The sequence below is a fragment of the Pinus tabuliformis genome, chromosome J (assembly GCF_031772625.1).
Source record: "Pinus tabuliformis cultivar Carrire ecotype Pingquan chromosome J, CPIR1, whole genome shotgun sequence".
NCBI lineage: Eukaryota > Viridiplantae > Streptophyta > Pinopsida > Pinales > Pinaceae > Pinus > Pinus tabuliformis.
This window is the reverse complement of record NC_142295.1, coordinates 111,941,781-112,013,869: the sequence shown is the minus strand read 5'-3', so window position 1 is coordinate 112,013,869 and position 72,089 is coordinate 111,941,781. Positions and strand designations below refer to the sequence as shown.

The 72,089-nt window shown below is 37.6% G+C and overlaps 1 protein-coding gene across 1 annotated transcript; it reads left to right on the top strand.

Moving 5' to 3' along the window:
- Positions 1-42,929: 42,929 nt before the first annotated feature.
- On the top strand, positions 42,930-47,390 carry LOC149225791 (abietadienol/abietadienal oxidase-like). Its single transcript, XM_089377313.1, has 10 exons — positions 42,930-43,191; positions 43,457-43,507; positions 44,375-44,702; positions 45,178-45,327; positions 45,742-45,978; positions 46,175-46,261; positions 46,463-46,541; positions 46,665-46,780; positions 46,866-46,984; positions 47,168-47,390. The coding sequence occupies exons 1-10, from the start codon at positions 43,004-43,006 to the stop codon at positions 47,256-47,258; spliced, it is 1,446 nt and encodes a 481-aa protein (XP_089233439.1). The 5' UTR covers positions 42,930-43,003; the 3' UTR covers positions 47,259-47,390.
- The last annotated feature ends 24,699 nt before the right edge of the window (positions 47,391-72,089 follow it).

The following is a 72,089-nucleotide window of genomic DNA, read 5'->3' as shown; positions in this document are numbered from 1 at the left end:
ATCAATTCTAGCTCTTGCAACACATATGGGATTGAAGATTAATCAGATGAACATAAAGACAACATTCATCAATGGAGTGATTGAGGAGGTGGTTTACATTGAGCAACATAAAGGATTTGATACCTTCAACCGAGAGTTTCATGTGTGTAGACTCAATCGAGTTTTGTATGGATTGAGACAAACACCTCGTGCTTGGTACACCAAGATTGACAACTATCTCACTGGGTTTGGCTTCACCAAAAGTGAAGCAGATACAAACCTTTACCATATTATTGTTGAAGGTAAATTATTGATTATACTATTATATGTCGATGATTTAATTTCAACTGGTGATGAGAAGTTTATCAAGTCTTTCAAAGATGATTTTTCAAGAGAATTCAATATGAAGGACCTAGGGCACATGCATTATTTCCTCGGTATGGAAGTATGGAAATGATCCCGGTGGATATTGGTGGCCACCTGCAAAGTCCACCTAGACCCCCACCATTGTCTTTCTCAGCATTTTCAATTTCCTTAATTGTAGCACAACTTACTATTTTTAGCAGTTTTTCGGGTCCTGAACTTCCGGAGCCGTTTTGAGGCCCTAAACGACGTTTTTTTGGGGAATCCAAGGGAAACATGGGTCCATGGGATGGACCAATGTTGCCCGTTCCAACAATGATAGTGCTCGGATAGATCTTTCTAATGAGCTATTGTACGCGTCAAACGGAGATCATATGCCAAAGTTACGACCCCGGGAAGTTGATGTACCAATTTACCCCCAAACGGGGCCCATAGTTTGGCGTTTCATCTCCTAGGGTTAGGTTTTGGAATGTTAAGGGTTTTCCATTGTTTCTCAACAATAAATAGGCCTTTGAGCCTCATTGTAACACAGTTTAGAGGCATGTAGCCATCACATCTCTTCTCAGAGATAACCTACCATCGCCCTAGCTGGTTTATTTCCATTTCTGGTTGTAAGCATATTTCAGTATTTTCCATTAATGAAATGAAGTATTATTTCCATTGCATCTTTGTGTATATGGTTATCTCTGTGATTTGTTGCGTTCTTGTTTAAATCCAAATCAGTGGTATTAGAGCAGTCTGCTTTTTCTCTGTTTTTCTTTGCATGTCCCCAACAAGGTCGGGATATAAGGAGTTAGGGCTTGAACTGGTTGAACCTTTGCAAGACCAGCCTCGCAAATCCCGACGACCTCCCATGGCGGACGAGAAGAAAGACGAGGGGGCAGGAGATCCCATCAAAATCTTGCTCGAAGAAGCCCTCGAGCGACAACGGAATGCGATGATGGACAGCTTTGCCCAGATCCTTCAGCGGCTACCCAGAAGCAACGCATCGGCTTCCAGCAGCTACTCTGGAAATGCCACACCCTTTAAGGTACAATTTAATTTTGAAATCCCCATATTCGAGGGTCAGATAGACGCAGATGCCGTAGATAAATGGTTAAATCTGCTAGAGGGTTATTTTTCTGTTCATGAATTTTCGAGTCGGGAAAAGATTGTTTTTGCTCTTCTCAAAGCAGCCCCCCACGTCAAGGACTGGTGGGAAACCTACTGCGAGCAGAAGGATGAAAGTATTGGCTCACTATTTTCAGCCGCACCCACCTGGGATTCGTTCCGGGATGCCATCAAGGAGCAGTACTACCCTGTCGGAAGCTATGAGGATGAATACATAAAGTGGACCACGCTGCGGCAGGGAAGGGACCAAGACGTGCCGGAGTTCACCAATCTTTTCCATACCCTTCGCACAAAGTTGGGTATCAAGGATTCGGAGCAACATTTGATACTCAAATACCATGGCTGCCTGCACAAGTACATCCAGGAAGAAATACAATTCCTAAACATCCCCTCGCTCGGTGCAGCATACCGATATGCCGTCAAGGTCGAGCAGAAGTTTAAACAAAAGAAGCGAGACTTTGGATCTGCGAATCCAAAGCAGGGGAAAGGTGCCCCTAAACCACAGAACAAAGGACAAAGCCAAGGCGGGGTAGCCCAAGACAACCAGCCGAAGGCGCAAGCAAAGAACAGTGCCGCAAAGCCGAGAAAGGACACTGGAAAATGGTTCGAGTTCCATAAGAGCTCCACTCACAACACAAGTGAGTGTCGGGCCAAGCAGTCATTGGTGGCTGAGCTAAAGGTTTCAGAATCAGATGCATGTTCCGACTCTGAGTTAGAACCCGATAAGGGTATGAAAAAGGGAAGCAGATCATTGATGCGGATCCCAGCGCCACTGTTGCTACCGCAAAGATCCAGAAAAATGAACCCGAAGATCCAGAGGAGGAGGAGCGTCTCTTCCACTCCCAGATGTGGGTAAAGGGCTCCCCGATACAGTTCATTGTTGATAGCGAGAGTCAAAAGAACCTCATTTCGGCAGAGGTTGTGAAGCGGTTGGGCTTACCGACCATAGCACATCCACAACCATACACCATTGGGTGGCTTCACCAAGGACGAGACCTTCGCGTGAGCCAGCAGTGTCGCCTTCCATACAACATCAAGCCCTTCACGGATGAGGTATTGTGTGACATTGCTCCCCTTGAAGTTTGTGATGTATTACTAGGACAACCATACTTGTGGAAGCGACATGCTGTGTATGAATCAAGGCCCCGTGCTGTTATTATTACATTGGGAAATAAGTTGTTCAGGATACCAGAGGTAGCACCACCTGCCGCCATCTCTTTGATTACTGCAAAACAATGCAGTAAGATCATTTCCAAAACCAGGAAATTTGTTTTCCTGATGATACGCCCTCAAGGAAAGAAGAAGACAGTGGTCGCGGCCTCCAAACGGGGTCCCTCTGCATGACAACTACAGATGGACAAGGTTGTGGAGGAGTACGAGGACATCTTCACCTCCTCGGCAGGGGTTCCTCTACACTGTCAGGTCAAGCACTCGATCGATCTGACCCCAGGTGCGCTGCTACCCAATGGACCAATTTATCGGCGCTCCGTTCTGGAGAACAATGAAATCAAGAGGCATATTCAGGAGCTCCTGCAGAAAGGTCACATCCGTCCGAGTTCATCGCCCTGTGGGAGCCCGATCGTGTTGGTACAGAAGAAGGATGGGACGTGGAGACTCTGTATTGACTATCGGGCGCTGAACAAGATCACTGTCCGTAATAGGTACCCGATCCCGCGGATTGATGACCTCCTAGACCAACTAAAGGGGGCGAAATATTTCAGCAAGATCAATCTGAAGTCAGGATATCACCAGGTACCAATCGAACCCTCCGATGTGTGGAAGACTGCCTTCAAATCCAAGGAGGGCCTCTTCGAATGGTTGGTCATGCCTTTCGGATTGACGAATGCTCCTGCAACCTTTATGAGGCTAATGGATGACATCTTGCGGCCATTCACCAACTCCTTTGTAGTAGTATACTTGGATGACATTCTGATCTTCAGCCAGAGTTGGGAAGAGCACCTCCACCACATCCGATAGGTTCTCCAAACACTGCGGCAACACAAGCTATGTGCCAATTTGGAGAAATGCACTTTGGCATGACCCAGGTTTAGTATCTGGGATACATCATTGATGAACAGGGGGTGCATGTCGATCCGGCCAAGATCCAAGTCATTCGGGATTGGCCCTCTCCAACCACTCTAACAGAGCTCCGCAGCTTTCTAGGTCTTGCCAACTTCTACCGCAGGTTTGTGTTGGGGTTTTCTCATATTTCTTGGCCCTTGAGTCAAGTCACCAATGGCGGGGCGAAAGCAAAATTCTTTTGGTCTGAATCTCAACAGAAGGCATTCAGGGAATTGAAGGATCACCTCTGCACGGCACCAGTGCTCGCGTTACCAGATTTACAACAACCATTTGAGGTCGAGACAGATGCCTCTGACTATGCTATTGGGGCAGTCCTTACTCAACATGGACATCCAGTGGCATATCACAGTGAAACACTTTCAGACACAGTCCGGAAGTACCCCACTTATGATAAAGAGATGTATTCCATTGTACAGGCCTGCCGACAATGGAAGCATTACATTTTGGGGAAGGAAACGGTCATCCACACAGACCACCGACCTCTAAAGTTCATACAGACCCAAGGGAAATTGCAGAATGATCGCCATCAGAAGTGGTCTACATACCTGCAACAGTTTCACTTGAATATCAAGTATAAAAAGGGAAGCACCAATAATGTTGCAGATTGCCTCAGTCGACCACCGATCATGGCACTAACCACCATGCTCAACTCTTGGGGGCACGAGACTGCTGATTGGCCACTTCTCTACAAAAGTGACCCAGAATTCGGCCACACATACCAGACACTCTTGGAGGGTCAGCATGTTGCAGATTTTCACCTCCAGGATGCCCTATTATGCCACCTCGGTCACCTTTGTGTTCCTTCAAGCGAGCGTGCCAAGATGATTTGGGAAGCACACTACAGTCGAGCTGCTGGGCATTTCGGGGTTGAGAAAACAGTGGCAGTACTGCAAAATTATTTCTATTGGCCGAATCTTCGACAGGATGTTGGGAAGTACATATGATCATGTACTGCCTGTGCCATTGCCAAACCGACCATTAAGAAGCACGGCCTCTATACCCCGTTGCCTACCCCTAGTCGACCTTGGGAATCCATCTCCATGGATTATATGTCAGGCCTTCCTTCCACTAAGCATGGAAATGACTGTGTTTTTGTGGTCATCGACAGGTTCTCGAAGATGGCCATTATGATGGCCTGCAAGAAGAATATCACAGCAGAAGCCACTGCTAAACTCTTCTTTGAACGAGTGTGGGTGCACTTTGGGATCCCACAGTCTATCATCTCAGATTGGGACAGTCGGTTTCTCAGCACATTTTGGTCCAGTCTCTGGTCAATGCTGGACACCAAACTCACGAAGTCCACAGCCTTCCATCCTCAAACTGATGGCCAGACAGAGGTTGTCAACAGGATGATTGTGCACATTCTGCGCATGTATAACTCAAAGCATCCACACACATGGGACGAGAGCCTCCCCTATGTTCAGCACAGCTACAACCGAGCTCTTCACAGCTCCACTGGCCATAGCCCTTTTCAGGTGGGTTTGGGATTCCAACCACTATGCCCCATTGATGTGGCCATGCCCCTTGCAGCTACTCACATGAATTCAGCTCATGTCTAGTCTGAAACAGATAAGGCCACCAGCTTCATTGAGCGCATCCAACATATTCGCCAGCAGGTCCATGACATTCTTGAGAAATCAAATGCCAAGTACAAGCAGCGACATGATCAACACCGGGTGCCACACAAGTTTCAGGTGGGCGACAAAGTCTGGTTGCATTTGCAAAAGGAACGCCTTACTGGAGCCTATCGGAAATTGAGACCACTCCGATATGGTCCTTACACCATTACTAAGGCTATGGGAGACAATGCATTTGAGCTCAGCATTCCCCCATTCCTTGGCCTGCACCGAGTGTTCAATGTGGACCGCCTTCGGCCATACTTTCCACCATTGCTAGACACATCCGACATTGCAGAACAGCTCAAACCCACAGAATTAAATCCAGATTGCATGGAACAAGCTGCAACTGATCGGATCATGGACACACAGATCAAGAACACTCGCCAACAGAATACCCAACTGTATCGAGTTGTCAAAGCAGGCCAACTCCTTCAGTAGGGCAAGTGGCTCACCAGAGAACAAGTTCAGCAGAAGTTTCCTCATCTCATGGAGGAGCTCAACGCAATGGGGACCATTGCTTCTTAAGGGGGGAGGAATGATCCCGGTGGATATTGGTGGCCACCTGCCAAGTCCACCTGGACCCCCACCATTTTCTTTCTCAGCATTTTCAGTTTCCTTAATTGTAGCACAACTTACTATTTTTAGCAGTTTTTCGGGTTCTGAACTTCCGGAGCCGTTTTGAGGCCCTAAACGACATTTTTTGGGGAATCCAAGGGCAACATGGGTCCATGGGATGGACCATGTTGCCCGTTCCAACAATGATAGTGCTCGGATAGATCTTTCTAATGAGCTATTGTACGTGTCAAACGGAGATCATATGCCAAAGTTACGACCCCGGGAAGTTGATGTACCAATTTACCCCCAAACGGGGCCCACAGTTTGGCGTTTCATCTCCTAGGGTTAGGTTTTGGAATGTTAAGGGTTTTCCATTGTTTCTCAACAATAAATAGGCCTTTTAGCCTCATTGTAACACAGTTCAGAGGCATGTAGCCATCACATCTCTTCTCAGAGATAACCTACCATCGCCCTAGCTGGTTTATTTCCATTTCTGGTTGTAAGCATATTTCAGTATTTTCCATTAATGAAATGAAGTATTATTTCCGCTGCATCTTTGTGTATATGGTTATCTCTGTGATTTGTTGCGTTCTTGTTTAAATCCGGATCAGGAAAAGAGATGAGAATTTTTTGTCTCTCAAGGCAAGGATGCCCATGAGATATTAAAGAAGTTCCACATGGAGAGCAGAAAACCCATGGAGACTCCTCTAGCAAGGAATTGGAGGAAGGAAGATGCTACTTCAGGTGAAGTAGTGGAAGCTACCATTTACAAGAATCTTGTGGGTTCACTTATGTATTTGGTGAAAACACGAGCAGACATGTGTTATGCAATTAACCAGCTTAGTCAAGAAATGGTTAAGCCAACCAAACCCTATTGGAAGGCAATAAAGCATGTGTTGAGATGCCTTTAGGGGCACCACTCAGTTTGGTCTTTGATACAGATGAATAGAGGGAGTGAAGTTGAAAGGATTCACCGATGCATATTGGATGGGGAGTCCATCAGACAAGAAGAGCACATCAAGAGGAATTTTCAGTGTTGGGTCAACAACGGTTTCTTGTTACCATAAGAAGTAGATATATGGTGCACTTAGCTCAACAGAAGCAGAGTACATGGATGCAAGCCAAGGAACATGTGAGGCCATCTGGATGAGAAAATTTATTGTTGGGTTATTTCGTCAAATGATGGATCCCACTATGATTTATTGTGGAAATCATAGTTGTATCAAACTCTCTAAGAATGCAGTTTTTCATGATCGATCCAAGCATATCAACATCCAATATCATCATCTATGAGATTGTGTGTAGAGGTGGATCATGTTGTTGGAGTACATTCCTATAGAGGAATAGGATGCAAATATTTTGACAAAGGCTTTTTCAAAGAGAAAATTTGATTTCCACAGAGTAAGGATTAGGGTATCAAATAATCCCTTTCTTGCTGAGAGGGAGTGTTGAAAATGCAGCAAGAAATTCCTAATTTAATTTTCCCTTAGTTAAATTAGGAGAAATTCGAATTCAAATTTCATAAAAATACTTGGAGTGATTTAACTGAAGTGATGTGGGACCTATCAATCAGTTAAATCAATTAGTTTAAGTAGGAGACACTTTATTTGTATTTAGTTATGATTGATTGCTAATTTCTAGCAATCTATTTCAGCTGATTTGAGTTATTATGAGTTTAAATAGTTCTAAATGATTAAGAACTAGTGGAGGATCAAACAGTGGGGTGTGTTCACCAATGATCAACCAGTTAAATCATCAATCAGCCCAGAATAATTGATGCATGTAGATAACTTGAGTTAACCAATTGATATTGGAGTTCAAGGGAAGTGTACTATTAGTTGTAGACAATTCAAAATTGTACAAGTGGTGCATGTAGTTAGTGAAAAGCCTATAGGGATTGCGTAGTTCTGGATGGGGAATTTCCCTAAATAATAGGGGTTAATTCCTTGAGAAACAGTGAAAGGAAATAGGGACTTGGGCAAGTAGGAAATTTATTAAGTATTGGCCAAGGTTTGTCTAGGAAGTAGTGAGATAGATTATACTTGTGCAAAGGTTTCTCAAGCTTGAGAAAGGATTGTATTTCTTCTCTATTTTCTAACTAATGCTATATAGATAGGAAGGGGTTTTGAGAAGTTTCTTTCCCCTTAGATAAATCTATGAGCATATGTGTGATTTAATACTGTCTCATGTTTATGTTGTGATTTCTCGATCAATCAATTGTTTCCGTTGATGAGTAGAGTAGATTCAAGCATCTTGTTTTACTAAATTACATATGAATTTTGAATCAACAAGGAAAATAAACAATTTCAATCTGAAGTTGATCTCTCAGATTTCCCTACTTGTGTCTTTTGTACCAAACTATGGATGGATGTATATTGATATGAAGTCTTTATTGGAGGAATTCATTGATAATAGGACTTGATATTTCTATGATCGAGGAGCAGGGAATTGTTTTCCCAAGGTCATCTAATTGCATATTGTCTACATGTCTTCAAGGGCTTAATTATATACTATCACTTCTTGTCAGAGTGAGTAGTGCTACGCCTCTCAACTCTGGGTGCTTTGCGATACCAATAGAGGAGTCCCTTTCATCATCTCTCGCACACTCTCGAACTTGAGTTCTTAATCTCTAGTTGAATTTATGGTCCCTCAATTATTGTTGTTTATTTTGTCTCTTGTCCCTTTATATATTTTGGATATCGGTTGATTGTTTATACTAGCATGAATGTTCTTGGGTCCTCCTTTTGGTTTCTTCCTCAAGCATGCATTCCCATGTCTTTTGAATGAACTGTTTTCCTCTCATTTTGAATTCTGCAATTTACTTTATATTTATCTATTTTATTTTATATTTTTCCTTTATTTATTTCTCATGAATTATTACCCCCCATATTCAGAACGAATTATTGCCAATCAACCAGAGTGAATATGATGAACATTTTTATCTGATTAAAAATTAGTCTTGCACTTCCTTTGTGTGTTTTCACTGAGCGTCGAGAAACTCCTCCTAATTGACCTACCTCTTACTTTGGTTGGAGTTTATTAGTGATTGGGAAATTGATATTCAACTATATATCTCACTCCTTTTTCAAGGATTAATTTGTGTAGCAAATCGGGTATAATGCAAAAGAATTTTTCATGGAAATCATCAAAAAAACATACTTTTATCCTTTCAATAAAATTTCACTCCTCTATTTCTTTCTCCTCACAAAAGCCATCTAATATCTTTCCAACCAACTCATTCAGGTTTGTTCTTCCTCCATTTGTTAAGTTTAGAGACAGCTGGTTGTTAGGTTATGTCTATTGCATTAGTGACGTGGTTGGGGAATTTCTTTATTTTAGGAGGATATGCTTCAATAAATCTCTCATGCACTTCCAAGAACTGCACTCTAGATTTTGCAACTAACAATATACTTCTTCTTGCACGATTAATCAGGTAATTATTGATTTTCTTTTACCACCACTTTTGTATATGTTCTAAAGTTAACATTTATGTATGCATATTGTGAATACTTGAGTTGAATAGTACTGGTAAAGGAACCAATGTTATAATCTAGCAAAAAGCATACATTGGTTTCCATTAGGAAGGAACAATGAGTAAACTACATAATCGTTGCAATACAAGGAAGAGAGAAGAGACACAAAATAGTGGAGAGAAAACAATCAACACTTTAGTACATAGAGTCAACTAAAAGCATATATATATATATATATAGAGAGAGAGAGAGAGAGAGAGAGAGAGAGAGAGAGAGAGAGAGAGATATAGATATAGATATAGATATCCTGAATCGACAGTTACAATAGCTTAATTGGCTAAACCAAATTTACCAGATCGACTAGATTAGTCAACTTGACTAGGGAGTTGGCCAACTGTTGATGGTGTTGGATACTACCAACATGCAAGGGAGGTCTCCCTAATGAAATGTCCCAATTAGACTTTGCACCATTTGGTGTGGGAGCCCTTTCATAAATAAGGCCCGATTGCCATATGTTCTTAGAGATTTTCCTTAACTATGATGGTCAGCACAGGATAGTAATGTACATGTACTTTCGAATGAACAAGTGTGCCTTGTGGAATGTTTAGCTACAGAATGTATCAAGGTTCTTCTATTGAAAGGGAGATAAAATTGACCCTTTAAAATAATAGTAATAGTACTAATCTAGTAAAGACACATGAGAATATACATATGGATGAATCGTTGATCAACTAGTGAAATAGTTCACATAGCAGCAACGATTGTTAAAACACATACAACACACCTTCAACAAGATATGTACCAAATCCACCAAAATAGTTCAATTTCCTTAGCACAAATGAAAAATAAAATACATCACAAACATTCAAAGAATATTCTTACAATATTTATGACATATGCATGAAAGTTTGTTGGCTCAATGAGCTTCGAAAATTAAGAAAAAGTTCCAAGATACATTAGTACAGTGAACACCACTAGCTCCAATAGTGGAGTGTTAGAGCAACCACTTACTCCTCCAAAAGAACTATCTTCCTCTCTAAATCTTAGTAGGAGGAGCCAAGGTGAAGAGTCCTTTGGATTAGATATGAGGGTGTATATATAGAAAATGGGGTGGCCATTCACCTCCCTTGTGACACTTGGACTACCCTCATGATTGTTTCACTTCTTTATGACCTTTTGACTCCTTCATGACTTTTCACATTCTAAAGATGTCTCTTGGACTTCCACTTTACATTAAATTTTTCATATATTGAAATTACATAATCCACAAATGATATGGAAAATGACAATTCATATACATCTTGACATGACACCTTGACTAGACATGACATGACATTGATGACATGGACTGCATGATGATATGGAAATGTCAAGCCATTCTTATTGTTGCTGTCTTTGTGTCTTCTTAAAAGATGGTACATGCCCTTCTTCTTCTTCCTCCATAAGGCCTGAAAGTAGAGAGTATTTAATATGATTTTGATCAACAATTGGTATCACAATCTGGTGTCCCTTTGTCTTTTCTTGATTGATCAACTTGACTTTGCAGCTACAAAGGTGTCTTCTAGCAGGCTCTCCTTCTTCATCTCCTTCATCAACATCCTATCATAACATGATATAATAAATACAACTAAATTCCACTCCAGAGAAGGCGTCATCAGTCCAATAAACCCCTAGTCTAACATGCTTCATGACAACCATTGACTGAGCTAGAACCTGGTGGTTGGTTGAGAAACTGGCTCAAGCATTACATAGTTGTGCAACTCACGAGGTCAAGGTCCAAGACTAAGCATTGAAACTGCATAGTGCGTAGTTCAAACAGCCCAGGGAAATGCAACTATGCAATTGACGGGATCAAGGAGGCAGACTTCATGCTTGAGGATTGAGGTTTCCCATTGCATGGTTATAGAGGGACAGAGGCCTAGGGTTTGTGTAGTTTAAGGAGTTAGGCTAGATACTTTTTTCTTGAGACTAAACAGTGCGTAGAAAAAGGTGACTGGAAAGTAAGGTTGTGCAGTTTTGGAGCTCAAAGGTTAAGGCTGAGCATTAAGACTATGCAGTGCAAACTTCTGGAAGGAAATAATTGTGCATTGTGTAGTTCCAAGAGGCAAGGTCTACGATTGAGGGTTGAGACTATGCAGTGCACAGTTTAGGAAGGCTAAGTGAGGTCAAGTTGCTTGGGAAGGCACTTTTCCAGATTTGGCTAAGTGCAAAATTAGTGAATAAAAAATGAATAGGGACAAAACCTGAGCATCATCACAAACTTAAAACAATTAATGACACAACATTGATAACTCAAAACACATGAACAACATAATGCCCTCAATGTGGTGACAATGTGACAACTTTCCCCAAGTATGACATTAAAGGTACACTTTACGATGATAGTGACGACACTTGTGTAACATGCTTGAAAATTTGGGAATGAGTATAATGCATATCTAGATGATAAGTAAGACTCATTAATACCAAATTTACCCCTTGAAATTAACCATAACTATTTTTATGTGATATGCAACACTTTCCATGCTAAAAGATGACACTTTATTTTTCTTCGAAACGGGACTAGAACACTTAGAGAAAACAAATGTAATGAATCTTAATACTTACAATGATAGCATGCAAAGTCAAAGTAGGATCCAAAATTTGGATGTAGGCCAAAATTTTAGGATGGTTCTATAGAAACAATAACACTTGGCAACACACTAGTTGAATTCCCTCTTCTCTGCCTTGGTCTAATCTTTCATGTAGGGTCTAGTTCTTTAGGAAGTATTGACTCATCGTACATTATACTTTGGATTCCCCACTCAGCCCAATTATAGATACAATCCCCTTCATCTATTTCTTGTTTGGAAATAATCATATGGTCAACCAGATTGCAATGCTTTGATTCAAGAGAAGGGTAATGTGATTCACAAGCTTAAGATATTCCGAGTATGAGTTTTCATCTCCAGTGTTTCTCCATTGCCAGTAGGCCTAGAAAGTACCTTGATGGATTCACTTCAGGAACACAAGAATTGCTTCGATGCCAATGAGCCTAGACAATACCTTGGCAAAGTTACTTGATTCACCTCCTTGCGCAGGAAACCTTTCTCTCATTTCACCCTTTATTTATTTATTTTAATAGGACTGTGCTTCGACACTTATTTATTTCATGGGGTGGAAGAGGTATCCTGACTTATCAAGAGTAGAAGAGTTTGTTCCTTCATATAAGCATATATAAAACCTTTGATATGAGTTTTCTCATTAATAATTTCCCCTTTTCCTTCTCTACTTGATTGGATCAGCGTGGAAAACACTGAAACATAAAGAACAAAGCATAGAAACGAGGCTCCTAGAATAGATAAGGTGTCATGGGTTCACACAAATATCTCTTTACACGAGGATCATATTTTCCATCAAAACATCATCGAACAAAACATATGAACCAAGATGAAGAAGAAGGACTAAAGGTTAGCCAAATGTTGCGGTGTCAAAAAGCCCTTTTCAATTCTGCCACATACATTGGAACCAGAAAAACACTTGCACACAAAGCTTATTCACATGAACGAAAAGACAAACTAAAATGAATGAACATGACAAGCAAACAAGCAAAACAATAGACTATCTACATAGGATAGGGCACAACCCTAGACTGTCATTGAAAATATCTTTTTAAATCTTATCCATTTATAGGAAGAGAGTCAGTCTTCCTGTCCAAATATTGGAGACAATAAGTGTGATGGCCAAGCTTCTCACAAATAACAAATGGTTTGATCCACAGGAACTAGAACTTAATGTGTTTCCCCTTCTCTTCATGGACTTTGTCCCACTTCAATACCAAGTCACCCACACATAATTCCTTATTCCCCATAGACTTCTTGTCAAACCATCTCTTAATATGGTTCTGATGAAGAGTTAGTTTTTCTTTTGCTTTCTTCCTTTCTTCTTGTAACTTCAGAAGAGTGTTTATCCTACCCTGAACCAGGAGACAAGGATTACCCTAATATTCTTGTGAGAGTTGAAGGGAAGGCAGGTAAATATTCGAAGGTAGGATGGCTTCTTTTCCATACATCAGAGAGTAAGGAGAGGTATCTAGAGAAGTTTTAGGTGTGACACGGTCAACCCATAGAGCATTCACCAAAGCAGTGTGTCAATTCCTTTGTTAAGAGAAGATGGTCTTTTTGATGATGGAAATTAATTTCTTATTGCTTGAATCACCAATACCTTTTCCCTATCGATAATAATTAGATGAATGTTTCAATACGACGCCATTTTATAATTAAAAATAATAAAGTTTAAGCGATGAGAAATACATTGCATTATTAAAAAAAAAGTGAATTTAGAATGTCAAACCTGGTGATAATATTTTTCTTGAGGAAGTTGATGACTTCCTGATCATTCACTTGGTTGAGAGGAACCAATTTTATCCATCTCGTGAAGTAATTTGTAGCAATGAGAGTATAGCAGTGTTGCTTCGATGAGTGCAGAAATATCTCACTGATAACATCTAAGCCCCATTATTGGAATGGTTCTTCTAAAGTGATAAGTTGCAATGGAGAAGTTGAATTCTTATCTCGACCAATGAATTTCTAAAAAATTGGACACTTGCGGGAATGAGTTGTCAAAAAATGAAGAAATAAATTCTCAATTTGATTTTGTCTTGATTAAATTGAGAAAATTTGAATTTCCACATTAGTAGACAACTTGGATGTAGTTAACTTGTGTGACATGGCTTGTGTCACCCAATTTACTCAGAAAATTAGTGTTGGAGGAGTTAGAATTTCGTTAAACATATATGATTTCTAATTTGTAGCAATCAAAGTCAATTATCTCAAGTTTTTTTCAGTTAAACTAGTTCCAACTATTTGGAGGAATGACTAGAAGGTTAGTTGTGCAGTGGGACTTCAGTCAAACTTAGTGATCATCCATTTAACTAATCAATCAACCCAAAATATCTAGTGCATGTAGATAATTCAATTTTCCTAGCTATGTTGGAGATTCCAAGAAGGTGTAACATCAATTTTAGACTAGTATTGAGAGTACAAGTGTTGCATGAAATCATATGACCAACCCTTGGAATTATGCAATCCATTTTGGAGAAATTCCTAAATAATAGGGGCTTTATTTCTCAAGAATTGCGCAAGGAAATAGGGGCTCAAGCAAAAGAAAAAATTGACTAATTCTGGTTCAGAGCTTCTCAGAGAGAAGAGAGATAGGTTATTCACTTGCAATTTTTGCTTAGTTGAGAAAATAAATTGTAATACATCTCTATTCATCATATTAATGCAATCAGGCATAGGGTTTTTAGCAGATTTCTTTCTCGAGAAAAATAATATGTGCATGTGTGTTATTTTTAATTGCATGTTTGTGATTCATGTTATAAATTGTGAATTGAATTCTAGAGAGAAATAGAGTAGGTTTGTGTCTTGTGATTTTGATTAAAACTTGATGAGAAGTTTAAAATCTACACCATAATTTATTCATGGTATTAGAGTAAGATTCACATTAGAGTAGAATTTCAAATTTTTTTCTCAGGAGGTTCGAATTTGTAGTTCAGTGTAGTAGGATCTCTTCAAAGCTAAGAAGATGGCCTTCAATGGGTTGAGGCTAGAGTATGTCTTGGAAGGCAACTCTAATTTCATCGCATGGAGGTGGTATTTGATTACAAATTCCTAGAATACATCAAGAGAGATGTTTCAAAATCAACAAAATCTAATGCCCAGAACCTTACTCAATGGAAGAAATATGTAGCCAAGGTGAGCATCATAATATTGAAGGGAGTACAGGACTAAATTGTCACCAATCTCCATGGGAAATAAAATCCTTATGTAATGTGGCAAACACTGAAAAATCTATTCCAAAATAGTAGTGACCACAAGAAGCTGGCGCGGAAGGATAAACTTTGAATTATCAAGATGCAGAAGAATGACACTACCCTACAGTATCTGAATAGGTTCACACAAGTTCATGATGAGATTGCAGGAGTTGGTGTTACTATTTAAGAGGACGAATTGGTAAGCCTAGCCCTTCTTGGTGTTCCCAAGAGCTAGCATAACTATGAAGATTTAATGAATGAGAGGGAGAAACTACTGAATTGGGAACACTTATGGTCTAATTTAGTACAGGAGGAAATAAGGTAGAATACCATAGATGGGATCTCATCTAAGGGCGAGGATGAAGAAAAATTTGCAATTGTTGGAAAGGGAAAGTGTTATAGCTCCAAATCTCACTCTTGATGTTTGTGATGCTGCACTCATGGCCTAGGGCAACCCCTCCTTCCAAACCTGGTCCAAATACTTAAAAAACAGTGTTTTATTCCCTATACGCGACATTGCCCTGAGTTAAGCGCGTGTGTACGCGGGTCTGTGTATACCCAACCGACGTATATGTCTTAAAACACTTAAAAAAAATTAAATCTCCTTAATTTCGGGCAGAGATCACGGGTTTTACCTGTTGATTACCTATTAGTGCCCATGGCCCAACTGTTCCCAATGAATTCCCAACTAAAAAACTACTTTGGGAGAAGTATAAAAAGGCTTCAATGGGAAGGCCTAAGGAGGAGAGAAGAGAGAGAAAAATCACTCTGCTGAGATTATCCCTGACTAGGTTTGAAGATCCCTATGCTTCCAGCACTTCCCCCATTACAAGAAACCCTTGCTTCCTTGAGTTATGATGTCTTTCCATTAGTTGAGATATCTTGGAGTGAATCATGGAAGGAGTTTGTTGAAGGCTTGAGGCTAGATGAATCCGGAGGACGGTTCTGCTTGGAGCCTGCAAAAGGAAGACTCAGGTGAAATCATTCCTTTTTGTACTTTAGTTATCTATAATAAAAGAAACACTTGTCTTGTTCCTAATATTTATCTTCTTCATGCTAATTGTACCAATATTATGGTTTACATATGAATGGTTGTTTTAATTGTATAACTAACTACTTTTCAATATGCTATGAAGTTGATTTACATATGATGCTTGGTCCATATATTGCTATGCTTTCTTGAATTGATTATTTTGCAGGTTGAAGGATCGAAAAGAACTCCAAGAGGGTTTGGACCCTGGCTAGATCTTCCCAAATGAAGGACCCCCACGTGCACCTCTCTTCATGTAGTTTGTTTATATTAACATCATGGCTGTGTGGAATGCTCGTCTTTCTTTGTAGATAACCCCCGATCTGCTAGGGTATCAACCCAAGACCCTAGGGGAATTTATCCCTAAATAGAAAGAAGAGAAAAGGGAAGAAATCTCAAACAAAACAAGAATCCAATAAAGGGGGGAAGAAGAAATATTTGTCAAAAATTAAATGCTTCCATTTTCATGAATCTGAGCACTATGCCACAAAGTATCCGGAAAAAAATGCAAGCAAGAAGAGCTTAGGAGGAGGAGAAGGTGAAGCTTTATCTTCATAGTTCGAGCTTGAATTTACCCTTATCACATGCATGGGCATCACAGTGATGGGGAGCGTGTGGTACTTGGACTTAGGTTCATCATTCCATATGACAGGGTGTAGAGACTTTTTTAGTGACCTAGAGGAGAAATATTTGTAGATGCACATCGAGTTAGGGGACTGTTATCACTCAGGTTGTTCCCTTTGACTCCTAAGGGAATACGGTTGAGGTAACCACAAACCAATCTTTGGACTGCAGGTCCTAGCCTACCTTCAGTCAGAGAGGGCTCTCTCTTTACGATTTAGCTTTGTTTAGGGGTGATTTTAGGCTAGATATGAGTGCATGAGTTTGATTTAAATTTGGTGGGATGGTTGATGCTTCAAATAGAGTTGGCATGCAAAGGATGAGAAGTTCAGACCATTGGGAATTGAGTCAATGAATGTGAATTGAAGGGTGTGTTTTCTTTGGCAGAAGAGGGGAATACAGAGCAGGATAGCTACACATGGCACAATGTTAAATGCTGGAACAAGGATGAAATGGAGGTTAGGGGATGACAGGCAATTGAGGATCTCTCATCCAGCCAAAGAGGGAAAGTGGACGAAGGCTAAATAGGAGAAATGAAGAATTCCTAGACAACATTTAGAAATGAGAGAAATAGCTTAAACATGATCAATTAAGTATGCATATTCATCAATAATTCAGAGGAAAACATAAAGAAATGACAGGAATTGAGCATAGAGTGCTGCTAAGCAAATTCTAAGCTATTCTTCTTTCCTGCTATTTAGATGGTGAAGCAAGGGTGGCATAAACACATATAAACTGAAAACAGAGACAAGAAGGACTTATTGAGTCATGTAGAAACACCAGAATTCTATAGCATACTCTTTAAGCCATCAAATCCACAACCAGCAGTTCAGAAACATGCATTCCAGCATTCTTTGATTATAAAAGCTCTCAACATATACAGTGCAAGTATCGAAAGAGGAAATCAACCAACCAACCAAACCTTAATACATAGCTGAGGGTGGTATATATAAGCAAAATATCTACAAACACAGATCTGATAGCAGATCTAGGAAATAACTGTCTTTAACCTAACTTATCCTGAACTAAATGCAACAAATATCTATTTAGCTGCGTTGGAGGCAACTACATCAAAATTGAGGCTTGAAGGCGTCCTTTAGCTGTGTGTTGGCCATTTTACAATAACTGTGCTTTTAATCTCTTATCTGCACTTCTTAGTCGGTTCTGCAGCTCTTGGTGGGTTTTAATGTGCATTGAAATGATCTGATGTAGCTTTAAAGTATTCACTGATACTCTTTGACCTGCGGGGATCCTCTTTAATGCTCTGCTTTGGCTTTTACGCCCACTGATACACTTTTTGCTGAATTGGGACTCTTTTGCCCCACTGATACTCTTTGTCGCTACTCTGATACTCTTTGACAGCAAAATCGCCCTTGCCTGCCACTTTATGGCAAGAATTGACTGCTGCTGTGCTTTTCGTGGCCTTTAGAACTGTATCGGTGCTTGGCCGATCAAAATACTATCAAAAATATAGAAATGCTGCAAAAATGGCGGAGGACTTGTGGACTTATAGGTTGCTGAGGCTGTGCTCGTTGTCCGGAGCAAATCTGGGCTGGAGCGATCAAAAATGGTCGAGGAATGGCCATATTTCCTTTTGAAAATGGAGCGCGTGCAGGCGCCGAACAGAAATCATGGAGAAATGCCCTTTTCCCCATATAAAGCAAAAAATCACTTTACACAGGAAAATTGATGAAAAATGGAGCGGGAGCGACATTGTAGAGGAAATTAAATCCAGGCCGTTGGATCGCGTGAAGGCAGATCCAACGGCTGGCGTGCAATCGGCGATCGGCGATCTCCGGATCCCAAACCACAAGGCCTCCGAAAAGGGATGAAACCGCGGACCCGATATACTATAGGCTCACTTTTTATTGATTTTGGGTCCGGCCCATCGGCGAACCCTTATCAGCGGATTTACAATGAAACGGGTCCGCAGACCCGATATCCCTTTAACACTGCTCTTCATAATATTTCGGATCTAGAATACGAGGTGTACAGTACCACCCCTTTCGGACCCGATGCATATTAAACTCCATTTTAAAGTATTTCGGCTCCGGAATATCGGAGCATTCCCATTTTGCTGTACAAAGGCCCCTTTCGGACCCGAAATATTATATGCCGCACTTTATGGTATTTCGGCTCTGGCCAGTCGGAGCTATATATGGGGCCGCGACTCAATGTGGTCCGTTGATCTAGAGGCCCGAATGGACGGCCACGATTAACTCGGCATTTCGCTAGCGGCGGGGACATGGGGGCGGGACTTTATACATATGCGATCGTCGAAATGGGCGATCGCTAAAATGGTCTGAACCATTGATCTGGGCGGGGTGATCAGATGGTGGTCGCGCGATCGCAATGCGATATATGCGATAAAGGGAAAATATTGCAGAAATGCAATGTTTTGCGGAAGAATGGGTTTTAACGATAAAACTTAAGTTTTATGGAAAACTTAGGTTTAAACGATAAAGCGGAGATTAACGATAGAAAGAGGATATATGCGTGAAAAGGGAAAATGCGATAGGAGGGGCCCCAATAGGGATATCGCTTCAGATACGATAGCGATATCGCATCGGAGCAAGAGGAATGGGGGCATATATATGTTAAAAGGCCATCACTGCTACCACCTCCTATAGTGATGTCGCGTCGGAGGGGGGGAATTCCAATCGGAGGAGGGTTTAAATGATCGGAGGCATGATTTTCAATTTGGCCAAGGGTTATTGCAATCGGGGAAGGCCTCTCCGATCGAGGGAGGAAATATGGCATCGGAGGGGTTAAATAATGTAAAACGAGGGCTTTTAATGCATTGGAAGGGGTCTGATTGCATTTAGAGGGGTTTTTATGAAGTGATAAAGGCTTTTATGCATTGGAAGGAGTCCAAATGCATTAGAAGAAGGTTTAAGAAGCAAAATGGAGGGTTCTTACTAAGTTTCAGGCAAACTTAGTAATTCCCAAGCATATTTATGGTTATATTTCAACCAGAGGGAGGGGATATGTATATAGGGGGATTTTATACATACTTTAGTAAGGGGAAGGGAGAAATCATAGGATTTACTTAATAAAGTTAGAAGTTAATGTGGATTTGTGAAGAAATCACTAAGTATGAGCAACTTAGGCTTTTAAAATGAAGAAAGGAGCTTAATGGAGAAATCTAGGACCATTGAGCAGATCTCAATATCCTTTGGGGAAATTAGTGAATGATTTGGGGAAAAGGAAGAAGGGGGAGTTAGACATGCCTCGCTTGAGCTGCTCCAAATGGAAAAATGCCTTGCACTTGTGATCTGAAGTAAAATAACACTTTGAAATACAAAATTGATCACAATTCTTGATTCTTCAACCTCAAAATTGCCTACCCAGCCTACTTACCTAACATTTTCACTTCTTTTTGTTTGGGTGCACTTGAACTAGCAAACCCAGCTTTTCAACTTTTCTTTTGACTATCCTCCTATCTAAATCTACCCTTATACCTTCCAGGGGCTCAGATTAAGCTGTTGAGCACCCTTGTTTCTCTACCTATCTAACAATCTGCCAAGATTAAACAGTTTGGATAGATCTTTGTTCTCTATCTTCTAAAACAAGAAATTTAAACCTAGGGAAGCCAAGATTACACTGTTTGGCCTTCCCTTAACTGAGAAATCTTTCAAAAATGGAACTTTTGCAGAATGGAAAAGATGAACATTTTTGGCATTTCCACTGTCAATCATGAAATATGAAACCTATTGCAATAGGAGGCTAACAGTGGCTCCACTTGGGGATGGCTTTTCCTTGTGAAAAGTCAAGAACAGCAGGTCAGATTCCCTTGATCTTCAACTATTTGTTGTATTGAAAACTTCCCTTTGCTAGCTACTTTATTTATATATATGACAGCAGACTTGAAGAGCTTAGGGCCTTCACTTCGGGCTTCAACTGCAGCAAGCTGCTATCCTAACAGAAAACTGGAATCCTACCTACCTACTCTAATCAACACTTACTTTGCTGGGTAGGTGAAATAAAACAGCCAATGCAGCCACTTAAGTATTAAAAACATCAATGGGCTTTGCTGCTTGTGCTTGCTGGTGCTTGAAATGGAGATCTTGCCATCAGATACAGCTTTGTTAACCATTGAGAAGATCATAAAAGTCCTGATCTCCTTTGCTGAATCTAGACACTGTACAAAAGGGTCCTGCAAAATATATACATGATTGCTGAGCTGAATTAAAGAGTTGTACAAAGGTTTTGGATAGCTATCATGCCTTTGCATTGGGAAAGCACTAGCATCTTGATATTGACCATTACAACCTACTAATGGAGAAGAGCACTGATTTATTTCATCACTTAACCTGTCAGCAGATGGATTATACAGAACCTGGAATGATAATTGCAATTCATTACAAACAGGCTCAGATGGCACTTAACAGATTTGCACTTGCTGCTCCTCCTTTTCTTTAGATAACTCAGAAGATTCAAAACAAAGCAGTGGGGAATCATCTAGGACTTCTTGATCATATGCTGCTGCTTCCGAGTCTTCTTCTTCAATCTGACATTCAATGGCACTTTGGGGCTGCACAACTAGAGGTAATGCATTATGAGCAAGGATTTGACTCTCCTCTAGATGGTCAGTATCAAAGCACACTGAGACTTGATTATTAACTGCATGATAATTCTCCCTAATAAACTGAAAATATTCGAAACAAAAGGGAAAAGTTCCTTTGCTGAAATCAAAATTCTCTGCATTTTCCTCCTTTTCTTCATAACTGAAATGAGCAAGCTGATCACTGGGTTCAGGCTACTGAACTTGAATATTTCTCTCTGCCAAAATAGGCTCTGATTCCTCTGGAAGGTTAATATGGATTTGAGGAGCATAATCATCATCATACAGATCATATTTGGGCAAACAACTGAAAGGAGAAAAGCTATCATATTCACACAGTATATCAGGAGAATGCTCCTTCATATATGGCTCTCTGAATATGTCATATGATTTGTGGTAGGTTTGTTCGTGAATATCACTACTTTCCTTCTGCAAAATAGATGTGTTCTGGTGCTCTAAACATTCAACTTTCATTGTGATCTTCTGCATCCTTTCCTCTGTTTCTTTTAACAAATAAAGAAGTTTTTCTTCTTGCTCTACCTTGCACTGTTCCTCTCTCATCTTCAGATTTGCCTCTACGTCCACTGCCATGTCCTGCATCTGTTTCATAGTGGACGAGCTTCTTTCTCTCAAACGATATTCAATTCCTGCATCAAAAGCTCTTGGATAATGCAATAGAGCTAAATCTGGGGGAGGTCTTATATTCAATGGCATAGAATGATAAACTTGATTAAATCTGTCTGAAAATTGTTGAACTGTTTCATCTGGAAGTCTTTTTAACTGATTATATTCTTCTATGAGCATGAGGAAATTGACTTTGATCATCCATCTATCAAGGAAGAGTTTGTAAAACTGCTCAAGAGTTGAGATGCTAGCCTCAGGCAAGGTCTTGAACCAAGTCCTAACTTCACTTTGCAAAGAAAGGGCGAAAAGCCTAATACTAACATCCTCATCTTCTACTTCAAATATGTTAAGATAGTCTTCAAAAGCTTGGATATGCTTTTGAGCAGTGGCTCCATTCTCTCCATCAAATCTCAGGAGATACTTAGGATGATCTTTAGGCAAAGGATTAAGCATGAAAGGCAAAATGAGTGGCTTATATCTATCGGGAACTTTATGAGGCACGGGAATATGAACAGGGATTGGATCAATGGGCTCAATTTTTAGCTCCTCCTTGGCCGTATGATGATTTTCAACAGCGTTAGAAGGTTGTTTTTCAGATGTGCAAGGAGGCTTTTCAACAACATTTTCAAAAGTAAAATCATATAAATCTAATATAAAATCGTCTTTAAAATACAATATGCACAACAAAATTTTATGGAAGAGAAAGAACACGATCTTTTGGATAATAATCCAAGTCAAAAGCCTGATCTGCTCATATAGTTATTTAGAGTTCATTTCTCCAGTGGAGTCTTTATTATGAGGATGATGTGGAGTCGCCAGGTGGATGATTTAACCTTTGATGTGTCTGATCTCTGTCCACCGTCACAGATCAGATCTAAACGTGAAATAATTCTGAAGAAAAGGGGCATTTTCTCCAAGAAACAAGATATATTTTGAGATTTTATGATTATTTTGATTTTTTTTTTTTTTTAGGATTTTTTTTCAAAACAACTTTAAGACTTTTTCGAGAGGCAAACTGATCAAGTACTTAGATTTGCAGTGATAATCAAATGATTCAGGTCCCCAGCGGAGTCACCAATGATGTTATCACTCAAGTTGTTCCCTTTGACTCCTAAGGGAATACGGCCGAGGTAACCACAAACCAATCTTTGGACTGCAGGTCCTAGCCTACCTGCAGTCAGAGAGGGCTCTCTCTTTACGATTTAGATTTGTTTAGGGTGATTTTAGGCTAGATATGAGTGCATGAGTTTGATTTAAATTTGGTGGGATGGTTGATGCCTCAGACAGAGTTGGCATGCAAAGGATGAGGAGTTCAGACCATTGGGCATGGAGTCAATGAATGTGAATTGAAGGGTGTGTTTTCTTTGGCAGAAGAGGGGAATACAGAGCAGGATAGCTACACATGGCACAATGTTAAATGCTGGAACAAGGATGAAATGGAGGTCAGGGGATGAGAGGCAATTGAGGATCTCTCATCTAGCCAAAGAGGGAAAGTGGACGAAGGCTAAATAGGAGCAATGAAGAATTCCTAGATAGCATTTAGAAATGAGAGAAATAGCTTAAACACGATCAATTAAGTATGCATATTCATCACTAATTCAGAGGAAAACATAAAGAAATGACAAGAATTGAGCATAGAGTGTTGCTAAGCAAATTCTAAGCTATTCTTCTTTCCTGGTATTTAGATGGTGAAACAAGGGTGGCATAAACACATATAAACTGAAAACAGAGACAAGAAGGACTTATTGAGTCATGTAGAAACACCAGAATTCTGTAGCATACTCTTTAAGCCATCAAATCCACAACCAGCAGTTCAGAAACATGCATTCCAACATTCTTTGATTATAAAATCTCTCAACATATACAGCACAAGTCTCGAAAGAGGAAATCAACCAACCAACCAACCCTTAATACATAGCTGAGGGTGGTATATATAAGAAAAATATCTACAAACACAGATCTGATAGCAGATCTGGGAAATAACTGTCTTTAACCTAACTTATCCTGAACTAAATGCAAAAAACATCTATTTAGCTGCGCTGGAGGCAGCTGCATCAAAATTGAGGCTTGAAGGCATCCTTTAGCTGTGTGCTAGCCATTTTACAATAACTGTGCTTTTAATCTCTTATCTGCACTTCTTAGTCGGTTCTGCTGCTCTTGGTGGGTTTTAATGTGCATTGAACTGATCTGATGTAGCTTTAAAGTATTCACTGATACTCTTTGACCTGCGGGGATCCTCTTTAATGCTCTGATTTGGCTTTTACGCCCACTGATACACTTTTTGCTGAATCGGGACTCTTTTGCCCCACTGATACTCTTTGTCGCTACTCTGATACTCTTTGACAGCAAAATCGCCCTTCCCTGCCACTTTATGGCAAGATTGGATTGCTGCTGTGCTTTCCGTGGCCTTTAGAACTGTATCGGTGCTTGGCCGATCAAAATACTATCAAAAATATAGAAATGCTGCAAAAATGGCAGAGGACTTGTGGACTGATAGGTTGTTGAGGCTGTGCTCATTGTCCGGAGCAAATCTCGGCTGGAGCGATAAAAAATGGCCGAGGAATGGCCATATTTCCTTTTGAAAATGGAGCGCGCGCAGGCGCCGAACAGAAATCATGGAGAAATGCCCTTTTCCCCATATAAAGCGAAAAATCACTTTACACAAGAAAATTGATGAAAAATGGAGTGGGAGCGACACTGTAGCGGAAATTAAATCTGGGCCGTTGGATCGCGCGAAGGCAGATCCAACGGCTGGCATGCAATCGGCGATCGGCGATCTGTGGATCCCAAACCACAAGGCCTCCGAAAAGCGATGAACCCATGGACCTGATATACTATAGGCTCACTTTTTATTGATTTCGGGTCCGGCCCATCGGCGAACCCTTATCGGCGGATTTACAATGAAACGGGTCCGCGGACCCGATATCCCTTTAACACTGCTCTTCATAATATTTCAGATCCGAAATACGGGGTGTACAGTACCACCCCTTTCGGACCCGATGCATATTAAACTCCAGTTTAAAGTATTTCGGCTCCGGAATATCAGAGCATTCCCATTTTTTTGTACAAAGGCCCCTTTCGGACCCGAAATATTATATGCCGCACTTTATGGTATTCCGGCTCCGGCGAGTCGGAGCTATATATGGGGTCGCGACTCAATGTGGTCCATTGATCTGGGGGCCCGAATGGAAGGCCGCGATTAACTCGGCATTTCGCTATCGGCGGGGACATGGGGGCGGGACTTTATACATATGCGATCACTGAAATGGGCGATTGCCAAAATGATCTAAACCGTTGATCTGGGTGGGGTGGTTGGACGGTGGTCGTGCGATCGCGATGCGATATATGCGATAAAGGGAAAATATTGCGGAAATGCAATCTTTTGCGGAAGAATGGGTTTTAACGATAAAACTTAAGTTTTATGGAAAACTTAGGTTTAAACGATAAAGCGGGGATTAACGATAGAAAGAGGATATATGCGTGAAAAGAGAAAATGCGATAGGAGGGCCCCCGATAGCGATATCGCTTCGGATGCGATAGCGATATCGCATCGGAGCAAGAGGAATGGGGGCATATATATATTAAAAGGCCATCACTGCTACCACCTCCGATAGTGATGTCGCATCGGAGGGGGGGAATTCCAATCGGAGGAGGGTTTAAAAGATTGGAGGCATGATTTTCAATTCGGCCAAGGGTTATTGTGATCGGGGAAGGCCTCTCCAATCGGACGGAGGAAATATGGCATCAGAGGGGTTAAATAATGTAAAAAGAGGGCTTTTAATGCATCGGAAGGGGTCCGATTGCATTTAGAGGGGTTTTTATGAAGTGATAAAGGCTTTTATGCATTGGAAGGAGTCCAAATGCATTAGAAGAAGGTTTAAGAAGCAAAACTGAGGGTTCTTACTAAGTTTCAGGCAAACTTAGTAATTCCCAAGCATATTTATGGTTATATTTCAACCAGAGGGAGGGGATATGTATATAGGGGGATTTTATACATACTTTAGTAAGGGGAAGGGAGAAATCATAGGATTTACATAATAAAGTTAGAAGTTAATGTGGATTTGTGAAGAAAGCGCTAAGTATGAGCAACTTAGGCTTTTAAAAGGAAGAAAGGAGCTTAATGGAGAAATCTAGGACCATTGAGCAGATCTCAATATCCTTTGAGGAAATTAGTGAATGATTTGGGGAAAAGGAAGAAGGGGGAATTAGACATGCCTCGCTTGAGCTGCTCCGAATGGAAAAATGCCTTGCACTTGTGATCTGAAGTAAAATAACACTTTGAAATACAAAATTGATCACAATTCTTGATTCTTCAACCTCAAGACTGCCTACCCAGCCTACTGACCTAACATTTTCACTTCTTTTTGTTTAGGTGCACTTGAACTAGCAAACCCAGCTTTTCAACTTTTATTTTGACTATCCTCCTATCTAAATCTACCCTTATACCTTCCAGGGGCTCAGATTAAGTTGTTGAGCACCCTTGTTTCTCTACCTATCTAACAATCTGCCAAGATTAAACAGTTTGGACAGATCTTTATTCTCTATCTTCTAAAACAAGAAATTTAAACCTAGGGAAGCCAAGATTAAGCTATTCAGCCTTCCTTTAACTGAGAAATCTTTCAAAAATGGAACTTTTGCAGCATGGAAAAGATGAACATTTTTGGCACTTCCACTGTCAATCATGAAATATGAAACCTATTGCAATAGGAGGCTAACAAGGACGATGGAAGGTATAGTACGACCAAGATTGGTACAGTCACCATTTAGAGGGATTCAGTCTCCCTTCTTAGGCTCAAGGATGTCATGTTTATTCCAGGCCTAAAGAAAAATCTCTTCTTTGTTACAGTTTTGGAAGACCGTGGTTATGATGTGATAATTAGCAAAGGAAAAGAGTTCCTGAGACACATAGCCATGGGACAAGTGAAAAAGATTGAGGCTCGTGTGAAGAACCTATATAAGCTAGATGTGGAAGAGTGTGTTGCATTAAGAACTAAGGTGGAGAAAGTGTAGGATCTCAATGTTGGTGAACTTTGGCACATAAAACTTGGTAATTTGCATCATGGTGCTTAGAAGATTATGCAACAAATAACCACTAGCCTCCCTAAAGGATCACTTGAGCAACAAGATGTATGCAAAGGATATACCTTGGGGAAGTACACAAAATCCACATTCCATGATCGGAACAACAAAGCACATGCAATCCTAGAAAGGATCCACTCTGCTGTCTGTGGACATTTCTCGAAAATATCCACTTCCAAACACAAATATTTTTTCATTTTTATTGGTGACTTCTCAAGGAAGTATTGGATCTTCTTCATGCAGAAGAAGGATGAGACATTCTCCAAGTTCGTAGAATTCAAGGCATTGGTTGAGAAAGAAACTGACAAGAAGGTGAAGGCTCTTAGGAGAGATAATGGAGGTGAGTACATGCAACTGAATTAAAAAATTTATGTGTGAAAAAAGGCATTCAATGAGAGTTGACAACACCCCACAACCCATAACAGAATGGGGTGGCTGATAGAAAGAACCATTGTATTATGGGAGCAGTGAGGGAAATGTTATATGACCAAGGCCTACCTCTACATCTATGGGCTGAAGCATGCAACACAACAGTATATTTGTAGAAGTAGAGTCCTCATCGGATTTTGGGCATGATTACACTAGAACATGATTTTATAGGGAGAAATTCGGATGTGTCAAACTTCATGATTTTTGGAGCCTCTATTTACTGCCATGTCTTGAAAGAATCAATGAAGAATCTTGAGTTGACCGCAAAATTGGGGGTATTTGTGAGTTACACAGAAATTACCCACAACTACCATGTGTAACTTCCATCTCTCAGAATGGCAATTGTGTAAAGGGATGTAAAATTTTATGAGGAGAACGAGATGTGGTGCTCTCTTGAGAGGGAGCTTTAGATCCCACCAAAATAGGAGCTTTTAGCTCCAAAGGAGGAGCCTCAAGAAGTTGTGGAGCAACCACAAATTGAGGAGCAAGGAGTGGAGACAACCACTCAAAGAGAACCATCCAGAAAAGACAGGAAAAGAACTAGGGAAGTTGATAGACTTCTACAAGATGTGAAGGAGAATGTGGGAGCTCCTTCAAATTTGCATGGGAAGAGGAGGTCACCTGATCGGTACATTAGCTACATGGCTCTAATGATTGAGCTCATAGATACTGAGCCATCCCCTTTCGAGGAAGAAGTATAGAAACCTGAATGGGTTGATGCAATGGTGGAGGAATACAAATCCACTGTAAAGAAAAGTGTTTGGGAAGTGTTCCCAAGACCAACAGATAAATTAGTAGTGGGTTTGAGATGGATCTTCAAGGTCAAGTGGGAAGTAGACAGAAGCATAGAGAGGTATAAGGTTATATTTTTGGCCAAGGGGTACTCTCAAGTTGAGGGAATTTACTATGAGGAGACCTTTTCTCCTGTAGCAACGTACTCATCCATTACATCAATTCTTTATTTGGTTGTGCAGATGGGGTGGAAGATCCACTAGATGCATGTAGAAACAACATTTATCAATGGGGTTATATAGGAGGAGTGTACATTGAGAAAATAGAAGGTTTTGAGACTTTTGATTTAGAGTCTCATGTGTGTAGAATCAATTGAGAATTGTACAGTATCAAACAAGCACCTCATGCTTGGTACACCAGGATCGATAACTATCTCACTATTTTGGGCTTCACCAAAATTGAAGCAAATGCAAACCTCTATCACATCTTGGTAGAAGGTAATTTGCTTATTATTATCTTATATGTTGATGATTTGATTTTTGTTGGTGATGAGAAGCTGATTAGAGCTTGCAAGGAGGACCTTGCAAGGGAATTTAAAATGAAGGATATGGGTCTCATACACTACTTCCTCAGGTTGGAAGTGTGGCAAGGTGATGGGGATTGTTTGTATCTGAAGGAAAGTATGGAAATGAGATACTATGGAAGTTCTACATGGAGAGTTGCAAACCCATGGAGACACCACTAGCGACCAACTGGAGGGAGGAGGATATTATTTTAGGTGAGGAAGTGGATGATACCATTTATCGACAACTAATGGATTCAATCATGTATATTGTGAACACACAACTAGATATGTGCTATGCAGTCAAACAGTTGAGCCAAGCTATGGTTAGGTGAACCAATTTTTTTTGGAAGGAAGCTAAGCATGTTTTATGGTACCTCAAAGGCACTACCCAGTTTGGACTATGGTACGAACGGATAGAGGGAGTGAAATTGTGTGGCTTCATAGATGCAGATTGGGTGGGGAGTCCATCATACTCAAAGAGTACATCAAGTGTAATTTTCAATGTTGGATCCACAACTATTTCCTAGTACAGCAGGAAGAAAATGTATGTGGAACTTAGATCGATAGAAGCAGAATACATGGTTGCAAGTCAAGAATCATGTGAGGTGATCTGAATGAGGAAGATACTTGTTGGACTATTTGGTCAGATGAGGGATCCAATTGTAATCTACTATGATAATTAGAGTTGCATCAAGCTCTCTGAGAATCCTAAGCATATAGATATTGGGTATCACCATTTATGGGATTGTGTGCAAAGGCATATAATGTTGCTACACTACATTGTGACAGAGGAACAAGATGCTGAAATTTTGGATTTGTCAAGAGGGAAGTTTGAGTTCCAAAGGTGTAGGATAGGGGTAGTTGATAATCCCTTTCCTATTGAGAGGGAGTGTTTAAAAAGGAAACAATAAATTCTCAATTTGATTTTGCCTTGATTAAATTGACAAAAAATAAATTTCAACATCAGTAGAAAACTTGGATGCAGTTAACTTGTGTGACATGGCTTGTGTCACCCAATTTACTCAGTAAATTAGAGTTGGATGAGTTATAATTCAGTTATGCATGTGTGATTTCTAATTTGTAGCAATCAAAGTCAATTATCTCAAGTTGTTTTTAGTTAAACTAGTTCCAACTATTGGAGGAACGACTATAAGGTTAGTTGTGCAGCAGGACTTCAATCAAACTCAGTGATCATCTAGTTAACTGATCAATCAACCCAAAATAGCTAGTGCATGCAGAGAATTCGATTTCCCCAACTGTGGTGGAGATGCCAATCTAGTGTAACATCAGTTGTAAACTAGTATTAAGTGTACAGGTGTTACATGCAGTCAGATGATCAACCTTGGGAATTACGCAATCTATTTTAGAGAAATTCCTAAATAATAGTGGCCTTATTTCTTATGAAATGCGCAAGGAAATAGGGGCTCAAGCAGAATTAGAAATTTACTAAGTCTGGTTCAGAGCTTCTCAGTGAGCAGAGAGATAGGTTATTCACTCGCAAGCCAATTGTAATACATCTCTATTCATCATATTAATGCAAGCAGGCATAGGGGTTTTTAGCAGATTGCTTTCCCGAGAAAAATAATATGTGCATGTGTGTTATTTTTCATTGCACGCTTGTGATTCATGTTATAAATTGTGAATTAAATTCTGGAGAGCAATAGAGTAGGTTTATGTCTTCTGATTTTGATTAAAACTTCATGATGAGTTGCAAATCTACACCATGATTACTACATGAGAATATTTGAAAAGTGTGAGCTAATAGAAAACGAACTAAATGAATTTGTGCAAGGTAGTGTCTCCCAGAAATTGTCCTCCGACTGGTCTGTCATGGAGGTCACACAGTACCCTTTCTAAATCTGATGATTCCAAACATCTGAGCAGGACCTCATTATGGTGCTTACTGAAAAGTACTCTATGTACCAACTGATAAGATAGAGCTCAGAATTTGAAAGCCTTCTTTTTTCTCACTAATAAATGAGAGGGCAAGGTACTGTGCTCAAGATATTGTATCACATTTGCATACTAAGAGGTTGATGTGTCACTGGGGGTAGCTTGTTTGATATTATACATTTCTATTTCCTGCTCCCATCCAAAAGAGTCATCTTCTGGTGTACTTGTCACTTTTGCTACTAGCTGGCATAAACCATGGCCTTTGATTAAGTGAACTAGTTTGAACTCAAGATCTCCTACAAGTTGGTCATTGAGTTCGCTCTTCCTTCACCCAATTCTTGTTGAACAAACAATGATCTAATATCTAGGTGTGGCACAAAGATAATAACATGATTCTTCAGAATATATGGCCTAAAGTGTTTTAATGCCTTGTGGACTGCGTAATTGAGTTTAGTTCCTTGCAAGTCGACATTCATGAATTATATAGGTCGTTCATTATCCTGATCATCCTTTTGTGTAAGAACAACAACAAGAGAAGTGTCAGAAGAAAGGTGTATAACAAGATTCTTTTTGCCAAAATTCAGGTTATATAGTGCTAGTGCTTCTGCGATTTTTTCTTTATACAAGTGAATGAATCTTTTTCCCTTTTATCACACTTGTATATCCCATCCTTAATTATCCTCTCTTGTAGTGGTTTCACTATCTGAGCATAGTCAAAGATGAATTTGCGAAGGAAAATTATTTTACCTAAGAAGGATAGAATGGATTTCTTATTCACGGGAAGGGAATCTAAATAATTGTTCTAACATATTCGAGGTCCACCTTAATCCCACTATTTGAAATGATATGTCCCAAGATATTTCCCTCGAATATTGTGAAGATGACCTTCTTGGGATTAAGAGATATCCCTTTTTTGTGAAATTGCTTGAAAATTTTCTTTAGATGGCATAAGTGGTCATATATTCTTTTTGAAAACACTATCATGTCATCTAAGTAGAACACCACACTCTGTCCAATAAAGCTAAAAAATTCAATGTCCATGGCATGTTGAAAGGTTGCATCTGCATTAATAAGCCCAAATGGAATTCTTTTAAAACCAAATAGACCCCACTTAGTTTGAAATGTCATCTTGTGCCACTTGGGTTCTGACACCAGAACCTAGTTTTAATCTTAAAATCCATCCAGCAATGAAAAAAATTTAGACCTTGATATTGTCTATAAAATTTGTTCCATCGACGTCTCTGGATAATTGTGTTTGTCTGAGGCATGATTAAGATTGCGAAGATCCACACACATGCATATTTCCCTGGACTTCTTCCTTACCATAACCATATTTGAGACCCATGTTGATTGATGAACTTTGAAAATGATCCGAGCATCCAAAATATTTCTCAACTCTTTCTGAATCATAGGCTCAAGAGTCGGATGAACTTTTTGCATCTTTCGCTGAAAAGGCTTGGCACCTTACTTAATTGGAACCGCATGCTGGATTATTCGCATGTCATAAGTTTTAAGATCGGTGTATGTCCATGCGAAACCATCTTCGTATTTATTAAAGAGGTGGATATAATCTTGTCACTCCTAAGGTGTGCAACAAGTACTGAGGTTAAAAAACTTCTAATCTTTTTTTGTACCAATATTTATTTATTCGTGTGACAGGGTCAAGCTATGAGTCTTCGCATTGACTAGTCCCTTAAAGTGATTATGTAGATTATACATATTTTCCAATGAGTCACACCACGACCTTGGGAATGGGATTTCCTTTGCTTACTTGAGTTGCATGCTACAACACTTTCTCATGCTCTTCTTTGTCGATGGTTACGTCTTTGAACACATCAATGTTCACCATAAAATCCAATATCTGTTGGTTGTCATTGAAAATGTGTAAATTAGTAATATTACCCAGAATGAATGGCCTATAAATAATTTCAGTAGAAAATCCATCCTTCAATGGTGACAACCAAGTAGTAGCATTCGCCAATGCATTGGCAACAACGTTGCGAATTCTAGGAACAAACATAATATTAAAATCTTGGAATTATGAAATTAAATGCCATACCTATTGTTGATAACTTTAAATATTAGGTGACACAAAATGCATAGTATTTCATAAATATCGCATGATGATTTCAGAGTCACCTATTTTTTTTTAGTACCTCAACTTCGAGGTCAATGGCTTTCTTCAAACCCAAGATGAGTGTTTCGTATTCAACAACATTATCGATGCACTCAAACTCTAAGAGAAAAAGGATCAAATGTTTTCTCTGTTGCGGGTCTATTAAAATGCAACAAGATGCAGAGCCCTCCTATGTTTTCGAACTATAAAAATATGAAATCCAAGTGTTAAAAATACTAGAGCTACATCCTATACTAGTACTATCTATGTCTACTATATAAAATTCATTAGCACCAATTGGATTTCGAGGAAGGATTTCCAATTGTGTATTAGATGAGATGAGTGAAGGTTGTGCTATATAACATCCATGATCTACTTCTAGGAAACGAATTTCCATAGATCACCTCTGCGAAGCCCATTGGTTCATTTTTTTCTTCAAGTTGTGTCATGGTATGCTTCATGTAAGGTTCACTTTCAGCTCGAATCTAGTTATTTTTTCCCTTGTATGGAAGCCATAAGTGAGATCAATCTGTTGCAAAGTATCCTTGTAGTTTACTAGACCAATCTCTTCTTAGCAATAAACCGTAGGATTTGGGAATGTCAACAACTATGATATTTATACACTGGTGAAATCTATGATCATATGACAAATGAATGATAACATCATTAAGTTCAGCAATGGAATGGACAAATGATCTGTCCAGTTGTATGATCCATGCATCATTTTTATCCCATCTTTCATTTATTTTCTTGGCAATTGACAATGGCATAACATTCATGGATGCACCAAAATTAACGGAAGGCAGATTGTTAGAACTTAAATTTATAGAATTTACAATAAATTCGATGATGTCAAGAGGGTTACTAGACATTAAATGAGAAGAAGAATCTTCTTTACCTATCGAAGTGTGCGATGAGAATGCTTGGAGAATTAGTTCTCGTTGATCCATTATCTTTGTGAGGTCAAAGTGTGAAATGCTCGCTTGAGGTATTTTCATATGTTCCAAAAAATTATAATCAATGCTTTTCGTCTTAACAATCTGTGCTAATGAGTCAAATGGTGTAACCTTATTTGTTGCGGTAGGAGTAGTGGACTTGTTATTGTTACTACTAGAAGTGTTCTTGGAAGAAGGTGGTAGAATCCTTCACATCAACTTCTTCTTAAGTTCCTACTCAGAAATAGGTCCCTTTCTCCTCAAGTTGTAATTATCTTTGTGAGGTAAAAGTGTGAAATGCTCACTTGAGGTATATTCATATGTTCCACAAAATTATAATCAATGCTTTTCATCTTAACAAGTTGTGCTGATGAGTCAAGTGGTGTAAATTTATTCATTGCGGTAGGAGTGGTGGACTTGTTCTTGTTACTACTAGAAGTGTTCTTGGAAGAAGGTGGTAGAATCCTTCGCATCAACTTATTCTTAAGTTCCTAATCAGAAATAGGTCCCTTTATCCTCAAGTTGTAACAGTTAGACAACTGCTTGGGAGGAGCTTCACTCGCTTACGATTAATCAACACTTTATTTATCAGCATTGTATATGACACTGAACATGTTCATTGAATTTCCAACACTTGAACATTCTTCGGTTGAGACAGGTTCATTTGTTTCTTCAATATGCTCATGTTGTTCTTCTACTAATATAGTATCAACGATATTAGCCATCATAGTGCTCATATTGTTGTTCCATTGCAGGCATGTCTTGTTTCAATGTTTCTCCCAATGAAAAGTGCATAAATTATCCATGCCCAAGATTTCGAAATTGAACACCACATTACAACTTTGAGCAAATTTCGCCAGTTGTGCATTAGTGTTCTTTTTAAATAATGATGGCTTGAAAGACTTGTTTCTAGGAGTGGATTCCTCACATGACCATCTCTTTAACTCTAATATTTCATTCATTAGCAACTTCAGGGACTTGGTCAAGATTTCCATATAGAAAGAATCTCCCTTTAGCTATACCATAAGAGACTTGGTTATTCTTGCCAACTTCTTTGGAATCTTTGGGATTATTAATTTCTTCAATGACTCCAATAGAATTCAAATATTTTTCAACTACAAGATCTTCTACAAAGTTTAAGGATAAAGTATTATTCGCAACTCTTTTAACAAATACAAAAATGTTAGTTGGAAAACTAGTTGTTTAATAATCCTCAGTGATATCAGCGTGAGTTTGCACATCAACGGGGAACTTGTTCAACAAACAAGTAAATCTCTGATTAAAATATTTAATCTTTCTCTGTCCCCACTTTCAAATTCCCAAGTTCTTTCAGTAACATGGTGGGAGTCTTATTGCGAGCAAACTTTTCAAGAAATAGCTTCTTAAACTCCCTCCAACTATGGATTGAATTGGTAGGAAGAATGTGATACCATACCGATGATCTACCTCCTAAAGTGTACAGAAAGAGTCTGCAAGAAACATCATCGAAAGGTACCTCAAGCATCTGTAAATGCATGTATAAATTGTCTAGATGGTCTTCATATTTAATCTTCTTCTCTAGAAAAAAATTTGATAAAATATTTTCTAGATGTTTCAGCATCTTGTGAAGATTATCCAGAAGGGAGAGTTTCCCTTGGGCCATCTAATCTAGGTCTGCATCATCCATTTCTTCATATCTTTCCTCGTCCTCTTCCTCTAAATATGAAGAAGCTTCTACTTCACCCTTGAGATCTTCCTCGTAAGAAAACTAAAAATATTCCCCTTCACTATTTGGATTCTCTTCAATGGGTGGAAGTTCCCCTTGATTTTTTTGTAGGTTCAACCAACTCCTCAAGTGTTGCAATAACTAAATATTCCATCGAAGAAACTAACACGCCATTAGGAGTTGTTTCTTTATTTAAAGGATTATGAGGTAGAATAATAGTAACAAGGAATAAACCAAGAGCTCTTACAAACTAACGAGTGATGGGTCGGATAGTCCATAGCTTATCATATGTAACTTCAAATGATTTTCCCAGACTAGACTAAATAGTTTCTTCATTTTCAGGAGTATGAGTGGGAGTGGAAATGCCAACAATAATTCCTTGTGTGAAATCTTGTTTGTTAGGATGTGGTGAGTTTTCAGCCATAAAAGGTTGTTTCCCTCCTTCTAGTAGCCAGAATGTTGACGATGATAGATACTACCAACATGCAAGGGGGTCTCCCCAATGAAAAGTCCTAATTAGACTTCACACTGTTTGGTGTGGGAGCCCTTCTGGAAATAAGGACTAACTGCCATATGTTCTTAGAGATTTTCTTTGGCTACGATGGTCAACATAAGAGAGTAATGTACATGTAATTTCATATGAACAAGTGAGTATGCCTTGTGGAATGTTTAGCTGCAGAATGTAACAAGGTTCTTCAACCAAAAGGGAGATAAAAGTAAGCCTTTAAAAGAAAATTAATAGTGCTAATCTAGTAAAGACACACGAGCATATACATATGTATCAATCATTGATCAACCAGCGAAATAATTCACATAGTAAAAATTATTGTTAAAACACATACAAGACACCATTAACAATATAAGTACCAAAGCCATCAAAATAGTTCAATTTCCTTAGTACAAATGAAAAACAACATACATCACAAACAATCAAAAAATATCTTAGAATATTTATGCAATACCCATGAAAGTGTGTTGGATCAACAAGTTTCAAAAATTAAGCAAAATTTCCAAGATACATTAGTACAATGAAAACCACTAACTCCAATAGTGGAGTGTTAGAGCAACCACTTGCTCCTCCAAAAGAACTATCTTTGTCTCTAAAGATTGGTAGGAAGAGCCAAGGTGAAGAGTCTTTTGCATAAGCTATGAGGGTGTATCTATAACAAATTGGTGGGCCATTCACCTCCCTTGTGACTCTTGGACTACCCTCATGACTGTTTCACTTCTCTTTGACCTTTTGACTCCTTCACGACTTTTCACATTCTATAGATGATCATTGGACTTCCACTTTACATTACATTTCTAATATATTGAAATTATATAATCTACAAATAATGTGGCAAATGATGACTCATATACATCTTGACATGACAGCTTGACAAGACAGGATGTGACATTGATGACATGGATTGCATGATGATATGGAAATGTCAAGCCATTCTTGTTGTTGTTATCTTTGTGTCTTCTTGAAAGAAGGTACATGTTTTTCTTCTTCCTCCTCAATAAGGCCTCAAAGTAGGGACTCTTCAATATGACGTTGATTTGTCTTTTCTTGATTGATCAACTTGTGTTTATAGCTACAAAGGTGTATTTTATCAGGGTCTCATTCTTCATATCCTTCATCATCCTCCTGTCATAACATGATACAATACCTGCAACTGAAATACACTCATGGAAAGATGACATCAATCTAATAAAGCCCTAGTCTAACATGCTTCATTACAACCACTAATTGAGATGGAATCGAGTGTTGGGCTGAGAGACTAGCTCAAGGATTGCACAGTTGCACAACTCAAGAGGACAAGAGCCAGGACTAAGCATTGAGACTATGCAGTGCATAGTTCAAGTAGGCCAAGGCAAGAAAACTGCGCAAATGAGGGGCTTAAGGAGGTCGTCTTGAGGCTTGAGGTTTAGCTCTATGATGTTTTGGAGGGACAAAGGCCTAGGGTTTGCGCAGATGCACAGTTGAAGGAGTCAGGCTGGAGGCTTGTTTCTTGAGACTGCGTAGTTCATAGAAGCAAGTGACTACAAAGTGAGGCTATGTAGTTCTGGAGCTCAAGGGTCAGGGTTGAGCCTTGAGATTGCACCGTGCACACTTATAGAAGGCAGGAATTGCACATTCACAGTTCCAAGAGGCAAGGTCTGAGCTTGAAGGTTGATACTACAAAATGCGCAATTCAGGGAGGTTGAGTGAGGTCAAGCTGCTCAAGAAGGCACTTTTATGGATTTAGCTAAGTGCAGGATCAATGAAGACCAAATTAACAAGGAAAAAACTGGAGCATGATCATACACTTAGAAAAATTTAAGACACAACATTGATCACTCAGAACACATGAACAACATAATCCCCTTAATGCGACGACAATGCAACAACTTTCCCCAAGTGTGACACTAAAGGTACACTTTGTGATGACAGTGACAACACTTATGCAACAATGCTTGAAACTTTGGGAATCAATATAATACATATCTAGATGATAAGTAAGACCCATTGATACCAAATTTACCCCCTGAAATGAACCATACCTACATTTACATGATATGCAACTCTTACCATGCTAAAAGACGATGCTTTGGTTTTCTTCCAAACAAGACTAGAACACTTAAAGAGAAAACATATGTAATGACCTTTTATACTTGCAACAAAAACATGTAAGTCAAAGTAGGCTCCAAAATATGGATGTAGGCCAAAATGTTTTGAGGGTGTTATAGCAGCGACAACACCAACTTAATATTATGTTTTGACTTGACTGAGATAGTCCCTCCAACATATGTAATGGTTAATTTGTAGAGAGATGTAGACAAAATACATTCATTCCTCTCCCAATTCACATAATGTGGGAAATTTGGACTACTAGGAAAGATACTATATTTATGGACAAACATCCATCTTCATTCATCATTATATACAAGCTCAATTACTTAATGTTTCCTATGGCTTCAAAAGGAATATATCCAAAACATTACAAGAAATTCATGCATTGCCTTAGTGTTTTTGTGATTTTTCATCAAGGGGGAATCATACGTTTTAAACCTTTATAGTATAATAATGCATATAGATTCTTTATAAAATAAAAGAAATGAATACAATAACATAATTTCAAATATAGTACTCATATAATTACCCTAAAAACCCTTAACCAAGATAATTAGCAAGTGTTTAGAGCCACACCTCCAACTCACATTGTATGAACACCATTTACAATACAATATATAGGATTCCATGGCATCCAAAACCCTAACCCATTAACAAATTTTAGATTCATTAATCAAAACTATATTACAATGGGTGAAAAAAATAATTTGTTAAATATACATATATAAACTTAATTTGAAAACAAACTAATTAGCATTAACTAAATAATTTAATTCTATTAGTTTAGAATTAATAGATTATTAATCCATGATATAATATATAATAAACATTATTAGAACTTACATTAAAACATTAATATAATAATATTTATTAATATTAATATAATCAATCTCACCTTTCAGTAATCTAGGGTTACCTTGTCAGCTCATTCTGTTCTACTCCCAACACTAACCTATTTATTGGGCATTCATGAGATCTATTATTTCTTATCTTTTTACATCTTAATAATGAACCTCAGTAGAAGGTTGGAAACTTCGATGAAAAATTCTCAGATGTGATGGATCCGGAAAGATTAGTGCAACAAAAAGATAATTGTCAAAAAATGCCAAAAGAAAGCCCATAATGGACTTAAAATAACTAATTTTTTTTTGTGCTCAACACATTAATCCCTATCCAAGGGGGGCCTATCCAATCTCCCTTGTGATCCCCTTAGTGCAATGTATAACACATGGAGCTAATCATGCAATGAATATAAGACATTCCCAACAAGAATCTTGGCATTAATCTGGGTGAGGACATAATTTTCTACATCAAGAGATTGGTCTCATTCAAGCAAGAGACAAGTACACACTCTAACAATAATACAAAAATATGTGAGATCGAAATAGTTATTTCCATTACTCTAAATATTAAGGTTTTGTTTTGTGAAATACTTAGGTTCCCAATTGGTATGCAATTAGATGGGTGAGCCCATGAACACACCTCACTCTTTCCATATTGTAAAGAAAGAAAAAACACTATGCCTAGGTTCCATATATTATCCTTCATTATCTTCTACAACGAATATGATTTAGCGGCAAATAAGCTTGTCAAAGAGTCTTTCAAATCAATAAAATGTAAGGTTAAATTACTTATTATTAATGAGCATGGAACAACTCCATTAGGTGGATTCCTATCACATCATTTCGCTAAATCTTATACACCTGATACTATTGTTCACATTCCAAAATAAAACGTTTTTCTTTAAATTGCTATGTTTTTTTATAGAAACTATCACCATTGTAAATTGAGTGTAAGTAGAGGTTGAGGAAATATTACTTCCTTTGATTTTTGTTTAACCTTGTGGAGTTGTAGACAATGCATATGTTTTTTTTAATCCAAAGCATAGACTTAATGCTAATATCCCACACTTGTGGTTCATTTTACATATAATTGATAATTAATATCTGAATAAAATTATCAATATTTTTCTCTAACTAATGTGTATATCTGTCATCAAATTTTGGTTTAATGGTAATTTGGAGCAATGATTATGGTTAAGAATTTGGCTTAATCCTCCTTTATTAGTTTGAGTAATTTATATTGGTTTATGTATTCATTTGTATTTTTGTCTAACAGTGTCAAGTAACTTTTAAAGCTAGCTTAAATTAAATAATAATATTATTTTAATTTTAAGGTCTTAGTAAGACAAACACCAAATTGGTGTATGAAACTCTCTTGTTTGTGAGACAAAAGACCCACCTCCACACAAGATGTGACTACTCTAGTCTACAAAAACATGCATACTCTACCCCTCTTTAGATTTGAACATGTAACCTCCTAGGAGGAAACATTAAAGTTAACTTAAACCAATTATGTCAATATGTATACTTATTCATATATTTCTAACATTTACAGGAACAAATACAATTATATTAGTTTGCATACTTTTACATATCCTTCTTAATGATGTTCGATGGAATTAATACAATTTAAGTTGGTTTAGTTCAACAACATCACCCATAACTATAACCATTTTATGGAATAGATAGTTAAATATTACTACAATTGTATAAGATGATGGTATTAAATTATAGTATCTACTTTTGTTATCAATATGTGCCACTTTTTTAACCACATTTTCTTTGTATTGATTACGTTTAGAAGCATATTTATATTGGAAAGAGAATGCTATATTTAAAGGTTTTTTATTATAAATATTAAGTCTATGTTCAAGATTTAATAAAAAAGAATATTTTTCATTGTCATTTTTTAATTAAAATTTGTGATTAAATTTATTAAGTTACTTGCATTTTATAAATGCGAATTTTTTATTATTTTTGTTATTAATTTTTTTTTATCCATGCAATTGACGTCCCACCCTAAAATTTGAATTATTGACACCCTAATGCTACATTTATCTTTATTGTTACACACAGGTGTATACCATTTGAATTATTGTCACATATTGCCATAATTATCTTTCTTGTTACCCATGAGGTGTATACTAGTTGGTTTGTGTTTGGTTTAGTCCCCTCTAGGTCTCAAGTTCAAACCTCATGGGAAGGGGTCAAGGATGGAAGCCACTTAGGGAGAACTAAAACTATCCCAAGCGGCATCCAAGTTGGCAGTGAGTTGATTGTTCTTCTTATTTTATATCATGTTATATATATATATATATATATATATATATATATTTCCATCCAACAAGCAAGTTGGCCCCATCCTAAGCTCAATTTACTCGCAAAAAACAAAACAAGTATCTAGGTAAGACAAACTTTTGAAATCAAAAAGATATAAAAATAATTCACATTTTTACATTTACTATATTAAAAATAATATAAAAATAAAAATTTAATAAATTACTAAAAGAGCTATTCATGTACACATAAATTAAATGCAATAAATTTAAATTTAATGGATTTTGTAAGAATATTGATGGAAGATGCAGGTAAGAAAAACTTTTGAAATAAAAAAGCTATAAAATAATTGACATTTTCTGATTTATGTTCATAATAATAAATAAAACTTTCATATAGAAACATGCTTCTTCTATTCAATAAACAATTTGGTTCCATTCTAAACTTAGTCTAATTAAAAAAATTGTAGGTTGACACTATATTAAGCATACAACACATCAATATTTATGAACAATTTAATTTATATAACTAAACTAATATCAAATAAATTAATAAATTACTAAAACATATATTCATGTAAACATAAATTAAAATGCAATAAATTTAAATTCAATGAATTTTATAAGAATATTGATGGATGTTGTAAGTAAGAAAAACTTCGAAATCGAAAGGAAGAAAATAATGGTTATTTTTAGATTTATGTTCATCATATTAATAAAGAAAATTAACTCAGGGAGCTTGGAAATGGAAACCACATAAGAGGATTAAAACTATCTTAAGAGATAAACATTTAATTTATATAACTAAATTAACTTAAACTATATTAAAAAACAATATAAAAAATAAAATTTAATAAATTACTAAAATATATATTCATGTACACATAAATTAAATGCAATAAATTTAAATTTAATGAGTTTTGTAAGAATATTGATGGAAGATGTAGATAAGACAAATTTTTGAAATAAAAAAGACATAAAATAATTGACACTTTTGGATTTATGTTCATCATATTAATAAATAAAACATTCATATAAAAACGTGCTTTTCTATTCAATAAATAACCTGGTTCCATTCTAGACTTAGTCTAATTAAGACTTAATCTAATTAAAAAAAATAAGTTGACACCATTTTAGCCATATATATATATATATATTTCAAAAAGACACACATTAATATTCATAAACAATTTAATTTATATAACTAAACTAATATAATATTAAATTAAAAAGCAATTTAAAAATTGAAATTTAATAAATCACTAAAATATGTATCTACATAAACATAAATTAAAGTGCAATAAATTTAAATTTAATAGAGTTTAGTAAGAATGTTGATAGATAGCGCAGGTAAGACAAACTTTTGAAAATAAAAAGAAGAAAATAATTGATGTTTTTGGATTTTTGTTTATCATATTAATAAATAAGAGCTTTTTCCATCTAATATGTTGACTTCATTCTAGGTTGAGTATAGTCATATATATATATAATTAATGTAAAAAAAAATTATTATTTTTTTCTTATAAAATAGGTTTATCAATATTTATCACAGATTTAATTTGTACCACTCTATTAATATAAAATAAATGTAAAATTATATAAAAAATGAAATTTAATAAATCACTAAGAACTATATAAACACAAATTAAAGTGAAATAAATTTAAATTTGATGAAAAAAGCAGGTAAGACGAATTTTTGAGTTTTTGGATAGAAAATGTAGGTAAGACCAACTTTTGAAATAGTTGACATTTTTATGATTTATTTAATGAAACTTTCATATAAAAGACAACTTGAATTCTAGAATATGTCCAATTTCGTCGGATGCGATAAATTTTGGAATCTTTGTTAAAACAGGACGAAGTCACTTTTGGATCTATGCAAATAATAATAAATAAATTACCTGAAATACGACAAATTCTGGGATCTATACACAGTAGAAGCCGCCGAGATCTTCAGCTAACCATCAAGTTATACAGCATCAGAACCAATATCCACTGATACGATTAACGAGGCGCTAATGGCAGACCAAATATCATTACTGTTGGTGCTGTTCACCGCAGCGGTGGCGCTCTTCCACCTTATTTACAGGTGGTGGAATGCTCGGAGAGGCCAGAGAAAGACTCATAATGAGAAAAGTCAAGCGGTCCATCTGCCTCCTGGTTCGACTGGATGGCCGCTGATTGGCGAAACCTACAGTTATTATCGGAGTTGTCTATAATGCGACTTTTTGAGATTCCGGTGACTGAATCCAGCGGAAGAAATTGAGATGAAATTATGATTTGTTGCAGTTAAAATGGTTTTTTAACTGCATATTCGGATTCAGCACCCTGAAAAACCCCTGGGACGCTTTCATTGTGCAGAAACTAGTTATCAAACTTCGATTTCAATAAATTACGGCCGGATTTTCACCGGAAAAAATCGCCGGAAAGGCTTTCAAAAAGTCGCGTTAAAGACTACGGCGTTATTATCGCTCCATGACTAGCAATCGTCCCAGGCAATTCATCGACGACAGAGAGAAAAGGTAATAAGCTCTGTGAGTGTTTTGCTTCGTTTTTGTTTTTTTTTCACTTTTAGCAATGTGCAGTACAGAGGGGTTTTATCAACGGGGCAGTGCCAGGTGTTTTGGTTGAAATAATGTTTGCTTGCGTATTTTAATTGGCAATGGTTATAGAAATGAAGTTTAATCTCACTCAAATTAAAAGTTTTGGATTCAAATTTTGTGCTATTTTTTGAGAGTGAGAACTTAGGTTCAAATCATCTTGTTCTATACCGAAGGTGAAAAATTGAACATAATAAAAATGATTTTAGGTTCAAATCTTGTACTACCCCTAGAATAAAAAATTGAACATAATAAAAATGTATTCTTACCAAACTTACAGCAACAAAAAACATTTCTAAAAATTACAATAATAACATTTCTAAAAATTACAATAATAGGTACATTTTCCCATAAAATACTCTGTATTCTGTCAAATTCTGAAATATAAAAATGATTTAGAATTATAAATCACAAAATTTTTTGTATTGAAAATATTTCAAAATTAATAATTGAGAACAAAGTAAAATAATTGATTTCGCTGTCAGTTTCTAAACATTTCTGAAATTTAAAAGCAAATTAAGTTCAGCATCAAAATATACCAATATAGTAATGGGTAATTTTTCCACAAAATATACTCTGTACTGTGTCAAGTTTTTGAAATTATGATTTAGATTGGTAAACCATAGAATTTTATGTTTTGGGAAGATAAGTTGCGTACTGATATTCACATCAGGATTAATCAATTATGCATATTGGCATCGGAATTAATCAAGTATCAGAACCAGGAGATGACATTATATCGTGTGGCTGTTCATTAATATAAAATTGATGTGGATATTGACATAACAGATACGATTCGGAAATTTTCGTATCTCATTTATTTGGAAGCCAAGCAGTTGTATCAGCAGATCCCCAGTTCAACAAGTATGTTCTGCAAAACGAAGGGAGGCTTTTTCAAGCTCAGTACCCGAAGGCACTGAAAGCTTTGATGGGCGATTACGGGCTGCTCTCTGTGCATGGCGATCTGCAGAGGAAGCTCCATGGAATAGCGGTGAATTTGCTGAGTTTTGAGAGGCTGAAATTCGATTTCACGGAGGAAATCCAGAATCTCGTTCACTCCACGCTGGATAGATGGGTAGACAAAAGGGAAATTTTTCTGCAGGATGAATGTCACCAGGTAAGTGAATCATTTTTTTTTATTTTTTTTTTCTTCCAGTTATTTTTATTTAAATTTAGATTTTAGAAATATTTGGGAATTTGATAACTGTATCAAAGAAGTTTGATCAAATTATAAAATATGTTCGAAATTTACAATTTAATTTAATTGATGTAGTTTAATTAGATTGTTTTTTGTCCTGAAAATTATGGAAATTTCGCTCATATGTTGATAAAATCTTGCAGAAAATTTTCTAGATCTTAGTTATAGCTGTCAATCTTCAATATTTGGTGTACTCCAAAAGATTTTGATGGTGCTGAATCCATTTCCACCATCAAAAACATGATTCAAATACCGCTACTACATGATTTTTTGAAATTTTTTTACCCAAATTCCAGCCACTTTTAATCTTCCGACGACTTCAATTCAATTAAGTTCAGATTTATTTTGTAATTCATACAGGAAACTATTACTAATTAATTATTTGTTGGTGCAGATGGTTCTCAACTTGATGGCCAAACAACTGCTCGATTTATCTCCTTCCAAAGAGACACATGAGATTTGCGAGCTATTCGTCGACTATACCAATGCAATGATCGCCATTCCCATCAAAATTCCTGGTTCTACTTATGCAAAGGGGCTCAAGGTAGGTATCTCATTAAAATTGTAAAATACCCTTCATATAACTCAAGTTTTATAAAATACCCTCAATATAACTCAAGTTTTATAGTTATTAAAAAATAAGGCTTTAATGAATTAAAGCTTCATTTTACTGTACAATAACTTTGTTTTTATAGTTTTCAAAATAGGAATCTGAAGAATTGAAATAGCCTCCTCTATGATGTCGTACATTGATTTTAATTTTATTTTTATAGTTATAATTATAAATATTAAAATTTGAAAATTTGAAATAATTTCATTTTAATTTTATGGTTATGAAAATAGAGATTTAAAGAATTGAGATAACTTAATTTTTTGAGGTTGTTCATTAACTTTGTTATTATAGTTATGAAAATAAAGATTAGAAGAATTGAAATAATCTCATTTTATGATGTTGTAGGCGAGGAAGGTCCTCATAAGAAAGATTTTCAACATAATAAAAGAGAGAAGGAATAATCCTCATGTTGTTCATAATGATCTGTTACAAAAACTTATGGAAGAAGGATCCCTCTCAAATGAAATTATTTGTGATTTTATATTATTCTTGCTCTTTGCTGGACATGAGACTTCTTCTCGAGCCATGACATTTGCTATCAAGTTTCTCACAACTTGTCCCAAAGCATTGACTCAAATGAAAGTAAGTATAAATTCATTGAATCAAATAAATGTAAGTATACGTATAGAATTTATTTGTTATCATATTTCTTATTTATTATGTTAAGGGAATTGGAACGGATGAAAGTGTTTATAGTTTTTCATTTTCAATTTTTATTCTTGTTAAATTTTTTGATTTATAAATTTATGTAATGAAATATTTTTTGTTGATATGATAGGAAGAACATGATGCTATATTAAAAGGCAAAAGCGGTCATAAGAAATTGGAGTGGGATGATTATAAATCAATGAAATTCACTCAATGTGTATGTAAATTATTACCTTTTTTTCCGCTCAATTTCTTCTTAACAAGGACATTATTAGAAAGGATATGATTAGAGATTTATTAGCCTTGTTAAAGTGATTAGAATTTTTTTTAATAACTATTAAAAAAACAATATTTATTTTATGATCCAGACTATGGAATATGGATATAAAGGTTGTGATTTCAATTTCATTCTTTACAGGTTATAAATGAAACACTTCGACTAGGTAACTTTTCCCTTGCGGTGTTTAGAGAAACTAAAGAAGACACTAAAGTGAAAGGTATTGTTGAGTTTTTATTTGGTAGATTTTATTCATAGTTACATCATTTTTCTAAATTTTTTTACTTAATCGTGTGTATTAAATTATTGGAATTAACATAATTTTGAATAATGTGTTTTATAGATATTCTCATTCCAAAAGGATGGGTGGTCTGTGCTTTTTTAAGTGCAACCCATCTAGATGAAAAGTTCCACAATGAAGCTCTTACATTTAATCCATGGAGATGGGAATTGGATCAAGTAGGTTCATATTTATGATGCACTCTAAATTGAAAATTTATATGGTAAAATAATTGCATAACTAAACTTATCCATAAATTTTCAGGATGTATCGAATAATCACTTATTTTCACCTTTTGGAGGGGGAGCTAGGCTTTGTCCAGGGTCCCATCTCTCTAGGCTTGAATTGGCACTTTTCCTTCATATATTTATCACAAGATTCAGGTTTATTTCTCCTCTTTCCATATATTTTATAATATTTAAAACTTTAGATCCTCATTACTAAAAATGTTTTTATAAATTAACAATATTTTATAAACATTTAATTCAAAACATAGGCAATATAATTATTATGAAAACATTTTAAATTTATAATTATATTGATTATTGTTATTATGTATATTGCAGATGGGAAGCAGTTGTTGATGAACATCCCTCATATTTTCCATTACCTTATTTACCTAAAGGCTTTCCTATGCGCCTTTATAATAGAGAATGAAGAAATAAAGAAATAATTTGTTTATTTTGATGTAATACTTATAAATAAGCATAACTTTAAATTAGTGAATATAACAATTATAAAAAAAACATAATTTTAGTTTATTTTATAATTTGATGTTAAATTTATATATTGTATTTCTTTATTAATTTCTCATTAATATTAACAACTATGCTACTCAGATAACCAATCTTAATGGAAAAATATGAGGGATAGGTGGAAAAATGACTCATATGTATTAATTGCTTTAAACTTTGATAAATTTTTTTGCAATATTGCAGATAGATAACCTCTCAAAAATACCCCTAGAAATTGTTGTCATATGAACTTTAGTAATAATGGTGGAGAATCTTTAAGTCTAGATTTAATGTTTTTATGTAGATTCCAAAGTGGAATTTCTTTACATGATGGTGAAATGGATACTTTATGCATTGAGAAATAGTTAAGGTAGTTTCATCCTTATGATGCAGTGAAATAATATAAATGAAGAGAAATATTTTTAGAAATGTACAAATAATCATTGTTATGGTGAGATAATTTGTGTGTGATGTAAGAAATCTTTCATTTAGACAATGATCTTATCTGTACCAAGTTGATTTTTGCAACTGATTAAATATGTTTCTTATTTTAATTCTCTTTAATGAGTTTTTAGTTGATTATAAGGTTCAGGTAATCCTTCATTTTATAAATCACAAGTCACTCAATGTGGATAATTTTATTTTAGTGTGCATATCTTCAAATTTTCCAAAAGTATTAGAAACAACAAATTGTCATTGATGAAGGATTATAACATTCTCATAGGATAAGTTAACACCATTTAAGGATTTGTGTTTGTATTAATCTTCAACATGATACCATTTTTTTCTCAAGAAACCATTTTCACATGATTTACTTGCATTACAAAATGTCATGTGTGATGCTTATTTCCACATCTTTGACAAGAGAGTCAATTTCTTGTTTTTCTATAGCAACAAACTTTTCTTATTGGGATCACAAATCTAACTTATTATAATAAGGTCAACTAAATCATGAGGGACACTAAATAATTTGAAAAGCTAAATTTAAATGTGTAATGAAGCTTGATTGTGCATTTTAGTAAAATTGGTCATGGTAGTGAAAGCATTGAATTTGTGGATTCATTGTGTGCAACTAGAGTGTAATTTGGAAAATTCATAATGTGATATTTGTATACAATGTTCTTCAATTTAACCATGTACTCTTATATTCCACACAACACTCTTTTATATGGATTGGCATGCATTTCCATAAGTCACCCAATAGTGAATCAGACTATGTTTTTAATGCTTGGAATTGAATAATTTTTCTCAAATTTGCATATATTTGGCTTATGAGATTTTTACAATTATTGTGAGTTAAACATTATTTTATTTAAGGAAAGGGTAGCTTTGCATTTATCAAACTTGAATTAAGCCAATGCATTTATATTCAAAGATTGCACACTTTCAAGTCTAATCCAAAATTGTTCAAGATGTATCCTATAGCCACCCTGCGTATTGTAAGCTATGATTCTAACTGCATTTATCTTATAAATTCTCCAAAAGACTCCACTGATATCTACAAAACAGAAAAACATTTGCATAAACAATTATTATAGAAAATGTTATCCGCTACTCACCATATCCTCATGAGGACTTTCTTCCCGTGTCGCTTGTGTTGAAAATGGCAACAAGAAATGCTAAAAGTAGAAATGCTTAAAATAGCATTGCTATAAATAGCAGTTCAGGTACCAATGTTGGACATAGCAACAAGGAATGAAAAATGGAAGTGATAAAAATAGCATTGCTATAAATAGCATTTCAGGATATCTTCCTATTTTAATTAGTCCTTGAACTAAAATAGAGAAGTAAAAATTTGAATTTGATTTTAGCAGTTGTTTGAAAAATAATTAATTAATTCATCTTGAGTTAATTAGTTGTAGAAAATCAAACATGAAGTCTATGTGGGGACATGCAACCATTTCTCCATTGATTAATGAATTTATCCATCAGTTAATGAGATAAGGATGAGTTGTAATATTAAGTTGTAATTAGTTGGCTCAGTTAACTGAGTCAAGTCCAGTTAGATTAGTTCAAATAGTTTGTTGAACTAATTGTGAGTTCAGTTAGTTAATGCATGCATGCAATTGTTGCACTTCAGATAACTGAATATTCTCTCATATATAACTCATGCATGTCAGTTCAGACAGAGACCCAGTTGAGATCAGATGGAGGGACAGTGTACTATCAATTGTAGGAATATTCCATTGTGAATATCTGTTGCATGTAGAAGGAATTCATTCATTGGAGATTACGCAGTTACTTCTTCAGCTTTAGTGAGTGTGATGAGGCCAATTCACATAGGTGGCATCATTGGACCCCAAGGAAAACTGCTAAAGAAAATGGGAGGCTTGGAGAGTTGAGGAAAGGCATATCTAGTGTCTATTCAGTCTGTGAGCTGTATTGTTTGATTGCAGAGAGAGCAGGATAGCTTGTGAGCTAATTCTTTTTGTAATATTGAACATATTTCCACTTGTATGATAATACAGAGATTGGAGTTTTAGGCTGAGGCTTTCCTCGGGTTATTCTTCTGTGTTCATGTGTGATTGATTTCTCATTCTCAGTTATATGTGTTCTAATTGATCTTGATCATATTCGATTAAGCTTCCACAAAGTTTGTTGTAGAAGTAGATCTTGTATTTTGCTTTAGTATATTACATAATCTATTGATCTACAGTGGGAATTTCTACATGGTATCGGAGCAAAGGTGATCAAAGCGAATAACAGTATACAAGAAGGAAGAAGTTCAAAGTTTGAGGTTCCTGAATATAGAAATCGAGTTCTTATCACATCTCAATTTCACCAATGGCATTCAACGGTTTAAGGCTCGAGTATGCCCTTGATGGCAGTTTAAATTATATAGGCTAGAAGGATCACATGGAAGCCGTATTAGAGGATAACGGTCTAAAGGACTTCATTGATCAAGAAGTCCCCAAGCCCGCAGCATCTGATGCTACAAAATTGGCAAAATGGAAGAAATGTGTGGCTAGAGCAAGGAGAATCATTCTAGAGGGAGTTCGAGACCACATAGTCTCAAGTCTCCATGGGAAGGAGACATTGTTTTCTATGTGGAAAACATTGAAAGATCTATATCAGAACAGTAGCGATCAGAGGAAGCTGGTGCTGAAAGACAAGCTTCGGAAAATCAAGTGTGAAAAGGGTGACACGATCTCTACATATCTGAACAAGCTCACCACCTGTAGGGATGAGCTTGGAAGTGTAGGGACCATGATAGTCGATGATGACATGGTGAGTCTTGCACTCCTTGATCTTCCTAAGAGCTGGCATAGCTACCAAGACTCAGTTAATGGAAGAGAAAAACTTCCAGATTGGGAAATAATTTGGTCAGATATGATGCAGGAGGAAATAAGAAGAAGCACTAGAGATGGATCCTCATCAAAGCAAGATGATGATGAAAATATAACCTTAGCGAGTAAGGCGAGGAAAGGGAAAGAGAAGGAGTCCCATCCCAAATCCGGTTCTTCCCATGGCAGGAAGAAGTTTGACAAATCGAAAGTGCGATGCTTTCATTGTCATGAAGTGGGCCATTATGCTACAAATTGTCCACAAAAGAAATCCAAGAAGGGATCCTCAAAGGGATTTGATGTTGAGGCACTGGCCTCACAGTTTGAGTGATTTCTCTCTTATCGCATGCATGGATTCATCCATGGTGGGATGTGGTTGATTTCTTGACAGTGGAGATTCTTTCCACATGACCAGCGAATAAGACTTTGTTCAGTACCTTGGAGGAGAAAGATCTCCAGATATTCATAGCAATGGGTAATGATGAAAAGTATAGTGTCTTAGATGTAGGCATGGTTGTTTTTCAGAGGAATCATGGATCTCGCATTACCTTAACCGATGTCAAGTATGTACCAGGACCGAGGAAAAATTTCGTGTCGATCGTAATGCTGGAAGACAAAGGGTATGATGTAGTCTTCAGTAAGGGAAAGACTTTCCTTAGACACATCACCATGAGACAGGTGAAGCAGATCGGTTCATGAGTCAAGAACCTGTATGCTCTTGAAGTTCAAGATGCATGCAAAGCCTTGAGGAGCAAGGCAACTGTTGGAGACTTGGTGGTTGAGAGGGAGTACATTACCTCTCAACATGCAGTGCCAAAAGAAGTCTCAGACAATTGTGGAGGAGCCACAATTGGTGAAGAAGCTTCAGGAGGTTGTGGAGCAGCCACAACTAGAGAAGCTGAGAGGAGATCGAGTATAGAGATCTACTCATGTAGAGACCTCCAGTGGGGGGAAATTTCGAGCCAAGTGGGTAGAGGGATCACATGCATCCATACTTCCAGGTAGGAGGTGAGGCGATGTGGAGTGACAGCCCCAAGAAAGATGGAATAGGGGCAGGATCATTGAGGTATCCAACCTCTTTGATTAGACCTTGCTACGAGAGCCCCAATGAGGAGTAGTAGGATTGGCTGAGTGGGTAGAGACAGATGTGGATGGAGCGACAGAGAGAGCTACAGTGCAAGAGTCCCAAGACTATGCAAAGCTTGCAAGTTGTAGCAATGCGAGAGGCACAGGAGTGTTGCACCAGTGCAGGATGGTACGGAGAGGTGTACAATGGTGCGAGATGCATGGAGTGTTGCAGTAGCTCTGAGGTCAGAGAGGGATCACTTGTCAATGATAGATGGAACTTCAACATCAGAGGATGCTTCTAGCCCAACTGGAAGGTCAATTGGGAGTTTTTTTATTTCTAGGGTTGCTAGAGTAACAACACTTGGGAGAATTCTTGCATGCAGAACATTCGAAAGGTTCAGGATCGGGTTCGAATTGAATGCCTTTCTTGTTGAGAGGGAGTGTTGAAAATGGCAACAAGAAATGCTAAAAATAGAAATGTTAAATATAGCATTGCTATAAATAGCAGTTCAGGTACCAGTGTTGGACATAGCAATAAGGAATGATAAATGGAAGTGCTAAAAATAACATTGTTATAAATAGAATTTTGGGATACCTTCCTATTTTAGTTAGTCCCTAAACTAAAATAGAGAAGTAAAAATTCGAATTTGATCTTAGCGGCTGTTTGAAAAATAATTAATTAATTCATCTTGAGTTAATTAGTTGTAGAAAATCAAACATGAAGTCTATGTGGGGACATGCACCAGTTTCTCCATTGATTGAGGAATTTATCCCTCAGTTAAAGAGATAAGGATGAGTTGAAATATTGAGTTGTAATTAGTTGGCTCAGTTAACTATGTCAAGTCCAATTAGATTAGTTCAAATAGTTTGTTGAACTAATTGTGAGTTCAGTTAGTTAATGCATGCATGCATGTAACTGTTGCACTTCAGATAACTGAATATTGTCTCATAAATAACTCATGCATGTCAATTCAGACATAAACCCAGTTGAGATTAGATGGAGGGATAGCGTACTATCAGTTGTAGGAATATTCCACTATGAATATCGCGTACATGCAGAAGGAATTCATTCCTTGGAGATTGTACAATTACTTCTTCAGTTTTAGTGAGTTTGATGAGGCTAATTCACATAGGTGGCATCACTGGACCCTAAGGAAAACTGCGCAAGGAAATAGAAGGCTTGGAGGGCTGAGGAAAGGCATATCTAGTGTCTATTCAGTTTGTGAGTTGTATTGTTTGATTGTAGAGAGAGCAGGATAGCTTGTGAGCTTATTCTTTTTGTAATACTGAACATATTTCCACTTGTATGATAATACAGAGTTTGGGGTTTTAGGTTGAGGCTTTCCCCATGTTATTCTTCTGTGTTCATGTGTGATTGATTTCTCATTCTCAGTTATATGTGTTTTAATTAATCTTGCTCATATTCGATTAAGCTTCCGCAAAGTTTGTTGTAGAAGTAGATCTTGTATTTTGCTTTAGTATATTGCATAATATGTTGATCTACAGTGGGAATTTCTACAGCTTGTTCATTGGCCTCTTGAAAGGGAGATGCCACTTTTTCTCCTTATGTTTCATCCACCTGCACGATGACTTGATCATCAAACGAAGATGCATCATCAAGCTTGAAAACTTCCTTCGTAATTCCCACCATGGTTGATTCCACCATGAATTCTGTACTATCAACTTTAAGATTTGGGTTAATCAATTTTGTTTCCAAATTTTCCACTAAAAGCTGAATGTGATCTACATCCTCTTGTATTCCTATAAGATGATTGGGCACCACTATAAAATGAGAATGATCTTCCTGCATAATTTGTCCCCTTGTCTTAGCTATCAACGCTGAGATCTCCTCCTTGAGTGACGCCATTTGTTCCTCAGAAAGAGCACCATTACCATTTGTGTTGGATGAAGCCATTTTGCAAACTATCTAACCCTGAATTTGAATCACTTGCATTCTCAAATTCTGTAGAAGGCTCTTCATATACCTGCTTTGATCCTTACCACTTGTTGTAAACATCTTTTCACATTGATTGTGAATATCTTGTCTCTGAGCACACTTGGATCGAAACTCCATTCCCACTATTGTCACTCCAACCTTAGACATGTTTTTCATTAACTGCTTCATCTCGATAAGAGTAATTTCTCTTCTTCCTTTGAGACAAAGATTAAATGTTATCTTAATTTGGCTCCACTTTTCATGTTTCATGGCCTCAATCCCATATCATTTTTAGTTGGTGATCCTCCTATGACAATCCTGCCACTTGATGTGATCATGCCATGCAATACATTTAATAAGGACGAGTAATGGCTTGTCAGATACTAATTTTAGAGCTTTTGATGCCTTAAGAGGCCTTAATCAGTGATTTTTGTTCTCATGGAATATGGCATGTGATTGGGTCCCCTTGATCCAAAATCACCATCCCTTGTTTTATGTTGGCACCTCTATTTGCTTGTTGATCAACAATCTGATTATTTTCCCTCTTAACATGATATATGTCAAAAATTCAAATTTTTTCAAGAGAAACCCTATATGGAGGAATATAGGGGGGAGATATTCTTCCTTTTGATCTTTAATTTTGAGTCATATTTAAATGACAAGCATTGAGTCTCTGATCAGACTTATGTGGCGGAATCTCCTGGAGGAGGTCACTTTCAGTCCTTTCTAGAAGGCTAAGGCCTCAACTTGATTGTTCGATGTGATTCCTAACCCCTGTGTAAATTTTATTTCTATTTCTCCATTGGGGCAATACAGAACCCCTCCCACTCGTGCCTCTACTGAAATTCCTTTTGAAGCCCCATCGAAAAAGAATTAATGATTGCTTAAGGATCTGTGACATTCATTAAACCGATCCCCTGCCATTCTTACATGAAAGGAATAAGCAGTATATTGAAAATAGCAACAAGAAATGCTAAAAATAGAAATGCTAAAATTAGCATTGCTATAAATAGCATTTTGGGATATATTCCAATTTTGATTTGTTCTTGAATCAAAATTGAGAATTAAAATTCGAATTTAATCTCACCAGTTGTTTGAAAAATAATTAATTAATTCATCTTGAGTTAATTAGTTGGAGAAGATCAAACATGAAGTCTTTGTCAAGACATACAATAGTTATCCCTTTGATTGAGGAAGTTATCCCTTAATTAAGGAGATAAGGATGAGTTGTATTTGAGTTGTAATTAGTTAGCTCAGTTAACTAAGTTAAGTCCAGTTAGATTAGTTCCAAACAGTTTGTGGAACTAATTGTGAGTTCAGTCAGTTAATGCATGCAACTAGTGTTCTCCAGATAACTGAATATTCTGTCATAAATAACTCATGCATGTCACTTCAGAAAAAGACCCAGTTGAGATTAAAGGTAGGGATAGTGTATTGTCAATTGTTGCTAGAATATTCCCATTTCAATATCTCTTGCATGCAGAAGGTATTCATTCCTTGAGGATTGCGTAGTTACTACAGAGGTAAGAGCAATGTGTGAGGTGAGAATTACACAGGTTGCAACTGGAGGACCCAGGAGAAGCTGCGTAAGGAAATAGGAGGCTTGGAGGATAGAGGAGAAAGCATATGTGTTGTCTATTCTGTCTATGAGCAGCAATGAGGGATTGTACTGAGAGTTGGATAGCTTGTGAGCTAAAACTTTATGTAGTCCTGAGATATTTCCACTTGTATGATAATACAGATAGCAGGGTTTTTAGCGAAGGTTTTCCCCAGAGTATTCTTCTGTGTTTCATGTGTGATTGAATCTTCTTCTCTATTATAAGTGTTTTGGTTGATCTTGCTCATAATTGATTAAGCTTCCACAAGTTTGGTTGTAGAAGTAGATTAAGTATTTTTCTTTAGAACATTTCATAATCAGTTTAATCTACAGTGAGAATTTCTACATGGTATCAGAGCAAAGGCGATCAAAGCAGAGAACATTATACAAAGAAGGGAGAAGTTCGAAGTTTTAAGTTCTTGATTGTAGGTACAAAATCGATTTCTTATCACATCTCAAAGTTCACCAATGGCGTTCATTGGCTTGAGACTCGAGTATGCCCTGGATGGCAGTTTGAATTACATAGCATGGAAGGATTGCATGGAAGAGGTATTAGAGGACAATGGTTTGAAGGACTTCATTGATCAAGAAGTCCCTAAGCCAACAATAGCTAATGCCCAAGAATTGGTGGAATGGAAGAAATGTGTGGTGAGAGAGAGGAGGATTCCTCTGGAGGGAGTTCGAGACAATATTGTCTCAAGTCTCCATGGGAAGGAGACTCCATTTTCAATGTGGAATACATTGAAGGACTTATATCATAACAATATCGACCAAGGAAGTTGGTGCTAAAGGACAAGCTTCGGAAAATCAAGTGTGAAAGGGGCGACACAATCTCTACATATCTAAACAAGCTCACCACCTGCAAAGATGAGATTGGAAGTGTAGGAATCATGACAGCTGATGATGACATGGTGAGTCTTGCTCTCCCCAGTCTTCCTAAGAGCTGGCATAGCTACTAGGACTTAGTGAATGGAAGAGAGAAACTGCCAGATTGGGAATGACTGTTGTTGGATCTGATGCAGGAGGAGATCAGGAGAAGCACCATAGATGGTTCTTCATCTACACATGATGATGAAGAAAATCTAGCCTTAGCCAGTAAGGCTAGGAAGGGGAAAGGGAAGGCTTCCCATTCCAAATTGAGTTCTTCCCATGGAGGGTAGAAGATTGACAAATCTAAAATGAGATGCTTTAATTGTCATGAGCTGGGCCATTATGAAACTAATTTTCCATTGAAGAAATCCAAGAAGGGATCCTCGAAAGGATCAGATGGTGAGGCATTGGCCTCACAGTTCGAATTGTATTTTACTCTCATCGCATGCATGGTTTAATCAATGGTGGGTTGTGTTTGGTACCTGGACAGTGGAGCCTCATTCCACATGACCGACGATAAGAGTTTATTCAGTACCTTGGAGGAAAAGGACCTCTAGATGTGCATATAAATGGATGATGATGGAAAGTACTGTGTTTCAGGTGAAGGTACGGTTGTGTTTCAGAGGGAGCATGGAGCTCCTCTCACCTTGACTGATGTAAAGTAAGTGCCTAGACTGAAGAAAAACTTGGTATCGGTTGTGATGTTGGAAGACAAAGGCTATGATGTAGTCTTCAGTAAAGGAAAGGCGTTCCTGAGACACATAGCCATTGTTCAGACCAAGAGGATTGCGATTCGAGTGAATAATCTCTACAAGATGGAGGTATATGACTGTGTTGCATTGATTTCCAAAGAAGAATTGGTGCAAATCCAAGATATTGGTGAGCTATGGCATAGGCGGTTGGGCGACTTGCACCATGGGGCCTTGAAGATAATGCAACAGATTTCTATCAGACTTCCCAAAGGTAAACTTGAGTAAGTGGACACATGCAAAGGTTGTACCTTGGATAAGTATGAAAAATATTCCTTTCATGATCGAGACAGTTGAGCTGAAGCAATCTTGGAGAGAGTTCATACAGATGTGTGTGGATCATACTTGATAGCCTCCATTGCTAAACAGAGGTATTATGTGATTTTTATTAATGATTTTTCTCGGAAGTGTTGGATCTATTTCATGTAGAAGAAGGATCAAACCTTCTCAAGGTTTTGTGAGTTCAAAGCCTTGGTTGAGAAAGAATCAGGAAAGAAGATCAAGGCCTTAAGAAGCGATAATGATGGAGAGTATGTTTCTCAAGAGTTTAAGGACTTTTGTGCAGCAGAAGGAATTAAACGGGAGTTGACGACACCTCATAAACCACAGCAGAATGGGGTGGTTGAGAGGAAGAATAGAACGATTGTGGGAGTAGCTTGGGCAATGTTGCATGACCAAGGCCTACCACTTCATTTGTGGGCTGAGGTATGCAACACAACGGTTTATTTGCAGAATAGAAGCCCGCATCGCATACTTGGGATGAAGACACGAGAGGAATCTTTCTCCGGGAAGAGAATAGATGTGGGTCACTTCAGGATCTTTGGCTCATCGGTTTATTGCCATGTGACCAAGGATGCTCAGAAGAAGCTAGAGCTGACAGTAGAGTTGGGGATACTTGTGGGGTACACTGATACTCCCCACAACTATCAGGTGTATTTTCCTACCAGTCAAAGGACAATGGTTCACAGAGATCTTAAGTTTGATGAGCTGAAGGCCATGCAAGTTTCCTTTGAGAGGGAGCTCAAGTTGTAGGTAGAGGAGGAACTTTTGATTCCTAAGGAGGAGGAGCCTAAGACTGATGCGAACCAGCCACATGCAGATGTTCTAGGAGTGGAGACATCCACTCATGTAGAGTCTTCCAGAGAGGGGCAGAAACACATAAGGGAAGCTGACATGTTTTTGATGGATGCGAGAGAGAATGTGGGAGAGCCATCTTCTCAATGCAGATAGAGGAGGTCGCCTGAGCAGTACATTGGTTACATGGCCCTTGTTGGGGAATGTATAGAGACCGAACCATCTTCGTTTGAGGAAGCAATGTAGCAGCCAGTTTGGGTTGATGTTATGGTGGAGGAGTATGTCTCCATAGTTCAAAACAATGTTTGGGATGTGGTTCCAAGACCAGAGAACAAGCCAGTTGTGAGTTCTTGTTGGCTTTACAAGGTAAAGTAAGCTGCTAATGGTATTGTGGAGAAACATAAGGCAAGGTTTGTTGCTCGTGGTTTCTCATAGGTCGAGGTGATCGACTATGATGAGACTTTTACTCCTATAGCAAGGTACTCATCTATCAGATCGATGTTGGCACTATCAGCACAGATGGGTTGGAAGATCCATTAGATGGATGTGAAGACTGCATTCCTCAATGGTAAGATTGAGGAAGAGGTGGATATAGAGCAACCGAAAGGATTTGAGACCTTCAATCGTGAGTCGCATGTGTGCTGACTGAAGAGAGATCTGTATGGGATGAAGCAAGCACCTCGTGCTTGGTACACTAGGATCAATAGCTACTTCACTGGGTTGGGCTTCATAAAGAGTGAAGAGGCTGTGAACCTATACCACATCATGGTAGAAGGTAAGCCATTGATCATTGTTCTTTATGTTGATGATCTAATATTAATAGATGATGATCGGTTGATCAAGTCTTGCAAGGAGGATCTTGCAAGAGAGTTCAAGATGAAAGACATGGATCTCATGCACTACTTACTAGGCATGGAAGTGTGGTAGAAGGATGGGGAAGTGTTTGTGTCTCATGGAAAGTATGCCAATGATATACTCAGGAGATTCCACATGGATAAGTGCAAGCCCATGCAGACACCTCTAGTAGGTAACTAAAGGAAGGAGGATGCTACTTTAGGTGAGGTAGTAACTGCTACTGTGTATCGGTAGCTTGTGGGTTCACTAATGTACTTAGTGAACACACGACCAAATTTGTGCTTTTCAGTGAACCAGCTGAGTCAACCTACCAAGCTATTTTGGAAGGCAAAAAAGTATGTTTTGAGATACCTTAGAGGCACATCTCAGTATGGATTATGGTACAGATAGACAGAGGGAGTGAAGTTTCAGGGCTTCATAGACGCAAATTAGGTAGGGAGTCCATCATATCGAAAGAGCACATCAGGAGGAATTTTCAACCTTGGTTCAGTTGCAGTTTCTTGGTACAACAAGAAACAGAGGTCAGTTGCACTTAGCTCAGTAGAGGCTAAATACATGGCTGCGAGTCAGGCAACATGTGAGGCCATTTGGATGCGAAAAATTATATTGGGTTTGTTTGATCAGAGGATGGATCCAACTGTGATCTATTGTGATAATCAAAGTTGTATCAAACTCTCTGAGAATCCAGTATTTCGTGACAGGTCAAAGCACATCGACATCTGGTATCATCATCTTTGAGACTGTGTGGTGAAGAGGATCATGTTGTTGCAGTATATTTTGACCGAGGAGCAAGATGCTAACATTTTGATTAAGGCATTTTCAAAGTGTAAATTCTTGTTCCATAGAGATAGGATCGGGGTGGCAGATAATCCCTTTCTTGTTGAGAGGGAGTGTTGAAAACAACAACAATAAATGCTAAAATTAGCATTGCTATAAATATCATTTCAGGATATATTCCAATTTTGATTTGTCCTTGAATCAAAATTGAGAATCAAAATTTGAATTTAGTCTCACCGACTATTTGAAAAATAATTAACTAATTCATCTTGAGTTAATTAGTTGGAGAAAATCAAACATGAAGTCTTTGTGAAGACATGCAATAGTTATCCCTTTGATTGATGAAGTTATCCCCTAATTAAGGAGATAAGGATGAGTTGTATTTGAGTTGTAATTAGTTAGCTCAGTTAACTAAGTTAAGTCCAGTTAGATTAGTTCCAAACAGTTTGTGGAACTAATTGTGAGTTCAGTCAGTTAATGCATGCATGCATGCAACTAGTGTTCTCCAGATAACTGAACATTCTCTCATAAATAACTCATGCATGTCTGTTCAGACAAAGACCCAGTTGAGATTAAAGGCGGGGATAGTGTACTATCAGTTGCTAGAATATTCCCATGTGAATATCTCTTGCATGCAGAAGGAATTCATTCCTTGAGGATTGCGTAGTTACTACAGAGGTAAGAGCAGTGTGTGAGGTGAGAATTACACAGGTTGCAACTAGAGGACCCAAGAGTAACTGCACTAGAAAATAGGAGGCTTGGAGGACAGAGGAGAAAGCATATGTGTTGTCTATTCTATCTATGAGAAACAGTGAGGGATTGTATTGAGAGCTGGATAGCTTGTGAGCTAAAGCTTTGTGTAATCCTGAGATATTTCCACTTGTATGATAATACAAATAGCGAGGTTTTTAGCTGAGGCTTTCCCCAAAGTATTCTTTTGTGTTTCATTTGTGATTGAATCTTCTTCTCTGTTATATGTGTTCTGGTTGATCTTGCTCAAAATCGACTAAGCTTCCACAAGTTTGGTTGTAGAAGTAGATTAAGTATTTTTTTTTAGAACATTGCATAATTAGTTTAATCTACAGTGAGAATTTCTACACATTATTTCATAATGTCACGAAAAACCCAATTTCATATTTACACTTATTATTCAATTAAAAGATAAAAGGATTGGGTTCTCATGTAATGAAGAAGATTTAAATATATTTGTTATAAGTATGGTGGAGAAGAATAAAAAGGGGATTTTGGTCGTCTATTAGCAAATTGTATGAGGCATTTACCATGGTTGTAGACAGCATCTTGAAAAAATAGGTTTTTTCCTATGATGTATGTGGGATGTAATGAATTTCATAGTTTTTAAAATACTCTTATTTACAATAAATGATGCAAAATTGTTCTAAATTTCTATTATTTCAATTTTTAATTGTAATTGTGTTGTGAGTGAATGATGTTTAGAATGATGGTTGATGATGGTTTCATAATTACAATTTAGAATGATGGTTAACCAAGAAAATTAGGAAATGTTTAGAGCCACACCTCTAACTCGCATTGTATGAAACAATAGTGAACAAGACAAAGTCGTCCCAATAAAACTAGTTTACCTTTCAAAATTTAATGGAGGAGACATCAATTGTGATCTTCCAATATGGGTAGATTTCTTCACGTTGATTTCACACTACTTCAGCATTCTTTTTCACCTTTAAGTGAAATTGCTAGTACTATATTTTTTTCCATAAACTGTTGTCACCCATGTAAATGGAGTTTACCTAGTGGTTGAGGAAATATTGCTTCCTTTGCTTTTTGTTTAATGTTGATTTCCCACGCTTATGGATCATTTTATTTATAAATTATAATTAATATTTGAATAAAGTTATTAATATTTTTCTTTAATTAATATATGTGTAAGTTCGTCATCAAATTGTGATTTTATGGCAATTTGAAATAATAATTATGGTTCAAGAATTTGGCTTCAAACTTTCTTGGTTAGTTTGAGTCATTTATATTTATTTATGTATTTTTTTTATATATTTTGTCTAGTATTTTAATAATAATAATTTAATTTTTAAGGTAATATCAAGTTATTAATAAAGTTAAATTAAATAATAATAATATAATTAGGTCATACCAAAGTCATACATCGAATTAGTGTATGACATCCCTTTGTTTATGAGACAAAAGATCCACTTCCACATAACATGACTACTATAGTATGCAAGTACATACATACTCCACCCCCTTGTCGTTTGGACCTAAGACCTCTGAGGAGGAAAACACTAAAGTTTACTTAAACCACTTATATTACTTTTTATACATATTCATATATTTGTGAATGACATTAACAAGAACTAATAAACTATTACAATTGCATAAGATGATGTTATTAAATTATATCATCCATTTTTGTTATTAATATCCATGATTTTGTTTTGGTTAACCACATTTTCTCTATATTGATTAAATTCAAAGACATATCTATATTCAAAAGAGGGTGTTATATCTTCTACATTGGAAAGCGGTGCCATATTTTAGAGTTTTTTTTATTACAAGTAATGTATATTCTAGATTTAATAAAAAGGAATATTCTTAGTCATCACCTTTTAATGAAATTTTTGGTTATATTTATTAAGTTACTTGCATTTTATAAATGACAATTTGTGATATTTTGTGTTACTAAAATATTTTTTAGTCATGTAGTTGACTTCCAACCCTAAAATTTGAATTCTTGTCAACCCTTTTACCATAATCATTTAACTTTTTCTGTGTAAGCTCAGCAGTACTTTTTTTTTCTATTAATCATATATAGGTAGGTAACAAAAAATATGTCTGATGGCCTCTACCTGCCTGAGGGAAATCAGGTATGATGGCCACCGATCAACATCATGTGCTGTCCAACAGTTTGAGAATATCCATCCATGCTAAATAAGCTATTGTATCTAATATATGTTTAATCATTCTACTATCAAAGTAAATGCTATCTAACCAGATCATTGTAGTAACAACAAAATTGCATTACTTCCTATCTTATCTTCTTTCAGTCATCTAATGATTCAATGGGAGTCGGGTCCTTAGCACTCAACCCAGGCATTTCATTCTGCGATAGAATTTGAATTTGTTTCTCCATTCGGCCTAAGCAGACATTCTGATGATATTGTTGCACCTGTACAACCTGAATCTCCCTTTGAATATCATTTAAGTTTGGCCCCTCTTGCTCTACTTGTTGTGGTTCCTCTATATTCTTATTTGTTTTCATGGCCCTTTCCAATAGGTTCTTCATTGCCCAGTAAGGCTAGATTGTCTGTCTGAATAGCGTTTTCCTGCCTCAGGTGTGCCATGAGTCAATGAGCAAGGGATCCCATTACTCCGTTGGAAGCGGATTTGTCACTGCCTTGGAATTCAGCTCTACCTCCCATGTTGAAATTATGGCCTTAACCTATGTTGGAGTTCCCTATGGTGTGCATGCATGAGGTTCTGCATATTTTCCTCTATAGTTTTCCTGCCCCTCTTCCACTGGGTCTTGCTAGTCGAGGCCACCAGCATTTTCTTTTTGTTTTCTGTCTGTGCGTAGACACGACGACCCCTCTTCTTCCCAGCCCTGCTTCAGCCTTCACCATTTTTCTTTCAATCCGAGTTCCTTCCATCCATGGCTGCTCCAAAATTCTTTCCTTATCCTGGAGTAGGAGCACTGAAGTTAGAAGGGGAGGAAAATTAAATAGATCTGTTAAAGTAACGTAAGCAGAAACATTAAAACCAAACCATATGTCAGTGTTGGCATCTGGCCATTCCATGTGAAGCACCAATACAGAGTCTTGATTTCGGGTTTAAGGGGTGTAACCCGAATCCCCCCAATCCTTTCATAGCTTTCCTTCATCCTTACTGTGCCTAGATTTAAGTGATTTTCATCCCTCTGCCTCCTAGTTCTCCCCTTAGTACCACCAGCTCGCTGGCTTCCTGGCATAGGCCCTACGACAATCAATTTAATAGACATTTAGGTTTTGGGATGCACAAGAAAAAGGATGCAAGTTGTTGACCAAGTTCTAATTGAAATGGTAGGCTCGTCAAGGTCTGGAGACCCCGGTTCCTCATTCCTACCCCTCTGGACATTGAAACTACCATGTAACCCAACTTTGACTGAATTGGCTGAGAGATTGGTAAAGGACATACCTAGGATAGACAACATTCCCTCCCCTTGGTCTGTCATTCGACCCTCTACCCTGTCATGTCTCTGGTTCCATGGCTAAGGCATAATTGACAGCGCACCAGGGTTCGAGTCCCCAAATTTCCCGTTATTTCCCCTCTCCTCCAAAGGTTACTAGAAATCCGAGCTACAACTAGTAGGTCAATATTTCCAACTTTGTGAAACCTCAACACAACGTTCCTAGCCCACTGGGCTGGAAAATCACCCAAGAACCTGACAAAACCAGACTAGATAGACATGCCAGTGCTTTGGATCCCAGGCCCCCTTTTCTTTCCTCTCTAGCTTAGAGAATTTCCCGATGACTGCATGTCATCAAGGGATCCTCAACCCCTTCTTGGTCCCAAACACCTTGTATTAATGAAAGTAGGTGTGAAGTTCATGACCCAGGTGCCAAGAGCCGCCCCTATCCCTCCATGTATCCCCTTTCACCCCAACAGGTTACCATATAATGTAGAAATTAAAATACCAGACATCAACAACAAAGAACTAAACCAAATTCCTTAAGAAACATGTGAAACCACCACCATTCGTTTCCAGACCAGCCTCCATTCTTGCAGCATTGACTCCATATCAAGACTAATATAGGCCTGAATTACATACCAGTTTCCTTCCAAAGCATTGCGGGAGTCTTCCTCCTGGTGGTGACAATCCCTCCTCCTGCAAGCAAGTTCCTCCCCCCATCTTCCAGTCTTGTCTCGCGCAACTGAATTCCACCTCAAACCTTGCATGCATGCTCTAGTGTCCCTCACCACCTTTCTCCCTCATTTAATAGCTAACCTTCCCATTTTCCTTCCCAAGGTAGCTGACACATGTTTCCTTTCTCTCCTGGTTCCTCCTATCACACGCATGTGGGGTCCTTGGGTGGGCTGCCGACTAGCTTTAGCCACTTGTCCCTCACACATGTCTTCGATCCATTGATGGAACTCCTTTCCCATCACACCAATATCGAGGGCCATGTCTTCCTTCCCTGTCCTTTTCCAAAATCTCCATCAGAGCATCCATACCTTCTACCTGGTTTGTCTCATTCCCAGGGATGTCCAGGTTCTTTCTCGGATTACCGCAACCCCAATTTTCTAGGAAGTCAGCTGGAGCATTCTCAAATGGCATACATGTTATATCTTTGATGAGTACCCCTATTTCCTGAACTAACCTTTTTTCTCTCCATATATTGCTATTTTTTTCCCAGTGAGTACGGTGTTGAAGCTTTTTAATAGTATCTATCACCTGGGTGGAGTCTCCTTCCACCACCAATTTCTGAAATTTTTCTCTTCTTTCAACTTCCAATCCACGTTTGAGTGCATTGAATTCTGCCTCAATGTTGCTCATGATTCCACAATCAAATGCAAACAACGGATTTCTCGAACATGGTGATCTCTTAATATACCTCCATATTCAGCTTCACTAGGGTTTCCTTTAGCTGCTCTGTCAAAGTTCAATTTTATGAATTCCTCAAAAGGGCATGTGAAGTGTGAGAGCAATTCAGTGTGGGGGGGGGGTGGTTTAATTTCCATGAATTTGGCATTAGCATTTTCAGAGACAAATTGAGTATTTCTAGGAATCGACCCTCTTGGGGCATTGCTTCCCAGTCCTCTAGATACCATTTCTCTGCCATAATGGTTTCACGGATGTTTTGGTTTATGATCTTTCATACTTCCACTATGATATTTTTTTCGTCCTTGAATACCCTATGGTTCCTTTCTTTCCACCCCACCCAAAGGAGAAATCCTATAGAGATGTCCCTGGCTCAGTTGAAGATGGGAATCTTATAGATTTTCTTTCTCCAATTTTCCATTGTTACCTTTATGCTTGAGCAATCTCGATCTGAATGGCCAAATAGGATTTCGTGATTTTGCCATAGTTGGTTACTAAAGGGGCATGAGTTAAGAAGGTTCTGCATCGTTTCCATTTGGGCCTCCCACATGCAGCAAACTAAAGGTCCTTGAACCCCTCGTTTTTGTAATTGGTCCCATGTAAGAGCTCAGACATGGAGAACCACCCAGAGGAAAAAAGAGACCTTTGGCCATAATTGTCCCTACCATATTCTTCCCCAGATGGATGGACATTGTTGTTGCTGGTGTTCTTCTTTTAGGTGATATCCCTCCTGTATTGTAAACATGTCTTTAATCCTGTATCCCCATTTGATGATGTTCATTCCTTTGAAGATTGTTATTCTTCAGGAATTAACCTCTTTTTCATATGCTACCGATTGGGGGGATTCTGGTGCATCGAGCAAGTGTTGTATCCTTTTCCACTCTCTCCATGTTGATATAGTATCCACTTCCTAGAATTTATTCATAGTCTGGTTTGTTGGTCGATTTGTGAAGCGAAATATCTTCTCAAGGTCCTGTCAACTAAATAGTTTTTCCATATGTTTCCAAGCATATTTCTAAAACCTTTCCTTATCCCCCCCGATCTCCCAGAAGCTATGGTTCCTTATCAGATCTATGTTTTCTACTGCTAGGTTCCATATGGTCGATCCCCTTGTAGTTTCTTGAGTTCTCAATCTCCCTTTCGTCGTCATCGGCATTCTGTATTTCCTTTCCAAAATTAACTTCCATAAGTCATTTCCTCCCTAGATCCATCTCCACCAAAGCTTTTCTCCCATGACCTAGTTTAGAGTATAGGGGTCCCTAAGGCCCAGACCCCTTACTAATCTAGGCTTAGTTAACCAGTTCCAAGAGAGGAGAGCCCATTTCTTGACTTTTTGGGGCCCTTGCCATAGGAATTTTCTAAATATATTTGTCATATCATTGCATACTATTTTGGGCACAACTAAACCTGCAAGTTGGTAAATGGGGATTGATTGTAGCACCGCCTTCAGGAGGATAACTCTGCTTGCCATGTTGAGGGCTCAAAAGGTCCATTTTTGAAGATGCCCTTGAATTTGATTAAGAAGAACCTTCCAGTTTGACACTTAGAGGGGATTGATACTTATGGGGATACCCAAATATTTCGAGGGAATGGTACTTATTCGAAAGCTCGTTATTCTAGCTGGGAAATCTTGAGATTTAACAGTTATGTTAAAGAAAAAGATATCAAACTTTTCTTTCTTGATCTGGGTTCCTGAAGTGTTCATGAAATATTGAAGGATAGCCAGAAGAGACCTTGCTTCTCTGATGGTAGCTTGGCAAAACATCATAATGTCATCAAAAAATTGTTGATGAGTTAATGGTAGATCATTCCCTCACATACATAGTCATTTAAATTGTCCTTCTTAGACCTTCTCTTTGACATATCACCCTAGGCCTTCAGTTGCTATTATGAACAAGAAAGGGGAGATTGGTTCACCTTGTCTAAGCCCCTGGGTGGCATTGAATGTCTTGTTGGGGACTCCATTGAGGAGAATGGATAACACAGGGGTCAATATAAAGACAAAATCCAATGTATCCAGCGTGGACCAAAACCAAAGGCTTTTAGGATACTCAGAAGATAGGTCCAGCTCAGGTGGTCATAAACTTTAGACAGGTCCAACTTAATCATCATACCTTTAGATTTGAGGCTCTTGAGGGAGTGGATGGATTCTTGGGCTCTCACTATACCATCCAGGATTTGGTAGCCTTTGACAAAGCTAGTCTTCTCTTGGTAGACTAAAGTCAGGAGGATCGGTTTGAGCCCATTTACCATAATGGTTGAGAGGATTTTATATATGACATTACACAAGGCTATAGGCCTGAATCCTTGAGGCTCTTCTGAGTGATCAGATTTAGGAATTAAAGCTATGAAAGTAGAGTTTAGGGTTGGATGTACCTTTCTCATCCTTTTGGATTCTTCAACTACCTCTAGTATGTCTTTACCTAAAATTGGCCAAGCTACTTGAAAGAATTCAGCGGTAAATCTGTCCAGTCCTAGTGTTTTTTTTTTGCCAATCCTTCGACCACCCCCTCCACATCTTCCAAAGTGACAACTCTCATGAGGGCCAGGTTCTAATCCCTACTGACCAGTTGGGGTATATGCCTGGTTATCTGATTTATAGCTTCTGATCTGTCAGGAAGCGGTTCTGACAATATATTTTGGAAGTGGTTTACCAACATATCTTCCATCTATTCATTTTGTACCAATCAATTTCGTCTCGGGTCTAGCAGTGACAGTATTCGATTATATTGCCTATGTTGTATCGTTGCTTTATGGAAGAAGTGGGTGTTTCATTCTCCCTCCTAGAGCCATTGAAATCTCGACTTTTGCTTCCATAAAATCTCTTCTTGTTTCCACCTTTCCTCAATCCTGGTCAGAAGTCTACCTTCTTCCTCCACTAAGGATCTCAAGCGGCCATTTGTTATCATTTGTTGTTGGACTCTTTGCATCCGTGCCTGGATTTGTTCCTGATCATGCTAATATTGCCAAATTCTTCTTTTATTCCATTTCTTAATCTTTCCCTTGAGTTCTTTTAGGCGTAGATGGAATGTATGCATTACATTTCTCCCCTATTCAGTACTCAAGGTCCACCAATCCTTCAATTTGTCAAGGAAGGAGGGATCGCATAGACAAAAGGCTTCAAACTGGAAGGGCCAGTTTTGCTACCTCTATCTCAGGTCTACTTCTAGCCAGATAGGATAGGGATCAGATCCCATGCATGGTAGGAATCAAGGCTTCATAGTCCCTGCTTATCAAGTCTTTGGTTGCTAGAAAATGATCCAACCTTGATGCTACCTGGTGAACTCCTCCCCTTCAATTATTCTAGGTATGTGTTCCATTAATGGTAGGGATGTCGACCAGCTACAAATCTGTTTACATGTCCCTGAACTGTTCCATTTATTTTTCTTCTCTTCTTATCCCTCCTTTTTTCTCTGCAAGTGACACTATCAGGTTGAAATCCCCTCCTGTCAACCATAATTTTTCTGTATGCATTTGACTCAGTTTCCTTATACTTTGAAGGGAGATTTACTTCACCCCTAGAGTGTGAGGGTCATATACCACTGAGATAAGAATCCATTCCCCAGTTCCAATGTTGTGAAATTGTCCTGACAAAATGCGTGGAATTCCCATCCAATAGTCTACCATTACCTCTATAGGATTCCACAATATTGCAATTCCTCCTACACTTACTTATGCATCTATTGCTACTGCTTCATATTTGGGTTTGATTTTTCTAAGAATATCCTCTATTTTCTCCCCTGATACCTTGGTTTCCTGGAGAAGCACAATCTGTGGCTTCTCCTTTTTCAATTTGTCTTGTAAGTATCTCTGCTTGCCTTGGCTGTTGAGGCCCCTCACATTCCAAGAGATAACTATCATTGGGAAACTTTGTGGAGTTGTTGGAATACTGTTGAGAATGGTATTACCCTTCGCGTATTAACTAGTGTCTCTCCCATTATTTGTATTGACTCCTACAAGTTTCTTTGTCCCCTTTTCTTCCCTCCTTTGCTTTAGGTATGTTGTTCCTGTGAGCTATCTTGTTGCATACCTAGATTTTCCACCAGATCTCCCTGCCTCTACCCTTGGTTAGCCATGTATTGATGGAATGTTTCTTTGTACAATTTCTTTTGGTCCTTTGGGATGAATCTTTCATTTGGGTGCCTCCATTTGTTTAAGAGTATTTTTAGAACCACTTCCTCCATGCTCAACCCTTGCCTGGCAACATCAACTTCCATTGCAGTGAGATTGATTGGTTTTGACTCTTCTTTCTTTGTCAATTCTATTTGGGCTTTCATCTTTGGGGTGGTCATAGATTTGGCTGGATTTCTTCCCCTATCCCTATCCTGATTCTCTATTGGTTAAGTCTCTTTTGAGGTTTCCCCTTCCTCTTGCAGTACCTCATATATTTTATTATTTTCCCTTTCCTTTTGGTTATTAGATCCTAAGTTTTGTTGCGTCCTTCTGTTATTCCTTTTTTGCATGACCTCTTTGAACCCCTCATTTGTTTCTTGTGGGGGGTTTTTTTCCTGTTCCTCCTTTAGTTCTACCAAGCTAGATCAGTTCAACAGACATGCTTTATAGAGGTGGCCATACTCATGACACCGATGACATCGAAACGAGATGTGCTCTTAATCCAAGATTTGTTGCAAAATCTCTTCCGGGTGCTCCAATTCCACTGAGTCAGGAATGGGCTTCGAGATATTCATATATACACAGATTCAAGCATAGGAGTCATATCTTTGCTTGCGAGTGGATTCTTCTATTTTTCACAAATATTCCTATTGAGTTACCAATGCCTTCCAGTATTTACAAATCCTAGAAATCCATTGGGAGGCCGAAGAGGCAAACCCAAACAGGGGCTGCCAGAAACTACTCCTTGTCCAAGTTATAGCATTCCTCTCAGTATCGTATGAAGAGCCCCACATTATGGTAAAAATATGGACCATTTTCAAAAACCCTTTCCTTATCTTGTAGGCTCGAGAAGATTATCGTAAAGAATCCTCTAGCTCCTAGTTTGAGTTCTATACGACCTTTTGGCTGCCATTTCTATTGTATCCATTTTATCAGATACTTCTTTGTTGGCCATACTCCAATGAATTTGCATATCATCTCATGGCCCTTCATGTAAATGCGATATTTTTCTAGTTTTTTCAGTGGGATTACAAAATGGGGTTTCTTTGTTGCATAATGCAAACATTGCCCAGAGCTTCTTGACTACCACTAGGCTCCAAGGATAGGACCATTGTTAGGGTCGACGGCTTCAGGGGGACTGCACTGGTGGCTAGTTTTCCCACTTAATTCATCGACAGCTATGCTACGGTATGAGGGGATCGCCCCCCCCCAATCAGATGCAGGACTGGCATATTTGTGCAGGACCTTCTTTGTCGACATTCAACAGGGTCACCAAACCATAGCTTGCTTGCATCGAATTCTTCACAGCGGATCGACTTAGCACTCTGATAACAAAAGGCCAACACTAAAACCACCATAACCATTTAACTTATATAACTAAACTAGTACTAATAAAGATCCATTTTAACCAAGTATGTAGTAAGGAGAGGGATCAAATTTCTTGAGGTGCAAATATATAACTTGAAAAAAGGTTTGTGCCCTGAGAGATTTGATCCCTCTCAGTGTTATATATATATAAGGTTTGTGCCCTGAGAGATTTGATCCCTCTCAGTGTTATATATATATATATATATATATATATATATATATATATATATATTTTTGCATTTGTGAATGCATATATGGATTCAAAGCCTTGAAAATCCCTTTGAACACTTGGATTGTGTAGATTACACAACTTAAACTTGCAATTCCAACAAATATTTGTTAGAATTCACAAAATTGATCAAAAACATATCTCAAAAAGGGTTAAAATATAGAATAGTTAAAGTACTTGAAATATTTTAACCATAAATTTATTTTTTTCAATTTCTTTATATAATATTTACATAGTTTTTTCTAACCATATATAATTTATATATTGTTGACATTAATCCATCATCCTAAAAATCAACAAGAATGAGTTCTAGAAGGAAAACTCTCAAAATGTAGGGTAATATCTATTTTGTGAATGATTAAAAATCTTGAAAAATCACATTTGTGAAAATGTTTAGGAATTCATTGATAGCATTGTTAGGAAGATGATGTTGAGAGCTTTGCTGAGAGGATCATGTTGCAATATTTATGCAGAATATCGTTGATCTGGAAATAATCCATGATATTGTAAATTTCTAATATAAATTGTAAACTTTTGGATATGTGAAGGATGACCATTAGAACAAATATTTGGCGAGTTGAGACACCATGTAATAATATAGAAATTAAATTAACTTTGATGCATGGTTTATGTAATTTTGTTTGTGTGCATGGCCACCTAAGACACCATGTAATAGTATAGTGATTAAATTAATTTTGATGCATGGTTTATGTAATTTGGTTTGTGTGCATGGTGATTTGATGCATAGATATGTTGAACTTTGTTTGATGAATTAACATGCATGCAACGATTGTGTGAGCCAAACACAAGGAATTGATGTTGCATGGATACTCAGATCATAGTGGCGCAACAGAAGAGTGTAGTGGGGCCATAACCCACAGGTCTGGAATCAATACCATACGAAAAATTGAAAATGATAGACCCCAATAATTCGTTTTCATCGAGTGGTATCATAACATAGAAGATTCTTTCGTGTAGTTTGGAGGAGAAGCAACAGAAGAAGGCACAAGTTTATTAAAGTATCTGGTAAGAGATTTTTTTTCTCTATGGAGGTAACAGCAAAGGAAGGTGAGAAGATTTGTTGCAGCCTAGAGCAAGGAGTGCTCGAAGGGTACCAAAGAAGAGAACCAAAAAGATGCTAAAAGCCCAAACTCAGGAGAAAGTTTGGTGAGGTATCATGTAGCAAGGTGGAGACTTGTTATTGCAAATGTGTGTTGCAACTCATGAGTGGAAGTTGTTACGAGAAGACCAGATGCATATGCATATGA

What these genes read in the sequence shown, in the direction of transcription:
- LOC149225791 (XM_089377313.1), top strand. Translation starts at nt 43,004, where the DNA reads ATGGCAGACCAAATATCATTACTGTTGGTGCTGTTCACCGCAGCGGTG. An exon ending in GAAACCTACAGTTATTATCG is followed by an intron (nt 43,192 to 43,456) that starts GAGTTGTCTATA and finishes GCGTTATTATCG; the next exon opens with CTCCATGACTAGCAATCGTC. An exon ending in CAATGAAATTCACTCAATGT is followed by an intron (nt 46,262 to 46,462) that starts GTATGTAAATTA and finishes CATTCTTTACAG; the next exon opens with GTTATAAATGAAACACTTCG.